Raw genomic sequence first — 72,089 nt, forward strand, 5'->3', positions numbered from 1 at the left:
ATAACAGTACCAACTATAAGAAGCTAAATGAATAAAAAGCTTGTGACGAGTTTGTACCTGACTGTTCCTCATTGTTTACCTACATATGGCAGTTGTACTGACTCACTTCCACTGAAGCCTTCATCATAAATTTAAGAGTGATAAAAATTCCCACATTATATTTACAGAAATGAGTAATACAAGTAAAGTGTGAAGTTAATAATGCCTGAAAAGAAAGAAATACATCATTATTTTGTATTTAAATTGTAAAAAAATTTAATCATTTATATTGGTTTATAGAATGGAGCAAATGATAGAGTAAAATACACGGTCACATCAGCAGCAACATAGGTTGGGTGGCAAAGTACCTGCTTTACAACTAATGATAGTGAATGTAGTCACAAGGTCATGTGATGGCAACCTACAGATGCCACAAATCAATCCAAGAACAATTTGTTGTTGCAGTGACGGCAAATTGCAGGTCCCAACATGACCACATTCATTTTATTAGTTGTAATGCAGGCAATCGCCTCTGTGAATTGTTAGCACAAGCTGCACTGGTTGCATTGTGTACCCCTAGCCTAATACAAAAAATATTTTATTTCTTAATATAACTAAAACTACTAGTAAAATGCCCCTATTGTTTCATAATTATATAATGTCAGTATGGTGGCTCAGTGGTCAGCACTATTACGTTGCAGAGCTGGTCCTAGGTTCAAATCCTACCAAGGACAACATCTGCAAAAAGTTTGTATGTTCTCCTCTTGTTTGCATGGTTTCCTTTAGGTACTCTTGTTTCCTCCTACATTAACAAAAAACACACTGCTGGATGAATTTAGGAATGATGTAAATAAGCACTGCAGAATGGTGCTATATATAAATAATGTATACTTTTTACTATTTTCTTCAAAATAGTGACATCATGTCACGCCCCCTCTATTCATATCTATGGGGTAGACCATGTAGGTAGAGAAAGTAAGTATAGCACTGCTGCGTACCCAAAGTCCCACGAGGTAGCGTGAACACAGTCCTGTACCTGAGAACCCGACTCTTCTCTACTCTACTCTACTCACAGTGCTCAATCCTCCATAAAGGCAGCAATAGATGTCTTGAGAAAGAAGAAGTGAGGAGGCACTTGTGGTTTAGCCAATGCTTTTTATTCGTTATGGTCACAGAAACAACATTGGACAATTCTAAAAATAAACTGCACTGGTGCTGCACAGAGATCGCAGGGGTCCCAGGACCGGGACCCCCCGCAATCAGACATCTTATCCCCTATCCTAAGGATAGAGGATAAGATGTCTGTGGGTGGAGTACCCCTTTAATAGGTGCTGGCGAGATGCTTCACTTGATGCTTTCCTTCTGACCTCTTACCATTCTGCTCAGCTTGACTACTAGGTCAATTATAATATACAACCAGAGAGGGATAACTGTCAATCAAGCTGGACAAGAAGAAGTCCAAGGGGAGCCACTTCTCTATGGTACTGAACAAAGTGGTCATTGTAAGAATATTTTCTGTAAACATTGTAACTCCCATCCATGTAGTGTGCAAAAAACCTGCAATAAAGATAAGTAAGACAAGTAAGTGCAAAGTCTAACCACGAGGAGTAGAAGTTTTCTTTACTGTTATGGGGGCGATGTGGTATCTTTCCCATTGCCAAAGTTTCTGTTGAATATATGCTTATATTTATGTACCGATATATGGGTTTCTTTCATGAATGTGATCTGTGTTGCCTTGATATATATTTTAATAAGAAAACCCTGGTTGAATGTAAGTCTTTTATTTTTTTTGTTTATTGTTTTTACATTACAGGATCAATATTGTTAATTATGAATAGGAGACTCTATTAGCAGATATGTTTATAAATTTTTTTATCTTTTAACCTGTTAAGGACGCAGGGCGTACCCTTATCCCGTTTAAACTGTTCTTACCAGTGAAGAATGAGTAAAACCCTGTGGGTCCCTGTTGCTACCAGTATGCAGGACCCAGGGCTAATGCCGGGCTACGCTGAACGGGCCAATGCCTGGCATTAACCCCTTAGATGCCATGATCAAAGTTGATTGCGTCATCTAAAAAGAGACTAAAACTGCCCCGACAGCTCAGCGGAGCTGATTGGGACTATAACGTCAAAATCACAATGTCTTGATCAGCTTACTGGACGACGAGAGGGTCCTCACCTGCCTCTCCATCCCCTGATCGGTGATCTACTGCTCTATGCCTGCTCAGCAGGCAGCAGCTTAAGCGCACCGATCACACTGATCAATGCTTTGCAATTTAGAAGATTGCATGTTTTAGTGTAATTTTTATAACTATTAAAATAAAAAACATATAAATTGGGTATCCTTGCAACTGTATGTATCTACAGAATAAAGATAATGTGTAATTTTTACCAAAAAAGTGCACTGCGTAGAAACAGGAGCCCCCAAAATGTAAAATGGCGTTTTTTTTTTTACCCCATAAATATTTTTTTTTGCTTTGCCGCAGATTATATTATAAAATAAGTGATGTCATTGCAAATTAAAATTGGTGACGCAAAAAACAAGACCTTATGTGGGTCTGTAGGTGCAAAATTAAAAGAGTTATGATTTTTAGAAGGGAAGGAGGAAAAAAATGCAAAAAAACATAATTTGCTGTGACCTCAAGGTGAAAATGGGCTAAGTCCTTAAGGGATTAAATAGGAAAAAGGGGGCAATTAGAATCTTTATATTTTTACGGTCTTTAGGTCCCTGACGGTGACTTTTATAAGAAATCATTAGATTGCTTAAAATGATCAGTGCTATGCTATTACATAGCATTGATCAGTTAGATTGGTCCTTGATCACCCAAAAGCAGTCAGTTGAAGGCCTCCAGCTTCCATATAAACCAATCGGCACTCCACAAACATGATGTGGAAGTGGCGGTGAGGCACTATTCAGGCACTGTACCTGTAACTGATTCTCTTCAATGCCGCTATAACTGTTGATCAAAGCAATGAATAGCATCTGTCGCAAAAAATATAGGCTTGTGAAGCTGCACACACAGTGCTATAGGGCTTCACCAGCCTAATTTAGCCATTCCTTTGTTGCTAAGATAAGCTGTTGGCTATCACTAAAAAAGCATTTGTAGTCCTGTAAGAAACAGTCATGTAACATCCCCAAGTTTCATTACTCTTTTTAAACTGTGTTAAAATCCAATGTATATGCATTTCTGTATTACTCTGATACTGTTCCTTTAGGGTAGCAGGCTCAACTGCCAATCTTAAGATGGCCCCCTTCATGAGCTGTTTCCATGGCAGCAGCTCAGATTTGAAGTGACTATGATGTCATAGGCCCACTTGGACCACTGGGATAAGGGGGGTGTGCACCGAGGAGATTAGGGTCGGTTAGGGACAGTTTGTGGGACTATTGTTTATTGAGTGTCCGCACTGCAAATTCGGACGTGGAAGAGGTGAAAATTGTTGTACGAATTTACTTGAATTGTTTACACTATTCTGAAGGTTTTGCTTGTCTTTATTAATCTATAGTAAATGCAATTTTCCTAAACTTGACCACTGCGTACGCACTCTTTTCTGGTCGCGGAGAAAAAACCCTGCCTTGCTCTAGGTCCACAGTCCCCCCAAGAGTTGGCCTGAACAGTCATGTGACGTGATGGAGTAAGGGATAGAGGTGTTTTTAAAAAAATATCATGTCTGTAATTTTTGGATACGCTGTCCACAGAAAAGAAAAGATCTGGTTGGCAACCCTGGTTTATAATATTTTATTTACTGCTTGAGGTACTATAATGCTCTTGCTAAGATGACAACCGATTGCTTTGAACGGTTAATGATATTTCATAAATACCTACATAGATCAGCTTTATGTTTTATCACACTTTTTACTGTACATTTCTGCTCATTTCATGTTTTTAGAGGCTTCCAATTTTGTGTTAGACTCTTAAATGCTGCAGTTTGTTTTAATGCAATAACAACTGCTTTAGGAGATATAAAGGGAAACATTATGTGAATGAGATAAGCTTCTTCCTGTACCGTATATAGATTTTATGTTGGACAATTATCACTTGTGCTACAGTATTTCATTACACAGCAGCAGAACTGCTCTTGAATACATGTTAGGCTTTTATTTAGGCTCTTCATTTTCTATTATTTTATAACACCAACATATTCTGCACCATCTTCTTTCTCTATTTGGTTCACAACTTAAATGTTCACTGTCAACAAACTTTGCATTAAACAATATATAGGAAACTTTGTAACACATAGTATGAGGCAAAAAAAAAGTTCTTGCTTGATTTATCAAGCTACTTCACCTCCAAATTTTTTTTCATTTACATTTCTTTCTACAAGAATCTCGCTGATAGATCAGATTTCATGCTGCCAATACCGTTTTATAAGGCGGGGGTAAAGAGTGAAATGGGAGGGAAAGTGAGTTCAGAGAGAAATGGCAGCAAAATAGAGATGGCAAAGAGACAACTGAACATATAGATCTTTCCCTAGGGATTCATTTACAGTTTAGACTGTTTAGTAAAGCTCTATAATGTCCCTTATGCTGCTGCTTCTTGAGGTTTGTATGGAGACCAAGAAGAGCAGGATCTTCTTCTCTGATAGCACATACACAGCTTATTTCATGCTGCACAATATCCACTGCGCAGCGGGAAATATGCTAGATATTTTACAATGAGCAGACACACAGGGCTACCTGCGGCAGTCCTGTGTGCGCAGTGAGGTTTTGAGGGCCCGCGTGGCACAGTCAGTCACAGTCATTGTACCTGGGTTGAGCTGTGTGTCTGCTGATAGTAGAACACACAGCCTATTTCCCACTGTGCAGCATGTTTCGTGCAGCACGAAAAATGCTGCGCCTACGCTATGTGTGAACTTATCCCTAAAAGTATATGTACATAACAGATTTTCTGTGGCCTAAAAACATTCTCATAGGGGAATTTAGATTGTGATCCCCAATAGTAACAGGGACCAATCTGAGTGATGACAAGCTATGTACAGTGCGGCAGAATATATGCATGCTGTAAAAAATGGAATGAAATTTGCCTCACGTGAATACAGTATACCAGTGTTTCTCAAATTGCCTATAACTGTTGTACAACTACAACTTCCAGCATGCTGGGAGTTGTAGTTTTGCAACAGCTTTAGACACCCTAGTTGGGAAGCACTGCAGTATACCTACAAGAGGAAAAGATGAAACACTTTTATACAGTATATATATATATATATAACAAATTCGACCCCAGGATCCTAGTTCTACCTGCAGGACTGAGGCGTTTATTTTATTTGGGAAAACTTAAGACATGAACAAAGAACTTACATGCACTAAATAAAATGGCCTTTATGAAGTTATTCTATAAAAATCCTAGAACAACACCTGCTCTGCCACAGCTGAGAAAAAAAAGAACATTTCTTGGACTGTCAAGTTTTGTTTGGAAACAGTTTGTTTTCTTCTATTTATAAAAGAAAATGTAGTTATAAATATAGTTATAAGAAAGAATACTATTTGGGAGAAGGTTACAGAATTATTGATCAGAGAGGAGCTGGGAAATGAGTTTTTCTTATTTTTGCTCTTATACCTGATTAGGGATAAATACAAAACCCAGGACCTCATGCAGAAGTAATGAGGAATTTACTTTAAACCCTTAAAGGGATACTCTGGTAGATTTTTTTTTTTTAACTGGTGCCAGAAAGTTAATAAGATTTGTAAAGTACCTCTATCAGCTGCTGTAGACTACAGAGGAAGTTCTTTTCTTTCTGAATTCTACTGACACCTCTGTCCATGTTAGGAACTGTCCAGAGAAGGATAGGTTTTCTATGGGGATTTGTTCCTCCTCTGGACAGTTCCAGATACAGACAGAGGTGTCAGCAGAGAGCACTGCTGTCAGACAGAAAATAAATTCAAAAAGAAAAGAACTTCCTCTATAGTATACAGCAGCTGATAAGTACTGGAATAATTCAGATTTTTTAATAGAAGTAATTTACAAATCTGTTTAACTTTCTGGCACCAGTTGATAAAAAAAAAAAATAATAATAATAATAATAATAATAATCAATTTCCACCGGAGTACCCCAAGCTAATTTTGACCTTCAGATTTTTTTTTTTTTACTCCTGGTACTCTATTAGAAGTTTTTTTTGCCTTTTTGGGAGACATCACTCTTTATTTTTTCCATCCACAGGGCCATACGAGGACTTGTTTTTTTGCATGACCAATTGTATTTTGGGGTGGGGTGGCGTCACTTCTGCTGCACTGGTCACTTTATACTTTACCAAGGTTTGTACCGCTTGTTACTTGTGATTATGCTTGTACACTCACCTTGTAAATTTGTTTAATATAATGTCCACAAGTGTGGCAGCTGTGACGCCTCTTGTTGTTGTCCTTGTTCCCCCCTGTGTATGTTTCTTCCCTACTGTATATGTTTTTAGTACCATTTAATAAAAATTATTTTTATTTTCCTAATCAAATGACTCCATAGTTCTTGTGTAGTGGGGATTATTTTAACAAAAGCAAAAAAAGAAATGTACTTTTCACGCAGTGCACTTTACGGTAAAACCCGAGATGTTGTCTCTATTCTGTTGGACAAAATGAATATAAAAAAAAATGAAAGCCCTATAATTGTTTATGTTTCCATATACAGGGATGCCCATTTTTATTTTGATGTGACTTTTTGATTACTTTTTATTAAAAAAAAAATTCACGACCAATATTGGCATATTTTCTTTTAACATTTACGCCTTTTACTGTCCACCCCGGCTCAGATAATACTTTACTAGTTCAGACAATTCTGCATGCAGCGATACCAAATATGTTAATTTATTTATTTATGTTTTTTATTTATAAAATGGGAAAAGGGGGTATTTAAATTGCAAAAAAAGGTATACAAAAAAAATAGTAGACTGTGCCATTCCATACAACATTATTTCTATATTGGTATATGGGATTTGAGAGTGGTGCCATTGGCCATATCTGTCTAGGGCACCTGGATAACTTTTATCCAGCCCTGATGGTCAGTAAAATATATTGCATTGCATCCCTACAGCCTTTTTTTTTTCTTTATCAGCTCAAGGACATAAATGCCTTTTAATTCTCCTGGGAAGTTTTAAGATAATTGGGAAGTAACGTATTTTTCGCCGTATAAGACGCACTTTTTCTTCCCCAAAGCTGAACACCGCGTCTGAAGTGAAAGTGACACTAACCCGGGTGCTCAGTCGGGCTGTTCGGGACCGCCGCGGTGAAATAGCGGCGTCCCGAACAGCTTACAGGACACCGGGAGGGACCTTACCTGCCTCCTTGATGTCTGCTCCGTGCCGGGATCCCCTGCATGGCCGGTGCTCTCCTTCGACGTCATCACATCGTCACGCACACCGTCCCATCATCCAATAGGAGTGGCGTGTGTAGCGATGTGATGATGGCGACGGAGAGGGTGGATCCCGGGGAAGAAGACGTCCGGAGCGTCGGGGACATCACGGGGATGCGGTGACAGCGATGGAGCGACATCCAGGGCAGTTTAGATGGGTCCGGAGCGGCGGGGACACGTGAGTATTACCTCCTATAACAGTGGTCTTCAACCTGCGGACCTCCAGATGTTGCAAAACTATAACTCCCAGCATGCCCGGACAGCCGTTGGCTGTCCGGGCATGCTGGGAGTTGTAGTTTTGCCACATCTGGAGGTCCGCAGGTTGAAGATCACTGTTGGGTTCAGAATCTTTTTTTTTCTAGATTTTGCACCTTTAAAATTGGGTGCGTCTTATATGCCGGTGTGTCCTATAGGGCAAAAAATACGGTATAATGTACTGTGCTCTTGTCTGTTTTGGTCTGAAACCCATATGAATTAGAATGGCATAATCTTCATAATAATCCCATTTTTATCCAAACAGAATGTGACAAGAATAACCATTGGAGATTGCTATTTCCCCAAAGTACCTGTCATATGTGCTGACCAGATTTTAAGAAGCTGTTATCGAGCTTGCATTTGTAATGGATCAAAGGCAGGTTTGGTAATGGTACCTCTTATCCCCTACCCAGGTCTGTCCAAGTCAGCACAGGTGCTGAATCCAAATGATACTTTCCTTCCAAAAGGTGCAACCAAGTCTGCACAGAGAGGCTTTTGGGAAACATGATACCTAACGGAAGAGTGAAAGACTGTGGTAAGTAACACATTTTGTTGTAGTTAGCGCTTAGACAAGCAGGATTTATTTTTGTATTTTATACCTGAAGATAAAGATTCTACTTAGTTTTCTGCTTGAAAATAAGGACAGAAGAAGCCTTGTCTAAACTATAAATCTGTGTCACTGTCTCTGACTGTAGTTTGTGTGGCTCTATGGAGCTAATCTCCCACAGCCTCTATTTTTGTTCCTTCTACAAATACATAGGTGATGTTACAAGTGATTAATGTTTAACATTAGAGATTGACATTAATGTTTCCATTATCATCACACTTACCAGCTGGTTATTCATTTATAGCTAAAACTCAGGTATCTAAATGTATGTCAATGATCATGAATCATCTTGTGTTTTTTTGCCAAGATTACTCACTGCAGGCCTGTTATCATATTATTCACTGACGTTCAATCATGGGAATATTCTCTGTCATCTATTTTTCAACTCCATAGATTAAACATTTTGTAGCAAAAGGTGACCAAACTAATGGGGTTTAACAAGATTACGGACATTTATTAAAGGGGTATTCTAGTATCTGGAAATTTTTTCAAATAAAATTATAACCCCTCTTAAGACATATAACTTTCTTATATAGTGGACCCGTAAAGAGGTACTCTGGTTGGAACCTTTTTTTTAAAATCAACTGGTGCCAGAAAGTTGGGAAATTACTTTTTCTATTAAAAAGGTGTTTGCAGAGAGCACTGTGATAATGACAAAAAAGAAATCCCAAAAGAAAACAATTTTCTCTGTAGTATACAGCCGCTAATAAGTACTGGAAGGATTAAGAATTTTTTATAAAAGTAATTTATAAATCTGTTTAACTTTGTGGCACCAGTACCCCTTTAACCCCTTAAGGACGCAGCTAATTTTCACCTTAAGAATGCAGCCCTTTTTTTGCAAATCTGTCACTGTCACTTTATATATTAACTAGCTGAGTACCCGGCGTTGCCCGGTTTTTCCTTCCTCATCCTTGTTGAGGAGGAAAATCAACAAAGGAGGAAGCTTTTGTCTTCATATCCCATCCCCATATATTGTTGTCATATCCCAATCCCATATCCTGTCCTCATACCCCGATCTCCTATCCCGACCTCCTATCCCTTCCTCCTATCCAGTCCTCCTATCCCATCCTCCTATCCCGTCCTCCTATCCCATCCTCATATCCCATCCTCCTATCTCGACCTCCTATCTCGTCCTCCTAACTTGACCTCCTATCTCGTCCTCCTAACTTGACCTCCTATCTTGACCTCCTATCCCATCCTGCTATCCTGTCCTCCTATCCAGTCCTCCTATCCAGTCCTCCTATCCCTACCTCTTATGTCAACCTCCTTTCCCAATTTCCTATCTCGACCTCCTATACCTACCTCCTATCCAAACCTCCTATCCCGTCCTCCTATCCCGTCCTCCTATCCCGTCCTCCTATCCCGTCCTCCTATCCCGTCCTCCTACCCCGTCCTCCTATCCCTACCTCCTATCTCAACCTCCTATCCCGACCTCCTATCCCGACCTCCTATCCTGACCTCATATCCCGTCCTCCTATCCCATCCTCCTATCTCGACCTCTTATCTTGACCTCCTATCCCATCCTCCTATCCCGACCTCTTATCCCATCCTCCTATCCCGTCCTCCTATCCCGTCCTCCTATCCTGTCCTCATATCCTGTCCTCATATCCTGTCCTCCTATCTCAACCTCCTATCTCAACTTCCTATCCCGTCCTCCTATCCTGTCCTCCTCTCCTGACCTCCTAACTCGACCTCCTATCTCGACCTCCTATCCCAACCTCCTATCCCGACCATCCCATCCTCCTATCTTGACCTCCTATCTTGACCTCCTATCTTGACCTCCTATCCCGACCTCCTATCACGTCCTCATATCCCGACCTGTAATATGTGTACCAGGTATTGAAATATCTCCAGCCGTACGGAAGTTATTTGGGAACATACATTTCACATTGATTTGCATGGGACTTTAAACAAAAACCCTGACCTTCACAAATGGGGGTAGTTAAGGGTTAAATTAACTATCCTATATTTTAATTGGACATAGTTACATAGTTACATAGTTAGTATGGTTGAAAAAAGACATATGTCCATCAAGTCCAACCAGGGAATTGAAGTGAAGGGTGTAAGGGGATAAGGGGAAGGGATGTAGTTTTATAATTCTGCATAAGCATTAATTTTATTTTGTTCCAGGAATGTATCTAACCCTGTTTTAAAGCTGTTAATTGTTCCTGCTGTGACCAGTTCCTGAGGTAGACCGTTCCATAAATTCACAGTCCTCACGGTAAAGAAGGCGTGTTGCCCCTTTAGACTAAACTTTTTCTTCTCCAGATGGAGGGAGTGCCCCCTCGTCCTTTGGGGGTGTTTAACCTGGAACAGTTTTTCTCCTTACTTTTTGTATGGGCCATTTATATACTTATATACGTTTATCATATCCCCCCTTAAACGTCTCTTCTCAAGACTAAAAAAAATTGTAACTCCTTTAATCACTCCTCATAGCTAAGATGTTCCATGCCCCATATAAGTAACATGTGACCAAATATTATCGAAATATCTCCAGCCGTTTGGAAGTTATGCAGTAACATATATTTCCCATAGACTTTTGTTTGGGACTTTAACCCCTTAAGGACTCAGCCCATTTTGGCCTTAAGGACTCAGACAATTTAATTTTTACGTTTTCATTTTTTCCTCCTCGCCTTCTAAAAATCATAACTCTTTTATATTTTCATCCACAGACTAGTATGAAGGCTTGTTTTTTGCGCGACCAGTTGTCCTTTGTAATGATATCACTCATTATATCATAAAATGTATGGCGCAACCAAAAAACACTATTTTTGTGGGGAAATTAAAACGAAAAACGCAATTTTGCTAATTTTAAAAGGTTTCGTTTTCACGCCGTACAATTTATGGTAAAAATGACGTGTGTTCTTTATTCTGAGGGTCAATACGATTAAAATGATACCCATTATTACATACTTTTCTATTATTGTTGCGCTTAAAAAAAATCACAAACTTTTTAACCAAATTAGTATGTTTATAATCCCTTTATTTTGATGACCTCTAACTTTTTTATTTTTCCGTATAAGCGGCGGTATGGGGGCTCATTTTTTGCGCCATGATCTGTACTTTTACTTGATACCACATTTGCATATGAAAAACTTTTAATAAATTTTTTATAATTTTTTTTTTAATAAAATGCATTACAAAAGTAGTAATTTTGGACTTTTATTTTTTTTTTCGTTCACGCCGTTCACCGTACGGGATCATTAAAATTTTATTTTAATAGTTCGGACATTTACGCATGCGGCGATACCAAATATGTCTATAAAAAATGTTTTTTACGCTTTTTGGGGGTAAAATAGGAAAAAACGGACGTTTTATTTTTTTATTGGGGGAGGGGATTTTTCACTTTTTTTTTACTTTTAATTTTACATTTTTTTACATTTTTTTTTACACTTGAATAGTCCCCATAGGGGACTATTCATAGCAATGCCATGATTGCTAATACTGATCTGTTCTATGTATAGGACATAGAACAGATCAGTATTATCGGTCATCTTCTACTCTGGTCTGCTCGATCACAGACCAGAGCAGGAGACGCCGGGAGCCGCACGGAGGAAGGAGAGGGGACCTCCATGCGGCGTTATGAATGATCGGATCCCCGCAGCAGCGCTGCGGGCGATCCGATCATTCATTCAAATCGCGAACTGCCGCAGATGCCGGGATCTGTATTGATCCCGGCACCTGAGGGGTTAATGGCGGACGCCCGCGAGATCTTTAGCCGTTTGGACGTGATTGTGGAGCATACACACATACATACACATATTGGGGGATGTTTATCAAAGGACTAGCTGAGTACCCGGCGTTGCCCGGTTTTTCCTTCCTAATCCTTGTTGGGGAGGAAAAAAAAACAAAGGAGGAAGCTTTTGACTTCATATCCCGTCCTCATATATTGTTGTCATATCTCGACCTCCTATCCCGTCATCGTATCCCGACCTCCTATCCCGTCCTCCTATCCCGTCCTCCTATCCCATCCTCCTATCCCGTCCTCCTTTCTCCTTTCCCATCCTCATATCTCGACCTCCTTTTCCGTCCTCCTTTCCCTTCCTCTTATCTCGACCTCCTTTCCCGTCCTCCTATCCCGTCCTCCTATTCTGTCCTCCTATCCCGTCCTCCTAACCCGTCCTCCTTTCCTGTCCTCCTCTCCTGTCCTCATATCTCGACCTCCTTTCCCGTCCTCATATCTCGACCTCCTTTCCTGTCCTCCTTTCCCGTCCTCCTATCCTGTCCTCCTTTCCCGTCCTCTTATCTCGACCTCCTTTCCCGTCCTCCTATCCCGTCCTCCTATTCTGTCCTCCTATCCAGTCCTCCTAACCCGTCCTCCTTTCCCGTCCTCATATCGCGACCTCCTTTCCCGTCCTCATATCTCGACCTCCTTTCCCGTCCTCCTTTCCCGTCCTCCTTTTCTGTCCTCCTTTCCCGTCCTCCTTTCCCGTCCTCATATCTCAACCTCCTTTCCCGTCCTCATATCCTGACCTCCTATCCCGACCTCCTATCCCGACCTCCTATCCCGTCCTCCTATCCTGTCCTCCTATCCCATCCTCCTATCCCATCCTCCTACCCGACCTCCTATTCCATCCTCCTATCTCGACCTCTTATCCCATCCTCCTATCTCGACCTCCTATCCCTTCCTCCTATCCTGTCCTCCTATCCTGTCCTCCTATCCCGACCTCCTATGTCGACCTCCTATCCCGTCCTCCTATCTAGACCTCCTATCTCGACCTCCTATCTCGACCTCCTATCCTGACCTCCTATCTCGACCTCCTATCCCGACCTCCTATCCCGACCTCCTATCTCGACCTCCTATCCCGGTCCTCCTATCCCGGTCCTCCTATCCCGTCCTCCTATCCAGTCCTCCTATCCCGTCCTCCTATCCCGTCCTCCTATCCCGACCTCCTATCCCGACCTCCTATGTTGACCTCCTATCCCAACCCGTAATATGTGTACCAGTTATTGAAATATCTCCAGCCGTACGGAAGTTATGTGGGAACATACATTTCCCATTGATTTGCATGGGACTTTAAAAAAAAACCGACCCTCACAAATGGGGGTAGTTAAGGGTTAAATTAACTATCCGATATTTTAAGTGGATATATAAGTAACATGTGACCAAGTATTATCGAAATATCTCCAGCCGTTTGGAAGTTATGCAGTAACATATATTTCCCATTGACTTTTATGGGACTTTAAACATAAACCCCGCCCCTGGCAAATGGGGGTGAGTAAGGGTTAAATTACCTATCCTATGTTTGTTGTTGACATATAAGTAACATGTGTGCCAAGTTTCATGTTAATATCTTTAGCCGTTTGGACGTGATGCTGGAACATACACACATACATACATACATACATACATACATACACACACACGTAGAGTTTTATATAGATATAGATTTAGACTGGTTTTTCCTGTCTTAATTTTTCGCACAGAAAGTCGCAGTCTAACTATGTGTGACTTTTTTGCGACTTTTGCACTAGAGGATTTTTAGAACATGATGCATTCTTGTGTAATTTAGACGGAAATGCATTATCAAAAGTGACTTTTCAGCGACAAGTCACATCGGCTGAAAGTACACCGAAGTATCAGATCATGTTGGAGCAGGTTTAAATACAGTCTAAAGTATAGATCACAAAGTCTGTGCGCAGAATTTATCAAGAGCCGTGCGACTTTTGATAAGTTAGGCGCACAATAGACCGGCCTAACCCACTGTGGTTTGGTCTATATTGATGCGGGACATAGACAGCTATGTTTTATATACATACATAACTCTGGGTTGCTTTTACCTTTCATTCTGATTCCAAGATTGCTTTTTTCAAGACCTATTATACTTTAACATAGTGATAAATTTTTGTTGTTACTTCCATCCTTTCTTGGTAAAAAATGCCCAAATTTCATGAAAATTTAAAATAAATTAGCATTTTTCTAACTTTGAAACTCTGTGCTTGTAAGGAAAAAAGACATTCCAAATGAATTATACATTGATTAACATATACAATATATCTACTTTATGTTTGCATAATAAAGTTGACATGTTTTTACTTTTGGAAGACATCAGAGGGCTTCAAAGTTCAGCAGCAATTTTCCAATTTTTCATGAAAGTTTCAAGTTTCAGGGACCAGTTCAGTTTGAAGTGGACTTGAGGGGCTTTCATGTTAGAAATATCTTACAATGGACCCCATTATAAAAATTTTACCCCTCAAAGTATTCAAAATGACATTCAGAAAGTTTGTTAACCCGTTTGGTATTTCACAGGAATAGCAAAGGAGTGAAGAAGAAAATTCAAAATCTTCATTTTTTACACTCTCATGTACTTAAAAAGGAGAGAAATCTCCATAAAATGTGTAACCCCATTTCTCTCGAGTAAGGAAATACCTCATATGTGGATGTAAAGTGCTCTGTGGGTGCACTAGAGGGCTCAGAAGAGAAGGAGCGACAATGGGATTTTGGAGAGTGAATTTTTCTGAAATGGTTTTTGGGGGGCATGTCGCATTTAGGAAGCCCCTATAGTGCCAGAACAGCAAAAAAACAAACAAACAAACAAAAAACACATTGCATACTATTTTGGAAACCACACCCCTCAAGGAACCTAACAAGGGTTACAGGTGTGTCCATGTAGTGTAGCATCTATTTCCATTTTGCCTTTATTTTAGAAACTATAGCTCTCAGCATGCCTTGTAGCCTGTCCTTCTTTCAATGCCCTGACCAACTTGTTTTGCGTTGCCGCCCAACCCTGTTTGTGGGCAGCTTTTTTTTGTTTTGTTTTACCCCTTTAGCAAACCCTTTCCCCGCCCTGCTCATTAGTATACTCATCCCACCCTTACTGTCAGCTTCTCACCCCACAGTCCCCACATCAGGGTATGAATGGTCAGCGGGGGGAACTGATCATATGTGACCCGCTGGTGCTGCTCTGCTTCTACCCCCCCAAAAGCAATTTCCCCACATTGGGGAAAGGGTTAACAGTGAGCAACAGCGCTGCACATTCTTCCCATGTCAGGGAATGAATTGTCATCCACAGCGCGCTGTCCCCACATCAGGGAACTAATCATATGTGACCCGTGGGCGCTGCTCTCCTTCTCCCCCCCCCCCCCCAATGAATTATCAGCCGCAGCGCTGCGCTGTCCCCACATCGGGGAACTAATCATATGTTACCCATAGACACTGCTCTCCCCGTCCTCCTGTGAGCCACTGGCGCTTTAAATGAATGAGTTGCGGGCCTCGGCGCTGGAAATGATTAAAGGACATCTGTACTGATAAATTTTACATATTCCTGTACCCCCCGTTCCCCTTTTGTTCCTGTAACAGCCTCAAGGTCCTCTGCTGCGATCCTCATGCTGCTTCCTGTAAACAGGAACATCACAGAGCTGTCAGCGTATCACCGGCCGCAGCGATGTCCCGCCTCGGCCGGTGATAGGCTGTAAGGAGCCGGCTGGCTCACAGGAGGAAAGGGAGAGCAGCGCCTGCGGTTGACAAATGATTAGTTCCCCGATGTGGGGACAGCGTGCTACAGATGAAAATTAATTAATTCCCTGATGTGGGGACTGCGGGGTGAGAATCTGACCGTGCGGCCGCGGGGGGGAATCATGATAGCCTATTCCCCTGATTCCCCTAGCGAGCGCACGGTCCCCATGACCGGGAAGTTGTTACATGTCAGCCGCAGCGCTGATACTGGGTATTCAGTACATTGTGAGACGGGCGCAGGGCTGGCAGAAAGCAGGAGGAGACATCCATCTTCCCCCAACAATTCAATGAATATTCATTACATTACATTGAAAAAAAAATTCACCAAAATGCAGATTTTCCCCCAAATTTCACATTTTTACAAGGGGTCCATGTGTGGACGTCAAGTGCTCTGCTGGTGCACTACAATGCTCAGACGAGAAGGAACCACATTTGGCTTTTGGAAAGCAAATTTTGCTGAAATGGTCTTTGGGGGGCAAGTCGCATTTAGGAAGCCCTATGGTGCCAGAACATGAAAAAAAACACATGGCATACTATTTTGTAAACTACACCCCTCAAGGAATGTAAAAAGGAGTACATTGAGCCTTAACACCCCACAAGTGTTTGATGACTTTTCGTTAAAGTCGGATGTGTACATGAAAATTAAAAATTTTTCACAAAAAAGCATTTTTTCCCCAAATTTTACATTTTTCCAAGGGGTAATAGGAGAAAATGCACCCCAAAATTTGTAACAACATTCTTATGAGTATGGAAATACCCCATGTGAGAATGTCAAGTGCTCTGTTGGAGCACTACAATGCTCAGAAGAGAAGGAGCACCATTGGACTTTTGGAGAGAGACTTTGTTTGGATTGGAAGTAGGGGGCCATGTGCATTTACAAAGCCCCCCGTGTGCAAGAACAGTGGACAATTTTTCATTTGCACAGGCCACTGTTCCAAAGATCTGTCAAACGCCAGTGGGGTGTAAATGCTCACTGCACCTCTTATTAAATTCTGTAAGGGGCTTAGTTTCCAAATCCATCCCATCCAACTTTAATGAAAATTCATCAAACACCTGTGGGGTGTTAAGGCTCACTATATCCTTAGTTACATTCCGTGAGGGGTGTAGTTTCCAAAATGGGGTCACATGTGGGTATTTGTTTTTTTTGCATTTATGTCAGAATCGCTATAAAATCAGCCACCCCTGTGCAAATCACCAATTTAGACAACAAAAGTACATAGGCCCACATTTATCATTGCAGTGCAAGTGAAGCATTTTTTTACACTTTTTTTTTTGTGTGCTGATAATGTGTAGGAGCACCAAATTAATTAAAAGGTAAAAGAGCTTTGATAAATTTTGTGCAGGTCACATTTTCTTAAATTTCTGTCTACACATACACCAAAAAGCTACACCATGTCTGGGCTGGTGTAGTTTTAGAGACTTTTCAGTGGCTTTGCACCTTTTTTTGCTCCTTTTTACAAAAAAGGGCAATGATAAAGCCCTTCCATATCATGTCTATTGCCAAAATCAGTGGATTGCAATTCAAAATCAGTGGATTGCAACTCAAAATCAGCAGAAATATGTAAACAAAAAGGGGCAAAAAAAGGCGCAAAAAAAACCCTGCTTGCGCCCTTTATGCCCCTTTTTTAGACACAAAAAACTGTCTAAAGACAATGATAAATGTGGGCCATAGTGCGCTCTCACTCCTGAGCCATGTTGTGCGCACGCAGAGCGTTTTACGTCCACATATGGGGCATTTCCGTACTCAGGAGAAATTGCATCACAAATTTTGGGGGTCTTTTTTTCCTTTTACTTCTTGTGAAAATGAAAAGTATGGGGCAACACCAGCATGTTAGTGTAACATTTTTTATTTTATTTTTTACACTAACAGGCTGTTGTAGACCCCAATTTTTCCTTTTCATATCGGGTAAAAAGAGAGAGCCCCCCAAAATTTGTAAAGCAATTACTCCCGAGTACGGAAATACCCCATATGTGGCCCTAAACTGTTTCCTTGAAATATGACAGGGACCGATGTGAGAGAGCGCCATGCTCATTTGAGGCCTGAATTAGGGATTTGCATAGGGGTGGACTCAGATGCAAGCATTACAATTTATTCTATGCCAGTGATTCCCAAACAGGGTGCCTCCAGCTGTTACTAAACTCCCAGTATGCCTTGACAGTCGATGGCTGTCTGGAAATGCTGGGAGTTGTTGTTTTCCAACAGCTGGAGGCTCGGTTTTGGAAACACTGGCGTACAAGACATTTTTCATTTTTATTGGGGGAGACAGTGTACGTGTATATGTAGTGTTTTACTTTTTATTTAGTGTTAGTGTAGTGTAGTGTAGTGTTTTTAGGGTACATTCACTCAGGAGGGGGTTTACGACAAGTTTCCCGCTAGGAGTTTGAACTGCGGCGGAAAATTTGCCACAGCTCAAACTTGAAGCAAGAAACTCAATGTAAACCCCTTCCCGTGTGAATGTACCCTGTACATTCACATGGGGGGCGAACCTCCAGCTGTTGCAAAACTGCAACTCCACAGACCGCGCATGCCAGGAGTTGTACTTTTGCAACAGCTGGAGGCACACTTGTTGGAAAACCTTCAGTTAGGTTCTGTTACCTAACTCAGTATTTTCCAACCAGTGTGCATCCAGCTGTTGCAAAACTACAACTTTCAGCATGTACTGATCACCGAAGGGCATGCTAGGAGATGTAAATATGCAACTGCTGGAGGTACACAACTACAACTCCCAGCATGCCCAGACCGCCGTTTGCTGTTCCTGCATGCTGGGAGTTGTAGTTTTGCAAGATTTTGAGGGCCATGGTTTAGAGACCACCGCACAGTGATCTCCTCCAAACTGTGGCCCTCCAGAAGTTGCAAAACTACAACTCCCAGCATGCCCAGACAGCAAACAGCTGTCTGGGCTTGCTGGGAGTTGTAGTTTTTCAACATCTGGAGGGCTACAGTTTAGAGACCACTGCATAGTGGTCTCCAAACTGTCACCCTGCAGATGTTGCTGCCTGCCGCCGATCGCCGCCCTGTAAGGGATCTCCACTGCCGCCGCCGGTCACATCATGGTTCCCCTGCTCTGCCTGGACTACCGTGCATGGACAGAGCGGGGGAACCGATCTTCACCCCCAGCCCCCGATCTGCTATTGGTCGGTCGCTTCCGACCGATCAAAAGCAGGGATAGGAGGGGTGGCACCCCTGCCACCTCACTCCTATCCCTTCAGGGGGATCGAGGGTGCCTTGGACGCCCCTGTCCCCCCTTATTTTACAGGACACTGGAGACCCGTATGACCCGGAATCACCACAGATCACAGGTCTGAATTGACCGGCGATTTGCGGCAATCGCCAACATGAGGGGGGTGTTCCCCCTCGGTGATGTGCCGGGATGCCTGCTGAATGATTTCAGCAAGCATCCTGGTCGGGTCCCCAACCGGCTAGCGGCGGGGACTGAAATTCCCAAGGGTGTACTTGTACGCCCTGCGTCCTTAAGGACGTTCAGTTATCTAAAGAGGTTAAGTTACAAAATTACTTGGTCCCTGGACGACCATTGTATGTTGAGACCATAATTCTATAAAAACCTGGTAATTAGTTCTGTAGACCCCAAAATATCATCCAATAATAAGAAAAGAGTGAGAATTAAACAAACATAAGTAGATGACTGATACAGATAAAGCAAGTCCTTACGTAAAAGTAATATAGATTTTCTGGAAGCTGTAAATCACTGTCTATGTAGTGGGCAGGAGCTTCTTCAGGGTCCTATACAGTACACACAGTGTCCCAAAAAAGTAACATGGAGCCGCCATCACCTGGTGCTCAAAAGGAGCAGCTAACCCTGGTACAGGTAAAGAGTACAGAACATGTAGTACTGCCCTGTATTGTAGGTACAACTGTTCGACAACATCCTAAAATAACTAATTTGAAAATGCCATTGTGTGTAATGTAGGCACAAAATTAAATGTATTTATTTATTTTGTTTGTTTTTAGTTTGTACAAGTATATGGAAATAATTAATCTTCTTCTTACTCTATGACCATGAACTTTAGGGCACCCCTGCTTTTTCTGAGCTCATTTTTTGTTCTGAATCTCATACATTTTACTATCCTGATTATTAAAGCCAAACAAATGTGCTCGGTATGTGTTTGGAAGTTGCTATGTTACCGCATATCTTGTGAAAGAACATTATTAAATGTTTTTTTTTTGTAACTCATAGCTCTGTTATTTAATCATTGCCTATTATTTCATCCCACCTATAGTCAGAATGTTAGTAAAGGAATCACACAGGGTAGAATTTTCTGGAATGTGTTGTAAATGTCAGTGGTCAGTCTCTTAGGATGGTTATCTTATACCGGGTGTGGTACTGGATAATATTGTGCTTGGCCCTAGTTTAGCCTCGGCTGAAGTCATCAATCTGGTCAGTAATCACTAGTATTATACATTCTTTACTGTATTTTATGTCCTGTGAGGATCGTGGTTATGTATTCTGCGTTATGCATTCCGATCAAGTTTGTGAGGTGTAAAATACTTTATCTGAATGGTTCCCTGTACATCTGCTTATTCTGAATTCATTTCAATGCCTTCTCTTGTTATCAGATCTGTAAATCTAGCCAAGAACGTAACTATTGTGGGTTTAGTGATAAGAGGCAGCACTGGTGCCAATGCAAGTTCAAAGTTCCCTAATACTAAACTGACTAGCCACTTTATTAGGTACACCTGTTCAATTGCTTTATTATACAAATAACTAAACAGCCAACCACATGACAGCAACTTAAAGGGGTACTCAACTGGAAAACACTTGTTTTTTAAATCAACTGGTGCCAGAAAGTTAAACAGATTTGTAAATTAGAAAAAGAGAGGAGTACCATAAGCCTCTAGACTAATACCATAAAATGGTACATGATGATTATTAAATATTGAAAAGAACTGTGCTTCACTTTAATGATGACATTTTTTTAAATTATAAAATAATTGCAAAAAAGTGGTTGCAAAAAGATAATATTAATAATGACCTCCTTTCACAGGGCCCTTTTGGGGAGGTGTTAGAACATATACAGAGTGGTATAAAACAGTAAAATCTTAGTGAACCACTATGTACCGTTATATTCCGCTAATCCGACATTTGATAAACCGGCATAGATCGCTTCTCATTTAAAATAAATTGTAGTTAATGTCTATATATGGTGTACAGTTCAGATTATGGTGAAGAACACTATTTATAGTTACCAGCTCCTGCAGATATGAATAGCTCGTAATATGGTTCGTGGTGTAATGCCGTATCACTGGGCGTCCGAGGAGGCAGATGTCGTAACCCGTAGATGCTGCGTTAACAGCGCTGGCATGCACTGCAGCGACAGGCCCGTTTGCCACAGGCCTAGGAGAAGTCACTTGTCTCGGAGGTAGATGGTCCTGCTCCGGAGATGGAAGAAGAAGCAGCCTCGTGGAGAGCCCCACGGCATCTGACGTTAGTCAGGTAGGTGGATTTCGGCAAGATGGAAATGCAGATGGTGAAAATGCTGGATTTGCAGGATTCGCAGGGCTTAAAGAAATAGCACCTCAATATGGCTGCTGTTAGAATGCAGAAGCTGCGGTTATTGGATTGCGGTAATCATGCAGTAATCTTTATCTCCTCTAGACACGTTTCAGGGTGCTTTAATATCGACCCTTTACTCTACTGGATGTTTTAACTCCTCCCCACAAGGGGCCTGTGAAAGGAGGTCATTATCTTTTTGCAACCATTTTTTGCAATTATTTTATAATTTAAAAAAATTTCATCATTAAAGTGAAGCACAGTTCAATATTTAATAATCATCATGTACCATTTTATGATATTAGTCTAGAGGCTTATGGTACCCCCCTCTTTTTCTTCTTTATAGTTATCTAATTGGTACTTGCTTGGGTGTAAGTACCATCCATTTAGCCTCGACTAATTTATTTGTGAATAGTGAAGTTGAAAAATCAACTAGGAACCAGTCCTCAGGGTATATTAGATATAAATAGACAGAAGAGAGATGGAAAAAGGAGTGATCCTGATATAAAAAAATATTTATTTTATGTTACTTGATCACTGGTTCTCTGTGTCCCTGCTGGGCCCTAGCATGGGACACAGAAGTCAGCGAAAATAGAAATTCAATTAAAAATTTAAAGTTACATTAATAAAAATGAGATAAAACTTGCAACTAAATAGGTGATGTATGGAATATTCAATATTGCGCTAAAAATAGCAGAGTGCTGTATTATTCAATAACTGGAAAGTTCCAAATTCAACAGTCTTCATGATTCCAATAGTTAGATAGTAACACAGTTCAACAGAGTTCCGATGTATCAATCTTAGTAATAGTCATTGGTGATACAATGTAGCAAGTTGTCACTTCAGAACACTTAGTATACTGAGTGGATACGAGGTCTGGTGCACAGCACCACTCACCGCTCCTGACGCCGTCTATGGTAGCTGGCTGGACGGGCTGATGTGGAGTTGTCAACCTCCGGCGATGCCCGATGTCTGTGCGGATCTCCTTCTCCTTTGGTCCTCGGCTGGCACGGATGGCACCGGCCTTTCAGGTGTGCCGTGGATCGTGAGTTGGTCCGGGGAGACAGCGGTGGTGGCAGAAAATAGAAGTGGAGCAGCAGCGGTGGCGATGTAGTGGAAGCGGTGAGGGTAGGTGTGGCGTGCCTCGTGTGAACTGAGCGCTGTGCGCGCGTAGTGTAGCGTGGTCCCAAAACTAGGGACTTTCAGCAGTTGCAAGAACATTATTCAATAGCGCTGTATTGAAGATAGATTCAGATGAATTAGATATATGCAAGTTAAATTCTAGACGCGTTTCAATGCCTCGGGCATTTTCCTCAGTAGAAATATAGTTGAATGTCATATGTCTGATGCGGTTATATATAGTGTTGGTGTTTGGAAAACCTGGGGGTTTCAGGATATAAGTAGTGTTGAGCGGCATAGGCCATATTCAAATTCGCGAATATTCGCGAATATATGGACGAATATTCGTCATATATTCGCGAATATTCGCATATTCGTTATATTCTCGTTTTATTTTCGCATATAGGAACATTCGCGTATGCGAAAATTAACATATGTGGAAATTAGCATATACAAAATTCGCATATGCGAAAATTTGTGTATGCTAATATTCGCATATGCAAATTTTCGGACGCCAGTCTCATACAGTAGTATTACAGCCTTCTTTACACCACACAAGCTGGAAGCAGAGAGGGGTGATCACTGTGATGTGTACTGTGAAGAAGAAAAAAAAAAAAAACGAATATTCGTAATTACGAATATATAGCGCTATATTCACGAAATTCGCGAATTCGCGAATATGCGATATTCGCGAATAATATTCGAATTGCGAATATTCGCGAGCAACACTAGATATAAGTAAAACAAGGTACTGGATCATCTCATTAAATTAGAAGCTATATGATCACCTCTATTAATTATGCAGAAGGGTGGAACAACAGTGTATGGAGTCAAATCTCTATTATACATAAAATGCATATGCATGGAAATATGTACAAATATATATAGTATAATAGGTATAAATAAGATTAATAAACATAAGAGGAGACCATATTGGTATATAACAGAAATGAAAATAAATAAAAATAAAAATAAGAATAATAATAAAAATAAATAAATTAATAAATAAAAATGAAAATAAAATAAAAAATAAAAATAAAAAATGAATAGAAAATAAATAAAAATGGATGATAAAAATAAAAATAAATATAAAAATGGAATGGTAATATTGATGCATATGTGAAAGGATATGTATATAAGACACATACCTAAAAATTTATATAAAAATATACACAAAATTATATATATAAAGGATTAAATATATAAATATAAATGTAATATTTTTAAAGAGTATACCTAGGGAACAAAAGTTAGTGCAGGAGAAGACATGATCAAATGTTACAATAATGTAAAAAATGACATGACAAGTATTTCGGAGCAGGGTAACAGAACTGTAGCAGAAACACAATGACAATAGAACAATATAATGATAGCTGGTGGTGTAAATCTTGGATGGGCTCCGTCCTAGGGAACGTCGCCGAGTCGTCATACGACCGGTCGGCGACGGGTCGTGAGACGGGGCCCAATCACAAGAATCCGAAGATCTCCAGCTCGGCATTGAGACCTTTGGGTATCAACGTGTCGAATTCAAAGATCTTGCGGGATTCAGCTTTAGACATAAGTGTAATGTAATCTCCTCCTCTCCAACAGCTCTTAACTTTTAATAAAGCCGTGAAGAATAATTGGGATGGATCTTGGGCATGGTGTTCTGTAAAGTGAAGGGATAATGGATGTGTCTTTTTGCCCTTTCTGATGTTATAAATATGTTCTGATATACGGATTTTTAGTTGTCTTTTAGTCCGAACTATGTATTGTTTGCCACAGGTACATTGAATTAAATATATTACCCCTTTGCTATCGCAGGTTAGGCAATCCGTTATTTTATAAGAAAAATTATTGGTTTTTGAAGAAATTTCGGTGATTGTTTTTGGTGAATTGGTGATTTTGGTGATCTTTGAATCCGACACGTTGATACCCAAAGGTCTCAATGCCGAGCTGGAGATCTTCGGATTCTTGTGATTGGGCCCCGTCTCACGACCCGTCGCCGACCGGTCGTATAACGTCTCGGCGACGTTCCCTAGGACGGAGCCCATCCAAGATTTACACCACCAGCTATCATTATATTGTTCTATTGTCATTGTGTTTCTGCTACAGTTCTGTTACCCTGTTCCGAAATACTTGTCATGTCGTTTTTTACATTTTTTACATTATTGTAACATTTGATCATGTCTTCTCCTGCACTAACTTTTGTTCCCTAGGTATACTCTTTAAAAATATTAAATTTATATTTATAAATTTAATCCCTTATATATATAATTTTGTGTATATTTTTATATACATTTTTAGGTATGTGTCTTATATACATATCCTTTCACATATGCATCAATATTACCATTCCATTTTTATATTTATTTTTATTTTTATCATCCATTTTTATTTATTTTCTATTCATTTTTTATTCTTATTTTTATTTTTATTTATTTTCATTTCTGTTATATACCAATATGGTCTCCTCTTATGTTTATTAATCTTATTTATACCTATTATACTATATATATATATATATATATATATATATATATATATATATATATATTTGTACATATTTCCATGCATATACATTTTATGTATAACAGAGATTTGACTCCATACACTGTTGTTCCACCCTTCTGCATAATTAATAGAGGTGATCATATAGCTTCTAATTTAATATCAATTACACACTTTCTATACCTTTCTCTTTTTCCTCCTTATCTTCTTTATTTAATGAGATGATCCAGTACCTTGTTTTACTTATATCCTGAAACCCCCAGGTTTTCCAAACACCAACACTATATATAACCGCATCAGACATATGATATTCAACTATATTTCTACTGAGGAAAATGCCCGAGACATTGAAACGCGTCTAGAATTTAACTTGCATATATCTTATTCATCTGAATCCATCTTCAATACAGAGCTATTGAATAATTTTCTTGCAACTGCTGGAAGTCCCTAGTTTTGGGACCACGCTAAACTACGCGCGCACAGCGCTCAGTTCACACGAGGCACGCCACACCTACCCTCACCGCTTCCACAACATCGCCACTGCTGCTGCTACACTTCTATTTTCTGCCACCACCGCTGTCTCCCCGGACCAACTCACGATCCACGGCATACCTGAAAGGCCGGTGCCATCCGTGCCAGCTGAGGACCAAAGGAGAAGGAGATCCGCACAGACATCGGGCATCGCCGGAGGTTGACAACTCCACATCAGCCCGTCCAGCCAGCTACCATAGACGGCGTCAGGAGCGGTGAGTGGTGCTGTGCACCAGACCTCGTATCCACTCAGTATACTAAGTGTTCTGAAGTGACAACTTGCTACATTGTATCACCAATGACTATTACTAAGATTGATACATCGGAACTCTGTTGAACTGTGTTACTATCTAACTATTGGAATCATAAAGACTGTTGAATTTGTAACTTTCCAGTTATTGAATAATACAGCACTCTGCTATTTTTAGCGCAATATTGAATATTCCATACATCACCTATTTAGTTGCAAGTTTTATCTCATTTTTATTAATGTAATTTTTTATTTTTTATTGAATTTCTATTTTCGCTGACTTCTGTGTCCCATGCTAGGGCCCAGCAGGGACAGAGAGTACCAGTGATCAAGTAACATAAAATAAATATTTTTTTATATCAGAATCACTCCATTTTCCATCTCTCTTCTGTCTATTTATATCTAATATACCCTGAGGACTGGTTCCTAGTTGATTTTTCAACTTCACTATTTAATATTTGTTAGACCTTTGGGTGAAGGTAACACTAGTTCACCTCGGGTATATTTATTAATGCTAAGAGAGCTACACAGTTTTTTAACCCTTTAATTTATTTGTGAGCTGCACAATACAAAAATGTCTTTCTTTTATGATTTGTAAATGACTTCTATTATAAAATCATAATCCTTCCAGTACTTATCAGCTGCTATATGCTCAACAGGAAGTTCTATTCTTTTTGAATTTCCTTTCTGTCTTACCACAGTGCTCTCTGCTGACAGCTGTGTCCTTTTCATGAATTGTCCAGAGTAGAAGCAAATCCCCATAGAAAACCTATCCTGCTCTGGACAGTTCCTAGAATGGACAGAGGTGTCAGCAGAGAGCACTGTGGTCAGACAGAAAGGAAGTTAAAAAAAGAAAAGAACTTCCTGTGGAGCATATAACAGGTGATAAGTACTGGAAGGATTAAGATTTTTTAATAGAAGCAATTTACAAATCTGTTTAACTTTCTGGAACCAGTTGATAAAAAAAAAAAGATTTCCAGTGGAGTACCCCTTTAACTCTTTAACCCTGTTTTTTTTCCATTTTTACACTTTCATTTTTCCTCCTTACTTTAAAAAAACCATAACTCTTTCAATTTTGCACCTAAAAATCCAAATGATAGCTTATTTTTTCCGCCACCAATTCTACTTTGTAATGACATCAGTCATTTTACCCAACAATCTACCTCGAAACGGAAAAAAAATCATTGTGCGACAAACTTGAAGAAAAAAAAATTTTTGTAACTTTTGGAGGCTTCCGTTTCTTTATTCTGTTGGTCTATATGATTAAAATGATACCCTACTTATATAGGTTTAATTTTGTCATACTTCTGGAAAAAATTATAACTACATGCAGGAAAATGTATACCTTTAAAATTGTCATCTTCTAACCCCTATAACTTTTAAATTTTTCGGCATATGGGGTGGTATGAGGGCTATTTTTTTGCACAGTGATCTGAAGCTTTTAGAGGTACCATATTTGTTTTGATCAGACGTTTTGATCGCTTCTTATTCATTTTTTCCTGATATGATAAAGGGACCAAAAATACACTATTTTGGATTTTGGAATTTTTTTGCGCTTACGCCATTGACTATTTAATTAATGATATATTTTTATAATTCGGACATTTCCGCACGTGGCGATACCACATTTTTATTTTCATTTTTTTTATTTTTTTTATTATTTTATGTGAAACGGGTGGTGATGCAAACTTTTATTAGGGAAAGGGTTAAATGATGACACTTTTTTCCCCCACTTTTTTTTGCAATGTTATAGCTCCCATATGGGGCAATAACACTGCACATACTGATCTTTGACATCGATCAATGGTTTCTAATAGGAAACCATTGATCAATGATTCCGCCGCTTGACTGCTCATGCCTGGATCTCAGGCACTGAGTAGTCATTCGGCGATCGGACACCAGGAGTCGCAGCAGTTCAGGATGCCGCAATTTCATCGCGGACATCCCGAACAGCCCCCGGAGCTAACCGGCATTGTTTCACTTTCACTTTAGACGCGGCATTCAACTTTGAACGCCGCGCTTTAAAGAGTTAATAGCGTGCAGCACCACGATCACGGCACCACGATCAGTGCACGATCAGTGCACGATCACACCGTGGCACCACGTCATAGAAAGGGAAAGAACTGAGGACGTACCGGTACGTCCTTGCTTCTTAACAGGTTAAGGACTTAGGGTGTACCTGTACGCCCTGAGTCTGCTCCCATTCTATAACGTTGGGCCACAGCGTCATAGCAGGTCTGGCCCAGCCTCTAGCAATGGCCGTAGCTAATAGCACTGATCGCGGTGCCGTGCACTATTAACCCTTTAGACTCGGCATTCAAAGTTGTTCGCCGCTTCTAAAGTGAAAGTAAAACGCTGCCGGTTAGCTCAGGGGGCTGTTCGGGACCGCCACGATTTCATCCCGATTTCATCCCGAACAGCTGTTGGACAGCAGGAGGATCCCTACCTTCCTCCTCGCTGTCCGATTGCCGAATGACTGCTCAGTACCTGAGATCCAGGCATGAGCAGTCAAGTGGCAGAATCGTTGATCAATGTAAAAGATCAGTGTGTGCAGTGTTATAGCCCCCTGTGGGAGCTATAACATTGCAAAAAAAAAAAAAAAGTAAATAAAGATCATTTAACCCCCTTTCCTAATAAAAGTTTGAATCACCCCCCTTTCCCATTAAAAAAAAAAACTGTGTAAATAAATATTGGATATTGTGATATTGAATGTTGTTTTAAGTTACATTGGCCTAGAAAAGACTTCTGTATGCTGAAAATATTGTAGTATTGAGTATACTCACTCAATGCCTCATAACCTAATGGTAGCAGAACCTTAACTTGTTCAGAATAACTAGAATTCATATTTGAAAATGTAGAAAGTAATAAATGTTGCCCTTCTTTAGATGTAAAGACAGATTGTAATAGATAAACATACATACTGCAGACCTATCTTTCATGAAAGAACTATCTTCATCATTTATCTTAGTGTATTGTTACGCCGAGCGCTCCGGGTTCCCGCTCCTCCCCGGAGCGCTCGCTTCACCTCCTCCGCTGCAGCGCTCCGGTCACGTCCTCTGACCCGGGGCGCTGCGATCCTGCTGCTAGCCGGGATGCGATTCGCGATGCGGGTAGCGCCCGCTCGCGATGCGCACCCCGGCTCCCCTACCTGACTCGCTCCCCGTCTGTTCTGTCCCGGCGCGCGCGGCCTCGCTCCCTAGGGCGCGCGCGCGCCGGGTCTCTGCGATTTAAAGGGCCACTGCGCCGCTGATTGGCGCAGTGGTTCCAATTAGGGTTATCACCTGTGCACTCCCTATATTACCTCACTTCCCTTGCACTCCCTTGCCGGATCTTGTTGCCTTAGTGCCAGTGAAAGCGTTCCTTGTGTGTCCCTTGCCAGTGTTTCCAGACCTTCTGCCGTTGCCCCTGACTACGATCCTTGCTGCCTGCCCCGACCTTCTGCTACGTCCGACCTTGCTTCTGCCTACTCCCTTGTACCGCGCCTATCTTCAGCAGCCAGAGAGGTGAGCCGTTGCTAGTGGATACGACCTGGTCACTACCGCCGCAGCAAGACCATCCCGCTTTGCGGCGGGCTCTGGTGAAAACCAGTAGTGGCTTAGAACCGGTCCACTAGCACGGTCCACGCCAATCCCTCTCTGGCACAGAGGGTCCACTACCTGCCAGCCGGCATCGTGACAGTAGATCCGGCCATGGATCCCGCTGAAGTTCCTCTGCCAGTTGTCGCTGACCTCACCACGGTGGTCGCCCAGCAGTCACAACAGATTGCGCAACAAGGCCAACAGCTGTCTCAACTGACCGTTATGCTACAACAGTTGCTACCACAGCTTCAGCAGTCATCTCCTCCGCCAGCTCCTGCACCTCCTCCGCAGCGAGTGGCCGCTCCTGGGATACGCTTATCCTTGCCGGATAAATTTGATGGGGACTCTAAGTTTTGCCGTGGCTTCCTTTCCCAATGTTCCCTGCATCTGGAGATGATGTCGGACCTGTTTCCCACTGAAAGGTCTAAGGTGGCTTTCGTAGTCAGTCTTCTGTCCGGAAAAGCCCTGTCATGGGCCACACCGCTCTGGGACCGCAATGACCCCGTCACTGCCTCTGTACACTCCTTCTTCTCGGAAATCCGAAGTGTCTTTGAGGAACCTGCCCGAGCCTCTTCTGCTGAGACTGCCCTGTTGAACCTGGTCCAGGGTAATTCTTCCGTTGGCGAGTATGCCGTACAATTCCGTACACTTGCTTCAGAATTGTCCTGGAATAATGAGGCCCTCTGCGCGACCTTCAAAAAAGGCCTATCCAGCAACATTAAAGATGTTCTGGCCGCACGAGAAATTCCTGCTAATCTACATGAACTTATTCACCTAGCCACTCGCATTGACATGCGTTTTTCTGAAAGGCGTCAGGAACTCCGCCAAGATATGGACTCTGTTCGCACGAGGCGTTTCGTCTCCTCGGCTCCTCTCTCCTCTGGTCCCCTGCAATCTGTTCCTGTGCCTCCCGCCGTGGAGGCTATGCAGGTCGACCGGTCTCGCCTGACACCTCAAGAGAGGACACGACGCCGTATGGAGAACCTCTGCCTGTACTGTGCTAGTACCGAACACTTCCTGAGGGATTGTCCTATCCGTCCTCCCCGCCTGGAAAGACGTACGCTGACTCCGCACAAAGGTGAGACAGTCCTTGATGTCTACTCTGCTTCTCCACGTCTTACTGTGCCTGTGCGGATGTCTGCCTCTGCCTTCTCCTTCTCTACAGTGGCCTTCTTGGACTCTGGTTCTGCAGGAAATTTTATTTTGGCCTCTCTCGTCAACAGGTTCAGCATCCCAGTGACCAGTCTCGCCAGACCCCTCTACATCAATTGTGTAAATAATGAAAGATTGGACTGTACCATACGTTTCCGCACGGAGCCCCTTCTTATGAGCATCGGATCTCATCATGAGAGGATTGAACTTTTGGTCCTCCCCAATTGCACCTCGGAGATTCTCCTTGGACTTCCCTGGCTTCAACTTCATTCCCCAACCCTGGATTGGTCCACTGGGGAGATCAAGAGTTGGGGGTCCTCTTGTTCCAAGAACTGTCTAAAACCGGTTCCCAGTAACCCTTGCCGTAACTCTGTGGTTCCTCCAGTAACCGGTCTCCCTAAGGCCTATATGGACTTCGCGGATGTTTTCTGCAAAAAACAAGCTGAGACTCTACCTCCTCACAGGCCTTATGATTGCCCTATCGACCTCCTCCCGGGTACTACTCCACCCCGGGGCAGAATTTATCCTCTCTCTGCCCCAGAGACTCTTGCCATGTCCGAATACGTCCAGGAGAATCTAAAAAAGGGCTTTATCCGTAAATCCTCCTCTCCTGCCGGAGCCGGATTTTTCTTTGTCTCCAAAAAAGATGGCTCCCTACGTCCTTGCATTGACTACCGCGGTCTTAATAAAATCACGGTTAAGAACCGCTACCCCTTACCCCTCATCTCTGAACTCTTTGATCGCCTCCAAGGTGCCCACATCTTCACTAAATTGGACTTAAGAGGCGCCTATAACCTCATCCGCATCAGAGAGGGGGACGAGTGGAAAACGGCATTTAACACCAGAGATGGACACTTTGAGTATCTGGTCATGCCCTTTGGACTGTGCAATGCCCCTGCCGTCTTCCAAGACTTTGTCAATGAAATTTTTCGTGATCTATTATACTCCTGTGTTGTGGTATATCTGGACGATATCCTAATTTTTTCTGCCAATCTAGAAGAACACCGCCAGCATGTCCGTATGGTTCTTCAGAGACTTCGTGACAACCAACTCTATGCCAAAATTGAGAAATGTCTGTTTGAATGCCAATCTCTTCCTTTTCTAGGATATTTGGTCTCTGGCCAGGGACTACAGATGGATCCAGACAAACTCTCTGCCGTCTTAAATTGGCCACGCCCCTCCGGACTCCGTGCTATCCAACGCTTTTTGGGGTTCGCCAATTATTACAGGCAATTTATTCCACATTTTTCTACCATTGTGGCTCCTATCGTGGCCTTAACCAAAAAAAATGCTGATCCCAAGTCCTGGCCTCCTCAAGCAGAAGACTCCTTTAAACAACTCAAGTCTGCCTTTTCTTCGGCTCCCGTGCTCTCCAGACCTGACCCTTCCAAACCCTTCCTATTGGAGGTTGATGCCTCCTCAGTAGGAGCTGGAGCTGTTCTTCTACAAAAAAATCCTTCCGGGCATGCTGTCACTTGTGGTTTTTTCTCTAGGACCTTCTCTCCAGCGGAGAGGAACTACTCCATCGGGGATCGAGAGCTTCTAGCCATTAAATTAGCACTTGAGGAATGGAGGCATCTGCTGGAGGGATCAAGATTTCCTGTTATTATCTACACCGACCACAAGAACCTCTCCTACCTCCAGTCGGCCCAACGGCTGAATCCTCGCCAGGCCCGGTGGTCTCTGTTCTTTGCCCGATTTAATTTTGAGATTCACTTTCGTCCTGCCGATAAGAACATTAGAGCCGATGCTCTCTCTCGTTCCTCGGATGCCTCAGAAGTTGATCTCCCTCCGCAACACATCATTCCACCTGACTGCCTGATCTCCACTTCTCCTGCCTCCATCAGGCAGACTCCTCCAGGAAAGACCTTTGTTTCTCCACGCCAACGCCTCGGAATTCTCAAATGGGGTCACTCCTCCCATCTCGCAGGTCATGCGGGCATCAAGAAATCTGTGCAACTCATCTCCCGCTTCTATTGGTGGCCGACTCTGGAGACGGATGTTGGGGACTTTGTGCGAGCCTGCACTATCTGTGCCCGGGATAAGACTCCTCGCCAGAAGCCCGCTGGTTTTCTTCATCCTCTGCCTGTCCCCGAACAGCCTTGGTCACTGATTGGTATGGATTTTATTACTGATTTACCCCCTTCCCGTGGCAACACTGTTATTTGGGTGGTCGTTGATCGATTCTCCAAAATGGCACATTTCATTCCTCTTCCTGGTCTTCCTTCTGCGCCTCAGTTGGCTAAACAATTTTTTGTACACATTTTTCGTCTTCACGGGTTGCCTACGCAGATTGTCTCGGATAGAGGGGTCCAATTCGTGTCTAAATTCTGGAGAGCTCTCTGTAAACAACTCAAGATTAAATTAAATTTTTCCTCTGCATATCATCCCCAGTCCAATGGACAAGTAGAAAGAATTAACCAGATCCTGGGTGATTATTTGCGACATTTTGTTTCCTCCCGCCAGGATGACTGGGCAGATCTCCTTCCATGGGCCGAATTCTCGTATAACTTCAGGGTCTCTGAATCTTCCTCCAAATCCCCTTTTTTCGTGGTGTACGGCCGTCACCCTCTTCCCCCCCTCCCTACCCCCTTGCCCTCTGGTCTGCCCGCTGTGGATGAAATTTCTCGTGACCTTTCCATTATATGGAGAGAGACCCAAAATTCTCTCTTACAGGCTTCTTCACGCATGAAGAGGTTCGCGGATAAGAAAAGAAGAGCTCCCCCCGTTTTTTCCCCTGGAGACAAGGTATGGCTCTCCGCTAAATATGTCCGCTTCCGTGTCCCTAGCTACAAGTTGGGACCACGCTATCTTGGTCCTTTCAAAATTTTGTGTCAAATTAATCCTGTCTCTTATAAACTTCTTCTTCCTCCTTCTCTTCGTATCCCTAATGCCTTTCACGTCTCTCTTCTCAAACCACTCATCCTCAACCGTTTTTCTCCCAAATCTGTTCCTCCCACTCCTGTTTCCGGCTCCTCGGACGTCTTCTCGGTCAAGGAGATTTTGGCTGCCAAAAAGGTCAGAGGGAAAAATTTTTTTTTAGTAGACTGGGAGGGTTGTGGTCCTGAAGAGAGATCCTGGGAACCTGAGGACAACATCCTTGACAAAAGTCTGCTCCTCAGGTTCTCAGGCTCCAAGAAGAGGGGGAGACCCAAGGGGGGGGGTACTGTTACGCCGAGCGCTCCGGGTTCCCGCTCCTCCCCGGAGCGCTCGCTTCACCTCCTCCGCTGCAGCGCTCCGGTCACGTCCTCTGACCCGGGGCGCTGCGATCCTGCTGCTAGCCGGGATGCGATTCGCGATGCGGGTAGCGCCCGCTCGCGATGCGCACCCCGGCTCCCCTACCTGACTCGCTCCCCGTCTGTTCTGTCCCGGCGCGCGCGGCCTCGCTCCCTAGGGCGCGCGCGCGCCGGGTCTCTGCGATTTAAAGGGCCACTGCGCCGCTGATTGGCGCAGTGGTTCCAATTAGGGTTATCACCTGTGCACTCCCTATATTACCTCACTTCCCTTGCACTCCCTTGCCGGATCTTGTTGCCTTAGTGCCAGTGAAAGCGTTCCTTGTGTGTCCCTTGCCAGTGTTTCCAGACCTTCTGCCGTTGCCCCTGACTACGATCCTTGCTGCCTGCCCCGACCTTCTGCTACGTCCGACCTTGCTTCTGCCTACTCCCTTGTACCGCGCCTATCTTCAGCAGCCAGAGAGGTGAGCCGTTGCTAGTGGATACGACCTGGTCACTACCGCCGCAGCAAGACCATCCCGCTTTGCGGCGGGCTCTGGTGAAAACCAGTAGTGGCTTAGAACCGGTCCACTAGCACGGTCCACGCCAATCCCTCTCTGGCACAGAGGGTCCACTACCTGCCAGCCGGCATCGTGACATGTATTACTCATCCTATTGTTATTTGCAGTCTGAGAATTCTCAGCTGTCTTCATATCCTTCGGCAGTATGGAGTGGTAGAACATATGTTTACTTTGGATGTGCTTGGTGGGGAGGAATTGTGGTCTGGGAACCTGCCCTATTCTCTGTACAGTGCTCATTGTCTTAGCTGTTTCTGACAGCTAGTCAGACCCCCATCAGTCCATTGAGTAGCTGGTTTAAACCATGTGCAGTCAGTATATATTGCATAACAAACAGAAGCACCCAACATAAATTTATGTCAGAAAGTCATTAAATGGGTAACAAATGGTGCAAGGTGAATTCCACCATAACGCCTAATGTAGACTTTATTTTTTTGGTCAATTAAATATGATTAGTTGTTGTGAGCAATTTCATAGCTATTCTATTGCACTAGTTTGGATACCAGACCCAGCCCCCCCCCCCCCCCAGCCCAGTAGGGTTCTCTCCATGAAATAGATAATAATCTGACAAAATGAAATCTAAATAGGGTGCAAATAAACTAAAAGTAATACAACCTATGCGTACTCAGGAGCTGTAGTAGCAGGCTGTAACACAGAAGTGGCCCGTACTTGCATTATTGGTTTCTATAGTGAACTCTGTTATTCAAACAATTATTAAAAACATATTTTATATAGTACAAATATGCTGCAAACTGTAGTAGGTCAAGATCTAGGTCTATAACATATGAAGCAGGGAAGGAGGGGCCATCTGATTTTTACCCAGTCTGTGGCTATGATCATGAAACTAAAGGGTGGGGTTATGCAAATATGGACTATGGTAAGGTATTGTATGATTCCCAGGTTGCATGTTCATTTGAAAAAAAATAAAAGTTAAGTGAAATTCTATTGCTATTTGCAAACAGGTTTTTAAGCAGGTTATTAACAATAATACACTATTAATATAGAAATATAGTTTATGCTCCATCTAATAATCCCAGTTCTGAGCAAGTAAAGTATCTTTGTATTGGCAATTTTGACAATTATTGTTTTTCTAAGTTTCCAACTTAACCCCTTAAGGACCCAGCCCAAATATACCTTAAGGACCCGGCCATTTTTTTAACACCTGACCACTGTCACTTCAAGCATTAATAACTCTGTGATGCTTTTACCTTTCATTCTGATTCCGAGAATGTTTTTTCGTAACATATTCTACTTTATGTTAGCGGTAACATTTTGTCGATACTTCTATCATTTGTTGGTGAAAAATTCCCAAATTTTATGAAAAAATAGAAAATTTTGCATTTTTTTAACTTTGAAGCTCTCTGCTTATAAGGAAAATGAATATTCCAAATAAATTATATATTGATTCACATATACAACATGTCTACTTTATGTTTGCATCATAAAGTTGACATGTTTTTACTTTTGAAAGACATCAGAGGGCTTCAAAGTTCAGCAGCAATTTTCCAATTTTTCACAAAATTTTCAAAATTGGATTTTTTCAGGGACCAGTTAGGAAGTGGATTTGAGGGTCCTTCTTATAAGAAATACCCCATAAATGACACCATTATAAAAACTGCACCCCTCAAAGTATTCAAAATGACATTCAAAAGGTTTGTTAACCCTTTTGGTGTTTCACAGGAATAGCAGCAAGTTGTAGGAGAAAATTCAAAATCTTCATTTTTTACACTCGCATGTTCTTGTAAACCCAATTTTTGCATTTTTACAAGGGGAAAAAGAGAGGAATTTTCTTAAAATGTGTAACCCAATTTCTCTCGAGTAAGGAAATACCTCATATGTGTATGTTAAGTGTTCAGCGAGCTCAGTAGAGGGCTCATAAGGGAAGAAGCGACAGTGGGATTTTGGAGAGTGAGTTTTTCTGAAATGGTTTTTGGGGGGCATGTCACATTTAGGAAGCCCCTATGGTTCCAGGACAGCAAAAAAAAAAAAAAAAAAAAAAACACATGGCATACTATATTGGAAATACACCCCTCAAGGAACATAACAAGGGGTCCAGTGAGCCTTAACACCCCACAGGTGTTTGACAACTTTACGTTAAAGTTGGATGTGTACATTTTTTTATTTTTTTTCATTAAAACACTCGTTTTCCCCCAATTTTTTTTATTTTTACAAGGAGTAATAGGAGAAAATGTCCCCCAAAATTTGTAACCCCATCTTTTCTGAGTATGGTACCCCATAAGTTGACCTGAAGTGCACTACGGGCGAACTACAATGCTCAGAAGAGAAGGAGTCATATTTGGCTTTTTGAAAGCAAATTTTGCTCGGGGAGCATGTCGAATTTAGGAAGCCCCTATGGTGCCAGAACAGCAAAAAAAAAAAAAAAAAAAAGACATGGCATACCATTTTGGAAACTAGACCCCTTGAGGAACGTAACAAGTAATAAAGTGAGCCTTAATACCCCACAGGGGTTTCACGACTTTTGCATATGTAAAAAAAATATATATTTTTTTTTCACTAAAATGTGTGTTTCCCGCCAAATTTCACATTTTTGCAAGGGTTAATAGCAGAAAATACCCCCCAAAATTTGTAACCCCATCTCTTCTGAGTGTGGAGGGACCCCATAAGTTGACCTGAAGTGCACTACGGGCGAACTATAATGCTCAGAAGAGAAGGAGTCATATTTGGCTTTTTGAGAGCAAATTTTGCTTGGGGAGCATGTTGCATTTAGGAAGCCCTTATGGTGCCACGACAGCAAAAAAAAAAAAAAAAAAAACACATGGCATACCATTTTGGAAACTACACCCCTTGAGGAATGTAGCAAGGAATAAAGTGAGCTTTATACCCCACAGGGGTTTCATGACTTTTGCATATGTAAAAAAAAAAAAAAATTTCACTAAAATGTGTGTTTCCCCCCAAATTTCACATTTTTGCAAGGGTTTTTGCACGGGTTAATACCCCATAAGTGGACGTCAAATGCACTGCATTAGCACTACAATGCTCAGAAGAGAAGGAGTCACATTTGCAAATTTTGCTGAAATACTGCCAGAAAAGCAAAAAAAAAAAAAATAATAATAATTTGTAAATACATTTCTTTGGAAAAAGGACATACCTCATATCTGGCCGTAAAACGGATCTCCATCTGCACACTGGTCACGGAGGAACAGGAGGGCAGTCAGGGGCCTTGAGCTTCTGCCTATGGAGCCAGAACAGTGGGACTCCCCCCCCCCCCCTCAAGGGGCATTATATGGAGTACACTAATAACTAACAAGGGGTACAGTGGGACACAAAAGGATAAAACAGGTTATGTTCCCAGAATGATGACCCAGAGCATAGCCAAAACTAAAAAATATGCCCACCCCAAACCCTATGCTCTGAATCATCATTCTGGGAATGTGTTGTGTGTGGCCGTCCCTAACCTGTTGCCTCAAATGCGCACCCGCTCAGGTGGAGAGAGAGCGCTGCGCTTTTGAGGCAACATAAAAAGTCCCCGATGATAGTGACTCAGTGACCCATGACCCAGAGAAAAAAAATACCTCCAGAGGTATTACCAGTTTTTTTTTTTCTTAATGAGAGTTTTTTGGAAAATGTAGTGGTTGTATGGGGTTAAAACTTGGAATGTACTCTGGACTTGGTACATTTGGGTCAAATTATGGAAAATTAAAATGAAAAGAGAAAATGTAGTACTGCATGGAAGTGTGATACTCCCTGAAGCAGTTTTTAATGCAGAGGCCCGGATGATCAGGGCAAGTATCACATTGATAGGTGGTGTACTTCCGTATACCCCTCCTGTTACACACTCTGCATTTTTTCTGGGATCGTCCCTTCTTTCCAGTGTGGGGGACCTCACCTGGAAAGTGTTGGCCTGGGACGATCCTGGCACCTATAACTTCAGTTCCTTGGGAAGTCCGGCCTGCTCTTTCCCGGTCAGCAAAGATCAGGACCTTTAGGACTTCTTCTTGGAACTGAAGGTATGTCGTGTTTTCCGCATGGCGTTATATGGCTTCAGGATTTGATCAGAAAGATCAACTCCCCCCATATACCGATTGTAGTCCAGAATACAATCAGGCTTGAGGACTGTTGTTGTGGTACCTCGCACAGGGGCAGGTGAGCTGCCGTTACCATGAATAGTGGTCAGCATAAGGACATCCCTCTTATCCTTATACTTGACCAGCAACAGGTTTTCATGGGTAAGGGCACGGGACTCACCCTTGGGCATAGGTGTCTGAACAAAATTTAGAGGGAGGCCTCTCTGATTCTTCTGCACGGTCCCACAAGCGGACGTCGATCTGGCGGCAAGGGATGTGAAGAGAGGGATGCTGGTATAAAAGTTGTCCACGTACACGTGGCAACCCTTATCCAGCAATGGTTACATAAGGTCCCAAACGATTTTCCCGCTAACACCCAGAGTGGTGGAACAATTTGGGGGTTCAATACGGGAATCTCGTTCCTCATACACCCTAAACTTGAGAGTGTACCCGGAGGTACTCTCATAAAGTTTATATAGCTTCACGCCATATTGCGCCCGCTTTGAGGGAATAAACTGGCGGAAGATGAGTCTCCCCTTAAAACTGATGAGAGACTCATCTACAGAGAGCTCCCTAAGCGCTACATAGGCCTCCAAAAATTTGGCCCCAAAGTGATCGATGACCGGCCTCACTTTGTAAAGCCGGTCATAGGTGGGATCACTTCGGGGTGGACATGCCACATTATCTGCATAATGGAGGCATTTCCGAATGGCCTCGAACCGCTTCCGTGCCTTGGCCATACTGTACAGCGGGGTCTGGTATAGGACATCCCCGCTCCAGTACTGCCTGACACTTGGCTTTTTGACCAGGCCCGTGTGCAGCACGAGGCCCCAAAATGTCCTCATTTTGGCTGCACTGACGGTGTACCATTCATTGGACCTGGCCAAAAAAGAATCAGGGTGGTGGGCGATGAACTGCCTGGCGTACAGATTTGTCTGCTCCACCATGTGATTGACCAGGCTGTCACTGAAAAAATAACTGAAAAAGTCAAATTCAGTGAACCCAGCCGTATCAATCCGGATTCCGGAGTCGCCAACAAACTCCGGAATCCGTGGCTGATAACCCTCTGGGGGTCTCCAGACAGGTTCACCGGAAGGGGGCTCCGGTAAAATCGCCGGGGGGGTCGGACTCCTAGTACGAGCGGCATCACCACTCGCACTAGTGCCAGCCACTGGGACACTTTCATGGGGGGTGCGTGGCCTCGCCTGGCGGCGTCTCTGCCGCCATGCAGGGGGCTCATCATCACTACTAGATGATTTGGAGTCGGAGGCAAGAAAAGCGTATGCCTCTGCTACCAAAAATGCCCGGCGAGCCATCGCCTTTTTCTACGGTGGCGGGGGGGGGGGGGGGCAGGGGGTGTGTGTGGGGGGTGGCGGGGATGTATGTAGTGTGTTTGCTTGGTGTATACTATATATAACGGTGTGTGATTAGAAATCACACACCGTTATATGAACAAAAATAAAAAGCTGCGGCCCAAAAAAAATGGGGGGGGGGGGGGGCAAATACAGCGCCCTGAACCCCTAATAGGACCCGGGTCAAGCTGAATAATCGCCGGCAGACCTTTGGGGACCTATTAGGGGGTCAGGGGGGAGGGGGGGGATTTGTTTTACGCTATTTTTTCCTACCTTTCCCTGGGGGGTTTTCTGCCCCTGCTCTATGGGGATCGTCGGTCCTGAGGGGGCTCCAATCCTCACAGGGGGGGGTCCCTGGCACCTTCTAGCAGCTTTGCCCGCTGACTGAACTCAGCTAACAGGCAGAGCTGCAAGAAGATGCAGTTAACCCCTCCCCCGCCGGGTGCTATTGGCTGGACCATCGTCCAGCCAATAGCAGCGCTCCTGGGGGGGGGGGGGTGACGAAATAACCACCTCCCCATAGATACAGTGGGTGATAAGGGGTGTATTGTACACCCCCGATCACCTTGTATCTTCGAGTCAGCGGGTCACACGTGACCCGTATGACCCGAATCGCGGCAGATCGTTAGTGTGAATTCACCAACGATCTGCCGCGATCGCCGACATGGGGGGGTCTGATGACCCCCCTGGGCATTTGCGCGGGATGCCTACTGAACAATATCAGCAGGCATCCCGGTCCCCGCCCGATGCACGGCAGGGACCGAAATTCCCACGGACGTATGGATACGCCCTGGGTTCTTAAGTACCAGGACCTCAAGGCGTATCCATACGCCCTAGGTCCTTAAGTGGTTAAACAATAAAAAAAAGGATAACTGCAGTACCGACTCCTCCAGTGAAAAAAACTGGTGGAAATGTATTCCATAATAGCAGTGTAAAGAGCAACTTTTTAGTTGGCTTACCTAGCCTTTTGCTTGAGAATAGACTTCATATAGGGAGAGAGAGAGGGTGTGAGAGAGCGAGCGCGAGAGAAAGAGAGCGAGAGAGCGCGAGAGAGAGAGCAAGAGCAAGAGGGAGAACAAACTGTAAAATTAGCACCGATACTAAATATAAGATTACAATGAGATTAACTCTTTCGCGAAATTGAACGTATATGGATGTCAAATGTTGTGTGTATAGAGTGAACTTCATATCCAGCAGTTGTCAACTGCTATCTGCAGCTGACACCCGCCATCAGTGATTGGAGTTCCAATGCCAGTCATTTAACCTGTTGGAGACGAAGGGCGTATGCATACGCCCTTGCGTCCTGGTACTTAAGGACAAAGGGCGTATCCATACGTCCGTGGGAATTTCGGTCCCCGCTGCGCACCGGGCGGGGACCGGGCCAGGGTGACTGCTGATATCTATCAGCAGGCACCCCGTGCAAATGCCCAGGGGGGTCATTAGACCCCCCCATGTCGGCAATCTGCGCAAATCGCAAGTGAATTCACACTTGCGATTTGCGCCGATTCCGGGTCATTACGGGTCTATGGTGACCCGGTGACCCGGAATAGAAGGGGGATCGCGGGTGTCTAAGACACCCACGATCCCCCTGTAGCCATAGGAGTGAGGTGGCAGAGGTGCCACCCCTCCTATCCCTGCTATTGGTGGTCTAGACGCGACCACCAATAGCAGATCAGGGGCGGAGGGGTTTACTTTTGTTTTCCCCGTCCTGCCCACCCACAATAGGCGGGGCAGAACGGAGAAAACGAAGAGGACCGGGCGCCGACGTCCACTTACCCCTCCGGAGGCAGCGGAGCGACGGGGATCGGCGGGCGGCGACGGAGATCTGCGGCGGCGTGCGGCAGAAGAGGACGGCTCCCGGATGCGACGGAAGACGGTGAGTAGTTGCATAGCAACATCTAGAGGGCTACAGTCTGAGACCACTATAGTGGTCTCTAGACTGTAGCCCTCCAGATGTTGCAAAACTACAGCTCCCAGCATGCCCAGACAGCTGTTTGCTGTGTGGGCATGCTGGAATTTGTAGTTTTGCAACAGCTGGAGGTCTGCAGTTTAGAGACCACTGCACAGTGATCTCTATACTGCCCTCTAGATCTTGCAAAACTACAACTCCTAGTATGCCCACACAGCTGTTTGCTGTCTGGGCATGCTGGGAGTTGTAGTTTTGCAACATCTGGAGGTCCACAGTTTGGAGATCACTGTTCAGTGGTCTCTAAATTGTAGCACTCCAGATGTTGCAAAACTACAAATTCCAGCATGCCCACACAGAAAACAGCTGTCTCGGCATGCTGGGAGTTGTAGTTGCGTACCTCCAGCTGTTGCATAACTACATCTCCCAGCATGCCCTTCTGTGACCAGTCATGCTGGGAATTGTAGTTTTGCAACAGCTGGAGGCACACTGGTTGGAAAATACTGAGTTAGGTAACAGAATCTACCTCAGTATTTTCCAACCAGTGTGCCTCCAGCTGTTTCAAAACTACAACTCCCAGCAGGTACTGACAGACCGTGCATGCTGGGAGTTGTAGTTTTGCAACAGCTGGAGGCTTACTGGTTGGAAAATACTGAGTTAGGTACAGAACCTAAGTGAAGGTTTTCCAACCAGGGTGCCTCCAGCTGTTGCAAAACTACAACTCCCAGCATGTACTGACAGACCGTGCATGCTGGGAGTTGTAGTTTTGAAACAGCTGGAGGTTCCCCCCCATGAGAACGTACAGGGTACATTCACACGGGCGGGTTTACAGCAAGTTTCCTGCTTCAAGCATGAGCTGCGGCAAATTTTTGATGCAGTGCAAATTCCTAGCGGGAAACTCACCGTAACCCGCCAGTGTGAATGTACCCTAAAAACACTACACTATACTAACACCTAATAAAGAGTAAAACACTACATAAACACCCCCTTACACTGTCCCCCCCAATAAAAAGGAACAGCAGTGTTTCCAAAACGGAGCCTCCAGCTGTTGCAAAACAAAAACTCCCAGCATTTCCGGACAGCCACTGACTGTCCAGGCATGCTGGGAGTTTAGCAACAGCTGGAGGCACCCTGTTTGGGAATCACTGGCGTAGAATATCCCTATGTCCACCCCTATGCAATTCCTAATATAGTCCTCAAATGCGCATGGTGCTCTCTCACTTCGGAGCCCTGTCGTATTTCAAGGAAACAGTTTAGGGCCACATATGGGGTATCTCCGTACTCGGGAGAAATTGCACTACAAATTTTGGGGGGCTTGTTCTCCTTTTACCCCTTATGAAAAGGAAAAGTTGGGGTCTACACCAGCCTGTTAGTGTAAAAAAAAAAAAAAATTACACTAACATGCTGGTGTTGCCCTTTGCTTTTTATTTTCACAAGAGGTAAAAGGAAAAAAAAGACCCCCACAATTTGTAACGCAATTTCTCCTTAGTACAGAAATACCCCATATGTGGCCGTAAAATACTCTGCGGGCGCACAACAAGGCTCAGGAGTGAGAGCGCACCATCTACATTTGAGGCCTAAATTGGTGATTTGCACAGGGGTGGCTGATTTTACAGCGGTTCTGACATAAACCCAAAAAAATAAATGCCAACATGTGATCCCATTTTGGAAACTACACCCCTCACGTAATGTAATAAGGGGTACAGTGAGCATTTACGCCCCACAAGTGTCTGACAGATTTTTGGAACAGTGATCCGTGAAAATGAAAAATGTAATTTTTTTGTTTGCACAGCCCACTGTTCCAAAGATCTGTTAAAAGCCAGTAGGGTGTAAATGCTCACTGTACCCCTTATTACATTCCGTGAGGGGTGTAGTTTCCAAAATGGGGTCACATGTGGGGGGGTCCACTGTTCTGGCACCACAGGGGGCTTTGTAAATGCACATGGCCCCCGACTTCCATTCCAAACAAATTCTCTCTCTAAAAGCTCAATGGCGCTCCTTCTCATCTGAGCGTTGTACTTCGCTCGCAGTGCACTTGACGTCCAAACATGGGGTATTTCCATACTCAGAAGAAATGGGGTTACAAATTTTGGGGGGCATTTTCTCCTATTACCCTTTGTAAAAAAGTTAAATTTGGGGAAAAACCAGCATTTTAGTGGAAAAATATTTTTTTTCATTTACACATCCCACTTTAACAAAAAGTTGTCAAACACCTGTGGGGTGTTAAGGCTCACCATACCCCTTGTTACGTTCCTTGAGGGGTGTCGTTTCCATAATAGTGTGCCATGTGGGGTTTTTTGCTGTCCTGGCACCATAGGGGCTTCCTAAATGGGACATGCCCCCCAAAAACCATTTCAGAAAAACTCCATCTCCTAAATCCCATTGTTGCTCCTTCGCTTCTGAGCCCTCTAGTGCACCCGCCGAACACTTGACATACACATATGAGGTATTTTCTTACGCGAGAGAAATAGGGTTACAAATTTTGAGAGGATTTTTTTCCTTTTACCCCTTGTAAAAATTAAAAAACTGGGTCTACAAGAACATGCGAGTGTAAAAAAATGAAGATTTTGAAATTTCTCCTTCACTTTGCTGCTATTCCTGTGAAACACCTAAAGGGTTAACACACTGACTGAATGTCATTTTGAATACTTTGAGGGGTGCAGTTTTTATAATGGGGTCATTTATGGGGTATTTCTAACCAGAAGACCCTTCAAATCCACTTCAAACCTGAACTGGTCCCTGAAAAATTCCGATTTTGAAAATTTTGCGAAAAATTGGAAAATTTTTGCTGAACTTTGAAGCCCTCTGGTGTCTTCCAAAAGTGAAAACTCATAAATTTTATGATGCAAACATAAAGTAAACATATTGTATATGTGAATCAATATATAATTTATTTGAAATATCCATATTCCTTATAAGCAGAGAGCTTCAAAGTTAGAAAAATGCAAAATTTTAAAATTTTTCATGAAATTTTTGAATTTTTCACCAAGAAAGGATGCAAGTATCGCCGAAAATTTACCACTAACATAAAGTAGAATATGTCATGAAAAAACTATCTCGGAATCAAATTTATAAGTAAAAGCATCCCAGAGTTTTTAATGCTTAAAGTGACAGTGGTCAGATTTGCAAAAAATGCTCCCGTCCTTAGGGTCATAATGGGCTCCGTCCCCAAGGGGTTAACTTGGACAACATATATTTGTTTTTTGCTAGGATAGAAGGAGTTTTCCCTCCTGCTGGCCCTTTCCCTATATGACCCATCGTCCCTTGGAATTGTGTTTGCAATTTGCTTTTAAAATAAAATTTTAAACTGTTTTAATATATTCTTTGTTTTGTTTTTATTATAAGAAGTATGTAGGATCAGTCTGAAGCTGGAAGAAGCCCGAGCCAGATGTGACTTACACAGATGGACAAAGAAGTATTCAGCTTGACCTGCCCTGCATATGGCGAGATTTAATGTTACGCATAAATCTGTTCGTTGCTTTAGAGGGCTACACCCTGTGTTCGCTTGGATGTGATAAAATCTGCCGGGGACGCTTCAATTATGTCAGATTGTGTGAAACTTGGAGCTAAGAGAATGTGCCTGAAAATTGCTCTTGGTAATGAGATCTCCTGCACTTGGCTATATCTGTTCTAACTGGATAATGCTTCTATATTTACAGCTGGAAATTGAAGATAAGGATGATTAGTACTGTGGGAGGTCAGTCAGATGAAATGCAACTTTGAATCATTTTAGCCTCTGTGCAATTTTATAAATTGCCTATATTATAGTCAAGCTGAGAGGTAGTTCTATATGTAGAATGGAAGCTGGCCAGGTCATGGAAAGCTTTACGGAAAACAAACATTTGATCCTTTTATATTCACAATAGACGTCTAAAATAAATAACTAGGAAGCCTTAACCCCTTTCTCCAAATTTCCAAACACATAGACAGACATTTAAGATGACTGGTGTGAGTTTTAAACATGTTTAGAGCACAAATGTTGCGGAGAAGGTGGCAGATGTGCGTCAAATTTATCAAATGACGAACAGACTTTGATGAATCTCTATAGAACTATTCTACTTCATTTTGGTTAAATGTAACACGGACCTTAATACAATTGTCGTATAGAGCCATTTCGATAGTTCTATTGGGCAGGGTTGACCTGTGTTAACTTCTAAATCTAGCCTGTGCGTCATTTATGCGACTTTTGTGCAACATTTCACAAAAATTTGCACATGATAAATCAGTGACTACTGCACAAAGTGCTCTAAATAAGAACACTTCTTGGTAATGAAATGTAAACATTCTAAATGAAATGTTTCAGAAAATGTTGCATGGGGCCAGCCTGCGACTTTTCATGCTACAAATTTAGACGAAAAGAGCAGTTTAAATGGTTTGATGAATTCCCCTCATAGTCCCAGATTTGCTATTGTATTTTTTCTCCCTAATTGAATTTCATCCGACCATGTTTTTTTTTTTTTCATCAGATTTACTAATTTGGCGCATTTATCTGGAAAACTGTGGCACACCGATAAAAAGTGGCACATTGCTCCCCAATCAGGTTTTAACAAAGCATTAACAGAAAAATTATAATACAAAAAAAACTCAACCTTTTCCCAACCTACACAGTTCTGAACACTTTAAAATTAGTAAAAAAGAATTTATATTTGTGTACGACTTTGGGACGACTGACATGGAAAAGGACTTGGGAGTCTTAATTAACAGTAAATTTAGCTGTAGAGACCAGTGTCGGGCAGCTGCTGCCAAGGCAAATAAAATCATGGGGTGCATCAATAGGGGCATAGATGCCCACGACAAGGAAATTATTCTACCGCTGTACAAATCACTAGTCAGACCACACATAGAATACTGTGTACAGTACTGGGCACCAGTGTACAAGAAAGATATAGTGGAGCCCGAGAGGGTTCAAAGACGGGCAACCAGTGTAATACGGGGAATGGGAGGACTACAGTACCCAGAAAGATTATGGGTTATTTAGTTTAGAAAAAAGAAGGCTTAGGGGAGACCTAATAAATATGTATAAATATATCAGGGGACAGTACAGAGATCTCTCCCTTGATCTATTTATACCAAGGACTTTATCTATAACAAGGGGGCATCCTCTATATCTAGAGGAAAGAAGGTTTCTACACCAGCACAGATGGGGGTTCTTTACTGTAAGACCAACAAGACTGTGGAATTCTATGGGTCTGGATGCATTTTTGGAGAGTAATAACATTACAGGTTATGGATTCTAGATCTATATCAACTCAGTAGGGACTCATTAGGGTTATAGGTTGAACTTGATGGCCTCTGGTCTTTTTTCGACCTTATGAACTATGTTACTATTATGGACATTTATCAACGGGTTTAGTCAGGTTTTCTCTACTATAACTGTCGACTACGCGATTTTTCTTGCAACATTTTGACTGGAAAGCGAGAAAAGAAAGTTTTCCAAAAATTAACTACGTAGTAATAATTTTTTAATGGACTACGGGTAGTCAGGTATTTATTAGCTGCGACAGTCGCAACTGCACAAAAAAAAGGGTTAAAAATGTACTAAATTTACTCCAGCTCAAACATGGAGCAGAAAAAGCTACTACCAAAGTAAAAAAAGAAAATTTGCTTACGTGAAAGAAAATTATCAACAGGCTTAAAGCAGATGATAAATAAGTCCCACATATGCAAAAAAAAAGTAAGGAAAAAATTACAAAAAAAAAGAAACATTGATAAATGTCCCTATATATATATATATATATATATATATATATATATATATATATATATATATATATATATATAAATATGTAGGGTTTTGAGAAAAACTCATGGACACACTTCCTTTTCGGGTTAAAAAGGCAATTTACGGGGCTGTTCGGGTTTTTCCTATAAAATGTCACAATTTTCTAGCATTTTAGCCCATGAAAATGACACTAAACTGTCAGGATGGAAGTAGTTAACTGGGCCATGCTGTACATTGTCAGAGGAAAACACCACTTACTTATGCCCAAAGAACAATAGACAGTGATACACCTCCTCACCCCTTTGTTCAAAGCAGCACTCCTTCAGTTACCATCACAGCCCACTTGGCAAGTGCAGCACGAATTGGTAAAAAGTTGAAAACTTGTTGAAAGCATGTGTGGAGGGGAGGGAGGCTGGAGGAATGTGTGTGTGTGTGGGGGGGGGGGGTGCATTTAGGGAAAACTGGAGGCATTGTATGTGTGAGTGGGGGAGGCTGGTGGCGTTGTGTATGTTTGTGGGGAAAAAGGCTGTAGGCATTGTATATGTGTGGGTACGGTTGGAGGTATTTGGGGAAGGCTTGAGGTATTGTATGCGTGTGGGAGTAGGCTGTAGATATTGAAATGTGTGTGGGAGGAGGCTGTAGGTATTGTATGTGTGTGGGTAGGCTAAAGGCATTGTGTGTGGGGGGAGGGAGGCTGGAGGAATTGTGTGTGTGTGTGTGGGGGGGGGGGTTGAGTGCATTTAGGGAAAACTGGAGGCATTGTACATGTGTGTAGGGGTGGCTAGTGGCATTGTGTATGTGTGTGGGTGATAAGGCTACAGGCATTGTATGTGTGTGTGTGTGTGTGTGTAGGGTTGGAGGCATTTGGGGAAGGCTTGAGGTATCGTATGTGTGTGGGGGAGACTGTAGGTATCCTATGTGTGTGGGGGGGGCTGTAGGTATTGTATGCGTGTGGGTAGGAGGCTAAAGGCATTGTGTGTGGAGGGGAGAGAGGCTGGAGGAATTGTGGGTGGGTGTGTGTGTGTGTGTGGGGGGGGCATTTAGGGAAAACTGGAGGTATCCTATGTGTGTGTGGGGGAGGCTTGTGGCATTGTATATGTGTGTGGGTACGGATGGAGGCATTTGGGGAAGACTTGAGGTATCGTATGAGTGTGGTGGGAGGCTGTAGGTGTGGTATGTGTGTGGGGGGAGGCTGTAGGTATTGTATGTGTGTGGGAGGATGCTGTAGATATTGTATGTGTGTGGGAGGAGGCTGTAGGTATTGTATGTGTGTGGGTGGGCTAAAGGCATTGTGTGTGGAGGGGAGGGAGGCTGGATGAATTGTGTGTGTGTGTGGGGGGGCATTTAGGAAAAACTGAAGGCATTGTATGTGTGAGTGAGGGAGGCTGGTGACATTATGTATGTTTGTGGTGGAAAAGGCTGGAGGCAATATATATGTTTGAGGTACTGTATGTGTTTGGGGGGAGGCTGTAGGTGTCGTATGTGTGTGCAGGGAGGCTGTAGGTATTGTATGTGTGTGGGAGGAGGCTGTAGATATTGTATGTGTGTGGGAGGAGATTGTAGGTATTGTATGTGTGTGGGTAGGCTAAAGGCATTGTGTGTGGGGGAGGGAGGCTGGAGGAATTGTATGTGTGTGTGGGGAGGAGGTTGGGTGCATTTAGGGGAAACTGGAGGTATTGTACGTGTGTGTAGGGGTGGCTGGTGGCATTGTGTATGTGTGTGTGGAGAATAAGCCTGGAGGCATTGTATATGTGTGTGGGTAGGGTTGGATGCATTTGGGGAAGGCTTGAGGTATCGTATGTGTGTGGGGGGGAGGCTGTAGGTATCCTATGTGTGTGGGGGGAGGCTGTATGTATTGTATGTGTGTGGGTAGGAGACTAAAGGCATTGTGTGTGGAGGGGAGGGAGGCTGGAGGAATTTTGTGTGTCTGTTGGGGAGGCATTTAGGGAAAACTGGAGGCACTGTGTGTGTGGGGGGAGGCTGGTGGCATTGTGTATGTGTGTGGGGGGATAAGACTGGAGGCATTGTATATGTGTGGGTGCGGTTGGAGGCATTTGGGGAAAGCTTGAGCTATTGTATGCATGTGGGGGGAGGCTGTAGGTGTCGTATGTGTGTGGGGGCGAGGCTGTAGGTATTGTATGTGTGTGGGTGGAGGCTGTAGCTATTGTATGTGTGTGGGAAGAGGCTGTAGATATTGTATGTGTGTGGGCAGGAGGCTAAAGACATTGTGTGTGGGGCGCAGGAGGCTGGAGGAATTGTGTGTGTGTGTGGGGGGGGGGGGAGGTTAGGTGCATTTAGGGAAAACTGGAGATATTGTATGTGTGCTGGTGGCATTGTGTATGTGTGGGTAGGGTTGGAGGCAATTGCGAGGTATCATATGTGTGTGTGGGAAGGCTGTAGTTATCGTGTGTGTGAGGGGGGGAGGCTGTAGGTATTGTATGTGTGTGGGAGGAGGCTGTGGATATTGTATGTGTGTGGGAGGAGGGATGCTGAAGGATTTGTGTGTGTGTGGGGGGGGAGGTTGGGGGCATTTAGGGAGAACTGGAGGTGTTGTATGTGTGTGTAAGGGAGGCTGGTGGCATTGTGTATGTGTGTGGGGGAAAGGCGGTGAAGAGTTGTGGCTGAAAGAAGAAATTGTCATGATGATCTGAGCCAGATAGAGAAGAAAAGAGAAAACGAATGACTCCAATCACAGAGGACTTCATCTGGGGAAATGAACTTTACCCCCCAGTCAGCTCATTCACTGTGAGTGGTCCACAGGGACCAATCACAGTGATCGCTGACCAGGACCATCAACAGATGGTCCTGGGGGGTGTTGCAGAAGTATTCCCCTGCTGGAAACAGCGGGGCTTCTGCCAGTTAACCCGTGCGATGTCGCGCATTGCCAGGTTAACTGAATGTCGTTTATAAACGGCGGAATGCACAAAGGACCTGCGCAATCTGCCGTCAACAGCATTATGCAACGCAGCGCGGTGTAGCCGCATGTACTTTTACAATTAATAAATGCGGATCGCAGCAGGTCTCTGGAGAATGACCCAGTGCAATCTGCACCTCAGCCCCTGGACTACAACTCACATCATGGGCAGAGTCTGTCCATGAAGGGAGTAGTAGTTCTAAAAGTCCTGCAGCCAGGGGATGTGCAAGTGCCATCGCTCAGCAGCACCACGGTACTACAACTACTCCCATGATGGGATAGACTCTGTCCCATGATGGGAGTTGTAGTCCAGGGGCTGAGGTGCAGATCGCAGCAGATCATTCTCCAGAGTCCTGCTGCGATCCGCTTTTATTAACTATACGAGCCGGCAGTACATGTGTCTACACTGCGCTGCACACCCACTCCTATATACAGTACTTATAATTCAAAATCCCCGCCGGGAGACGGGAGCTCTGATTGGTTAATAGCTTTTCACCAATCAGTGCTCCCCTCTCCCGGTGGCGGGGATTATGAATTATGACAGTGTATATAGAAGCCCGTGGCATTGCAGTGTAACCGCATGTGCCGCCAGCTTTTACAGTTAACAAATGCGGATCGCAGTGGGTCTCTGGATAATGACCTGCTGCAATCTGCACCTCAGTCCCTGGACTACAACTCCCAAAATGGGCAGAGTCTGTCCATGATGGGAGTAGCAGTCCCTACCGTGCCAAAATAGACACTTTAGACAATTCACAAAAATGACCCAAGTTGGTAGGGGGTCAATTAACCAATATACCAAATCCCAAGGCCGAAGCCCGGGGTGAAAAACCCCTTATTATTCAACCCTTGAAAAATAACCTTTATTGGTGTATCACTAAAACTTCCCACTTAGTGCATTAAAATAGCAACTGACAGGTAAAGTATCAATTGGCAGGGAATAGCTCCCTTTTCCTAGTGCAGTGCTGCAGACACCCGCACTTATAACTGTCAGAGTGTGATTAAAATTATATAGATTGCCCACCCCTACATGTTTCGCCGCGCCGCAGCTTTCTCAAGAGGTATGTGTGGCAACTGCAATTGCAGTCGGCCGAGCTCTATCTCCTTCCAATTCCCGACCTGTTACCCTGTTTTTCATGTGAATCCTGAAATAAAGATACCCATTCTTTCGCATTAAACTGGGTGAGTGCGTAATATGTATGAAGTATCTCTGCCTGTTCCATATAAGCGCACCGCTGACATCATTGTCGCACCACCTGTCCATTCACATCAGCTCAGCTTCAGCGTTCACGGGACCGCTAGACCACACTACAGTGCCGACTGTTTTTCTATTTTTGCATTGCAAAAGATGTGTTGTCTACCATAGATGATAGTCAACTACTGGACTTCCTGCCTGGAGGAAAAGCTGAGAAAAACAGGGTATGTGCTCAGCAAAGATTACACGTTTACATTAAGAAGTAATTTAACATTACCATGTGTAGCTATATAAAGGTAATTTTTTTTTTTAGCTGGGGTTCTCCTTTAATCCTTTCCCACCCTATGTGGGAAATATTTATTTATGCCATCTTGTGTTAATCGTCTTCATAGAAGGTGAGATATAGCTGCTATAGCATATGTGTGAAACTCATGCTAAGAGAAGGGGAGGGAACAGCAGAGTGAAGAGAGACATCTGATTGGTCAGAGAGCACATCAAGTATTATCTCTAATATGCATATACAGTATGTGTCTAAATACTTTAGAATGTTGAGGTTGGTGATATTTTAAAGGAGTTCTCCAGGACTGGAAAACGTATCCCCTATCCTAATAATAGGGGATAAGTTTCAGATCACGGAGATCTCCCATACAGGGCCCTGGCAGTCAGCGGGAAGGGGGCGTGTTGACCACTGCATGAAGCATCAGTGTCAGCCGCTGCTTCGTGTGATGGTTGACACACGCTATCTAGCCTGAGAGCCAGGGCCCCATGCGGGAGATGCGCGCGGGGGCACAGCGGTCAGAAAAAACGTATCCCCTATGCTTAACTTATCCCCTCCTTTAACCCCTTAACGATGCAGGACTTATATTTACGTCCTGCGCTGACCCAGCGTCATGTCGGGTCGGTCCTGGCAGCCATCAACGGCCGGGACCTGCGGATAATGCCAGACATTACCAATCGTGGTGATGCCTGGTATTAACCCTTCAAACGCGACGATCAAAGTTGACCGCCGTGTCTGAAGTGAAACCGAAACCATCCCGGCAGCTCAGTCGGGCTGTTCAGGACCACCGCAGTGAATTAGTGGCGTCCCGAACAGCTTGCAGGACACAAGGAGGATCCCTACCTGCCTCCTGCATGTCTGATCGCCGAATGACTGCTCTGTGCTCTGAGAAGTCGAGCGGCGATAACACTGATCAATGCCATGTTAATTCTTGGCAGTGATCAGTGTAGGAAATCAGTGTGTGCAATGTTATAGCCCCTATGGGTGCTATCACATTGCAAAAAAAAAGTGGAAAAAGTGTTAATAAATGTGATTTAACCCCTCCCCTAATAAAAGTCTGAATCCCCCCCCCCTTTTCCCATAAAAAAACTATGTAAATAAAAATAAATATAAACATATGTAGTATCGCCGCATGCGTAAATGTTTGAACTATATAAATATATAGTTAATTAAACCGCTGGGTCAATGGCGTACACATAAAAACATTCAAAAATCCAAAATAGCATATTTTTCGTCCCATTTTATACCATAAAAAATGAATAAAAAGCGATCAAAAAGTCTAATGGAAAAAAAAATGGTATCGATAAAAACTTCAGATCACAGCACAAAAAATGTAGCCCTCATACATCCCCTTATGTGGAAAAATAAAAAAGTTATAGGGATCTGAAAAGGAAATTTTTAAACGTATACCTTTTCCTGCATGTAGTTATGATTTTTTCCAGAAGTACGACAAAATCAAACCTACATAAGTAGGGTATCATTTTAATCGTCTGAACCTTCAGAATAATGATAAGGTGTCTTTTTAACTGAAAAATGCACTGCGTAGAAACGGAAGCCCCCAAAAGTTACAAAATGGCGTTTTTTTTTTCCTTCAATTTTGACGCACAATGATTTTTTTCCCATTTTGCCATGGATTTTTGGGTAAAATTACTAATATCACTGCAAAGTCGAATTGGTGGCGCAAAAAGTAAGCCATAATATGGAATTTTAGGTGGAAAATTGAAAGGGTTATGATTTTTAAACGGTAAGAAGGAAAAAACGAAAAAGCAAAAATTGAAAAACGCTGAGTCCTTAAGGGGTTAAGCTCCATGTAAACTTCAGGTATGCACAAGAAACAACATTGTCTGCAACTGTTACTGACAAAGTCTTGTATATTCTTATAATACTATGTCTTTCTCTAGCCTCCTTTCTAAAGATAAGCATAGTGGTACTTCATGTATATGCTTCTTTGTTCACTCGAAGCCCTTGGAGGATATTGTTCTGCTATCCTATTGAGAAAGGTAGTGAAGTGTGCCCATTCTCATTTAGATTCGCTACAAAAAAAAGATATTAATGAACGCCATTTAATTAAAAGCACTAAGCCAGCATTATGGGCTATTAACTTTATTGTAATGCTAATCTATTCTTATGTTAAATAAAATATGCTCCTCCTTTCAATGCAATAATTAGATTTGAAGGAACTTTTTGCATTGTGTGAGGCAATTTCTATTGTTTTCTGCACATTAGTGTAACTCAGAGGTTGTACAGCAGACAGATAATATAGGAAATAATGGGGTAAATCTGTTTGTTATATAGACTGCAATTGAAAGAAACAAACGGTTCTAATATAAAGTAGACATGCACAACAGCGCTGTGCTTATCCGGACAATGAGAGTCTATGAAAGCCCTATTAAAGCCTAATTCGCAAAACCATTTTTATGTCATTTAGTAATAATACAATGTATTTCAGTCTGCTACTGTGCATTCGCCTCTCAGATCGCCTTATGTCATGATTCCTCTTTCTTCTTAACCAAAGACAATATATGTGGTCACCAGAAATAGAGTTAGTGCACATGGGGGGCATTGCCAGTAGTGAAGCTGGTGCATATGGGGGGCATTGCCAGTAGTGGAGTTGGTGCAAATGGGGAGGCCACTTATCCTTTTTGTTGGAAGGTTGGATAAGACCTTATCCTTGTTCACTTTTTTGTGTCAAGCTGTTTTATCTGTGTGATAGAAAGCAATCTCTTGGACTCAAAAGCTTAAAAATCTTTTTATTGTCCAATACACAGAGGCGTTACTATAGGAGTTGCAAATAGACCCTGGTATTTTAATGTGCCTAAATGCCTCTCTGCCATATTATAAGACATTAGTGTTAGTAGTTTATGATTATTATTGTTATTTTTAGGGTACATCCACATAGGTTGGTCCAGATTTTCTGCCACTGATCTGAAGCAGCTGTTCAACTGATTTGTTTTGGTTCAGAAACGCTAAGAATGTTCACACTTACTGTATACGCTGCAGATTCATGCTACAGATAAAGTGCTGAAGATTGTATGCTGTGTAAATCTAAAAAAATAAAGAGAGGAATACAGCATAAACTCTGCAACATATACAGTACATACTTTAAGAGTAAACTAATATGTATACATTAAGAGTAAGCTAATAATATCTTTTCATCAGAAATATTCCCATTCAGATAAATGGAACTGTTTTTGAGTTGCAGAAATGTATGCAATAAATCTTCTACCTGTGAACACAATCTCATATAGTGGCCAGCACCTGCTGTGTTCATTCCCTGTCCGCTCCTCTGCCTGTGGCATTGTTCAGCACGGGACTACAGATGTGGGTAGGTGGAAATCCCTGCAGGGGTTTCCTTTCCTTATAGTAAAGTTCTGACTGCGGAAAGGTAGCGCTACACCTGCGTGAAGACACGGGAGTCAGGTGTACAGCAGTGGTACTTTTTATTAGGAATCATAAAAAGTATCAGACAGGCACGAACTACGCTATTTGGAGGGGCTTTCTCCTTCGTCAGGTCCAGCCTGACGAAGGAGGGAGCCCCTCCAAAACGTAGTCCGTGCCTGTCTGATACTTTTTATGATTCCTAATAAAAGTATCACTACTGTACACCTATTTCCTGTGTCTTCACGCCGGTGTAGAGCTACCTTTCCGCAGTCGGAACTTTACTAGAAGGAAAGGAAAACCCTGCCGGGATTTCCACCTACCCACATTTGTATTCTTGCATTCTTCACCGTCCTCGACGGGACCAACAGCCAGCTGCTCACGACATACGGACCAGAGACCTGCCTAAAACGATTACCAGTGTTGTGCCTGTAAAGGTGAGCAGGTCCATTACCTTTTTGTTCTACCTGCCATAATACTACAGATAATCGGCACTATATAGTGCCATCTCTATCTCCTATTGTTCAGAACAGGACAGCATTATGTAAACACATCTTATTTTGCCCTAAATATCCAAATGAAGTTTTTTCTCCCCACAAGTGAAAACAAACTGATGTATATATGTGCATGTGTATAGAGCAGGTCTATGAGGGCTGGAAAGAAGTGGTGGCATGGACTATAGATGCTGGTCAGAGGTGAGGAGGGGACTAGAGCAAAAAGAAAAAATCCAGATAAACCTCCTGATGAGAGCAGCAGAGGATGATGTGTCATCTCAGGAGAGAGGATGAAGTCTGGAAGCTGCTGAGACAACACCCCACTGACAATGAAAGAACTACACAACTTCCTGTTAGGGGTAAATCAAACAAAATATGTAGGTTATTTATCTTGGTGGTTATAATTTTATTTAAATGCAATTTTCTGATACTGGAATACCCCCTTAAAGGGGTATATCATGTAAAACATCCTTTGGATAGGGGATAAGATTTTAGATTGCGGGGTCCTGCCGCTGGCGACCTCAGTGATCTCCGACCTGGCAGTGGTGGCATCCTGAACACGGAAGCTTGCAGCTTCCGCGTTCATGACGTCATGCTTCGCCCCCTCTATTCATATCTATGGGGGGGGTGACGGCTAGAACAAAGCCATCACGCCTTCTACCATAGATGTGAATGGAAGGGGCGTGGTGGCTGGTGGAGTTCGTTCTGAATGACAGGGGTACCGTAGTGTAGATCGCAGGAGTCCCCAGCGGTGGGACCCCCGCGATCTAACATCTTATCCCCTATCCTTTGGATAGGGGATAATGGGGGAGATTTATCAAAACCTGTCCAGATGAAAAGTTGCCCAGTTGCCCATAGCAACCAATCAGATCGCTTCTTTCATTTTTAACAAGGCCTCTGCAAAATGAAAGAAGTGATCTGATTGGTTGCTATGGGGCAACTGGGCAACTTTTCCTCTGGACAGTCCTCTTGATAACTCTCCCCCAAAATGTTTTCAGCGGAGTACCCTTTTAAGTTGTGGCTTGGAAAAAGACAGCTGGGAGTTTCTATATTGGACCATATGCATTTAGTAAATGGACCTTTCAATTGTCTGCTTTTTCTTTGCCTATAAATGGAATCTGTCAGCAGTGTTGACCTTCTGAAACTGCTGATAACCCTACAAAGGTGTCAGGGAGGAGAATGGAACTATTCCTTAGGTCTTGGTTATGCAGCTTGCATGTCTGAGATAAACTGCCTCTGCAAGTGTCAAAGAGGCGGGCTCATCTTCTGTGCACAGAGCTCCCTGAATTGCATTGAAACTGTCTCCCATATAATCGGTGGAAAACTTTTTTTTTTTTTATGAACTGGTGACAGCAAGTTAAACAGATTTGGGTATTACTTCAATTAAAAATTATTAATCGTTCCATAAAAATGTTTTAATAAAAGTAATTTACAAATCTGTTTAACTTTCTGGCACCAGTTGGTTTAAAAAAAAAAAAATTACCCCGGAGTACCCCTGTAAGTTCAATGTGGGCCTAAATGTTTTTCTTAAAAAAGTTATGGATACTAGATACTAGATTTCTAGATACTAGATTTCTAGAGATAGGTGTTGGGGCAATTGACACCAGTCTCAGAATGAATGTTTATTTTATTTTTTGCATTATTTTATTTTTGCCTTTTTTCTAGATCAACACAGTAGGGTTATTGATTTATATATATATGTGATTGCCTTTTGTCCTTTACTAAAACTTTATTAACTATGCAACTACAGCCACAGACCAGTACAACATAATGTGGTAGACATTATTGTTGCAGTCTTTTTGTGTAGAGTGCTATTCAGAAATATATGTAGCCATCTATATACTATTATTTTTTAATGATTTATTTTTTAGTGTCTTGCATTCATCACTGTCAAGATAATTATGTATAGGATACCAAATATATATACCATACATGTATTGTACTGTCGGATATTTCTGAATAGACCCAAGCCATGTATTTGACAGTCAGACGAGTTGTTTTGAAGTCTCCTACATTACCTGGTTGACACCTGACCTTCCTGTCTGAGAGATGGAACATTGTGAACATCCATTTCTACTTCTAATTACAGATTATCAGCCAAACTTTCTTAACTCTCCTATTAAAATAAGACTGGTATGAATTCTAAACGTAATTCTAAATAAATCTAAAGAAAACAATGTCTTGTGTCTTCCGAGATGACTGAATGAAAAAGCAATTAATAACATTGACAAATGCTCAGACTCTGAATGTAAAATATGTGGACTCTGAATAGAAGAGGTGTCTTTGGCAGAAAGGTTATTTCAGATGTTGTCTTCCCCTTTAATACTGTATTACAGCTAAAGCATGCATCTGCAGATGGGTCCTGTGCCAAATTGTTGATTGGCACCTGTTGTCAGATGTAATGACTGACCTTGCCTGTCCCTGACAGTGATTGTGCTTTCTGATTTAATACCGTTTCACTGCTCTGTCTGACCTCCTGACACATTGTTGCTTGTCTTAAGAGGGTCATCCAGGAATCGAAAAACAGATCTATTTTATTTCAAAGATGGCTCCCTGTCTGTCTCCAGGTTGTGTGTGGTATTACAACTTGGCTCCATTCACTTCAATGGAACTGAGTAGAGATGAGCGAAGTTTTGAAAAATTTGATTTGGCTAAGTTGCCGAATTTTCTGAAAAAATTTGGTTTGGTCCGAATTTATTTGCGGCAAATCTCTATTAAAAACGGCTTTTTCTGGCCTACAGGGAGCCCCAAAAGGGTGTAGAAAACTTTGTCTTGCTGTAACACACATAAGGTGTGTGCTGGGTTAGTGAAATAATATTGTTATTCAGTATGACATGCAGATTAGAGGCGTAGCTATAAGAATCCCTGTCACAGAGCGGCACAATGACAGAGCCTGGAGGTGGCTTCAGTATGAGGAAACCATATAGTGGCTGAATGACACAGCGTGGAGGTGGCAGCAGCATGAGGAGACCCTATACTGGCTGAATGACACAGCCTGGAGTAGACAGCAGCATCAGGAGACCATATAGTGGTTGAATGAGACAGCCTGAAGCTGGCATCAGCATGAGGAGAACCTATGGTGGCAGAATGAGACAGCCTAGAGCTGGCAGCAGCATGAGAACAGATGGTGTCAGAATGAGTCAGCCTGGAGCTGGCATCAGCATGAGGAGAACATATGGTGGCAGTATGAGAAAGCCTGGAGCTGGCATCAGCATGAGGAGAACATATGGTGGCAGAATGAGACAGCCTGGAGCTGGCAGCAGCATGAGGAGAACATATGTTGGCAGAATGAGTAAGCCTGGAGCTGGCATCAGCTTGAGGAGAACATAAGATGGCAAAATGAGACAGCCTGAAGCTGGCATTGGCATGAGGAGAACATGTGGTGGCAGAATGAGACAGCCTGGAGCTGGCAGCAGCATGAGGAGAACAGATGGTGGCAGAATGAGACAGCCTGGAGCTGGCATCAGAATGAGGAGAACATATGGTGGCAGATTGAGACAGCCTGGAGGTGGCAGCAGCAGCATCAGGAGTCCTGAAAGCTACCTGGTGATATAGTGGAGCGGTGGGTGGTAATAACCATACCCGGTGATGAAGATGGGTGAAAAAAGGAGAACTTGAAATCAGATGTGTGGCATCAGGCGGGTGAAGAGATCAGAATAGTAGCTGAGGCAGGTAGGAAGAAGAAAATGGTCTCTTTTGTAAAAGTGTTAGTGTGCTCAAGTAAGTATTAAGGATATGCTGTCACGATTCGGCTGGCTGGAGGTGGATCCTCTGTGCCAGAGAGGGATTGGCGTGGACCGTGCTGGTGGACCGGTTCTAAGTTGCTACTGGTATTCACCAGAGCCCGCCGCAAAGCGGGATGGTCTTGCAGCGGCGGTAGCAACCAGGTCGTATCCACCAGCAACGGCTCAACCTCTCTGACTGCTGAAGATAGGCGCGGTACAAGGGAGTAGACAAGAGCAAGGTCGGACGTAGCAGAAGGTCAGGGCAGGCAGCAAGGATCGTAGTCAGGGGCAACGGCAGGAGGTCTGGAACACAGGCTAGGAACACACAGGGAAACGCTTTCACTGGCACAATGGCAACAAGATCCGGCGAGGGAGTGCAGGGGAAGTGAGGTATAAATAGGGAGTGCACAGGTGAGAATACTGATTAGGCCTGCTGCGCCAATCAGTGGCGCAGCGGCCCTTTAAATGGCAGAGACCCGGCGCGCGCGCGCCCTAAGGAGCGGGGCCGCGCGCGCCGGGACAACACAGACGGGGAACGGGTCAGGTACGGGAGCCGAGATGCGCATCGCGAGCGGGCGCGTCCCGCATCGCGAATCGCATCCCGGCTGGGAGTAATATCGCAGCGCACCCGGTCAGCAGGTCTGACCGGGGCGCTGTGAATGAGAGAACGCTGCGAGCGCTCCGGGGAGGAGCGGGGACCCGGAGCGCTCGGCGTAACATATGCATTACGTAAAACTTAAATTTTAATAATATGCTTAGGATAAAATATACACACCCAAATTTCTTTTTAAATCAAAGAAAAGTAAAGGTGTGCAAAAAACACCATGTGCCACCTACACCACCAATTATTGATGTGATGCAAAGACCTCTAAAATGTGGAAGGGAACAACATATGGTTCATTGTAACGGGTGGGGTTAAAAATTTCCCCTGTAAGACCCTGCTCTCGCATTAATTCCCTTCTTGGTAAGTGTTACACGCCCTAAAAAGGGCGGCCCCTACACAGGAACTTCTTCCTATTTCCACCTACAAACACTGACATTTCCCAGGGTTTTTAGGTGAAAAAAGGGAGAGGTTCCTGTATGGGGCCACCCTTTTTAAGATGAGTAACACTTTCCTCGAAAAGGGGGAAGGGAACAACGAATTGTCCATTGTAGCAGGTGGGGGTAAAAAAAATTCCCTGTAAGGCCCTACTCTCGCCCTATTAATTCCCTCTTTGGCAAGTGTTACTCGGGGTGGCCCCACACAGGAAACTCTCCATATTTCCACCTAAAAACCTTGGAAAATGGCAGTGTTTGTAGGTGGAAATAGGGAAAGGTTCCTGTGTGGGGATGCCCTTTTTAGGGCGGATAACACTTGCCAATAAGGGAATTCATAATGCAAGAGTAGGGCCTATAGGGGAAGTTTTTAACCCAGTGTTTCCTAAGCGCAGTCCTCAAGACCCCCCAACAGATCTTGTTTTCTGGATTTCCTTAGTCTTTCACAGGTGATATAACTGTGGTGATGCCCGATTCACTTACCATAATTTTATCGCCTGTGAAAGAGTAAAGAAATCCAGAAAACATGACCTGTTGGGGGTACTTGAGGACCACGCTTGAGAAACACTGTTTTAACCCCACCCGTTACAATGGACCATATGTTGTTCACTTCCACCTTTTAGTGGTCTTTACATAACATCAATACTTGATGGTGTAGGTGGCACATGGTGTTTTTTACACACCTTTCCTTTTGTTTGATTTCCCCAAAAATTTGGGAACATATTTGTTATCCTAAGAAAAGTTAATTTTAACTAATGCATATCCTCAATACATTCTTGTGGTCTGATGCAGAGTAATGACTGGGGAGCAGCACCTTAAATGTTTTGCACTACCCATATTTGTGAAGTGTTGGTGTGGCGCCATGGTCAATCTACTCTGATGCATCAGGCATTGGTAGGTGGAAATCCTGGCTGATCCATGCCTGATTAATCTTCACAAAGGTCAGACTCTCCATATTTTCTGTGGACAGACGAGTTCTCCTTAGGGTTACCATGGCCCCCGCCGCACTAAACACCCGCTCTGATGGCACACTACTGGCCAGGCAGGACAACTTTTCCAGGGCAAACTCTGCTAGTTGTGGCCACAGTTGCTTCACTATGCGGGTGAAGAAAGCTACTAATCAGCGACTGTAGACTCAGGCTTCTGCTGATGGAGCTGGTACTGATCCTGCCACCCCACCTTCCCAGCAGCCATGGCAGTGGGAGGTGAGTGCAGAGGGCCCCCGAGTCAGACCTGTGTGAGGATGGACAATGGCCCAGAAAGGCATCAGCCAACTGACTATGTAGGATGTCTATGTAGTAGGTCAGTTTGTCCTCCCTCTCAGTGGGTGTAAATAAGGCCCCCGTTTTGTGCTGGTAGCAAGGGTCCAATAAGGTGGAGAGCCAGAAGTCATCCTGCTGCCAAATGGTGACAATTCGGCGGTCACTACGCAAGCAATTGAGCATGCATTGTGCTATTTGTGCAAGTGACTTGCAGGGACTCCCTGCCTCCATCTCCACTGCATAATGCCACGGTGTGTCTGGGTACTCTGTCTCGCCTTCCTCATAACCCTCAAGCTCCTCTAGCTGCTCCTGCTCCTCCTCTCCTGTCAGATGACTAGAAAAACTGCCCATTTCGTGAAACTTAAACAGTGGAACACATAGTTACATGTAACTATGTAACTATGTGTTCCACTGTGCCCCTCCTCAACCTCCTCCTCCAGTTCAGCCCTCACAGGGCTCATATGGCCATGAGATGTAGGCACCCCGTCTCCAGTGTCCTGACCAGCAATTGTTTCCAACAAGTGTTGTAGGAAATGAAGCAGTGAAATGACATGGTTCATCCCGTAATCCTGACGATTGACTAATAATGTGGCTTCCTCAAAGGGCCTGAGCAAACTGCAGGTGTCACGTATGAGCTGCCACTGGTTGACATTGAAGTTACACTGGGGAGTACCCCTATCCACTTGGATCATCAAGAAATCGGTGATGGCTTTTCTCTGTTCGTATAATCGTTCCAACATATGGAGGGTGGAATTCCAATGTGTGAAAACGTTGCAAATCACACTATGTTGGGGATGCCGTTCTGACGCTGCAGCTCAAGGAGAGTGTGCTTTGCGGAGTACGAGTGGCTGAAGTGCATGCAATGTTTCCTTTACATTGTAAGGATGTCTTGCAGATTGGGGGAACACTTCAGGAACCGCTTGACAACCAGATTGAACATGTCTGCCATGCAGGGGGTAGGCTCAGGCTTCCTTGTCGCAGCGCAGACAAGATGTTCTTCCCGTTGTCAGTCACCATGGTTCCCATTTCCAGTTTTAGTGGAGTAAGCCATGATTCGATTTCTTGATGAATTACTTTTAGCAGTTCCTCCCCTGTGTGACTCCGTTCAGCAAGGCAAACGATGTGAAGAACAGCGTGACACTGCCGTGCCCTGCACACATAGTATGCTGGAGGGGCACCGAGACTTGTCCGTGCAGTGAAGGATGAGAACAATGTGGAGGTAAGGAGGCAGAATCGCACACTGTCAGAGGACCAACGGCCTGAGAGCATGGAGGCGGAAGTGGCGTGACCTGTCCAAGTTGCTTTTGTGGCTGTGCAGGAACCACATTCACCCACTTGGCTGTAAAGGACATGTATTTTCTATGACCGTAGTTACAGCTCCACACATCGGCACTCCAGTGAACTTTGGTACACACCAACAGGCTCAAGGAATAGCCCACCATCTGTTCCACAAAATTATGCAGGGCTGGTACTGCCTTTTTTTGCAGAGAAATGACAGCTTGGGACTCTGAAAGGTGCAGAGTCCACCACTTGAAAAGGGAGGGACTGCAGCACCAGCAACTTGGGCAGGAGCAGATTCAGCTTCTGCGCCGTTGGATGAGTGGGCAAATACTATTGTCTCTTGGACATGGTTTTGCTGATGGATTGCTGGCAGAATGACTTACTGAAAGTAGGAGCAGGAGCCTCTGGAGCAACATAAGATGGGTGTTACACACAGTTCCCTTCGGCTGAGGTGGTGGAGCCTTGGCCGGCCGACAGAGGGAGCAGCTGCCGCTGGGTGATGCAGTAGTCTGGACCACCACATTGAAGCCCAGGCCGCTTTATGGTGACACTGCATATGTTGACACTGGACCATGGTGCCAAAATTGGGACCCTGGCCATATGCGGACCCTGGCCATGCTTCACCTTCTGCCAACACATCTTGCATGTGGCCCCGTGTTTACCTCCTCCAGATGCTTGATTAAAAACTGACACACCGCCGAGTAGCTGATTTGTCCACCAACAGTCCGCACTGATTGCTACTGACACCAACCCCTGTTCCACTACCTCCTGGGAAGGTAGGCTGCCGCGAAGCAGATGGTCTACCCCGGGCATGTTTGGCTCCAGACTTTCCACTTCTGCCACCATGCTGACTGCCAACCATGCTACCACCTTGCTTGCTCAGGTGCTGCCTCATGGGCAACCTGCAACCCTCTTCTCCTGATGATGATGAAGCCCCTTCTGCACCCGGCTCCCAAGTGCGATCAGCTTCCTCATCACCGAGTTGTGTCTGCACATCACTGATGTCCTCCTCAGGTTCCTCAACAGTATCTGTTTCAGGAGCCTGAACGCTCGCAACATCACCTCCCACATCACTCTCCTCATCACTACTTGCCTGCCATTTCTTGGCTTGGCAGTAGCTGCTGACTGTCCTCTAGTACATCCTCCTCACTAAATAGTGGAGCTAAACCCACAGATTAAGATACTTATTTGGGGGAGGGAACAGTATAGGACAGAGGCAATGGGAGGACAGGGACTGCTCCTAGGCCATGCCAACTGAGGGTTGTGTCTAAGGAACCCACTGACTGCTGACTGGGGGTGTCAGATGTCACTTGTGATGAAGTGGATGACCGTGTTAACCAATCAATGATGGCAGATGGGTTGCTGGTCAAGACACGACCACTAGCTGATACTGGGAGCTCAGGCCTCTCGCTGCTGAATTTAGGCCTCTGCCACTCCTCTGTGCACATCCTGGCACTTTTCTGCCTGACATACTTAGTGCGTAAATGAGGGGAGGACAATATGCTCCACTATGCATAAAACAGTATTTGTCTACAACACCAGCAGGTGTGTACTTTTGGCTGGTCTTTCACAGTAACTAGGCTCTTAGGACTTTAACAGGAACAAAATGTTCACCCCTTAGATGTACATAGGTGATATGCACATATGAGGGGAGAACAATGCGCTCAACTACGCTCAAAACAGTATTTGTGTACAACACTAGCAGGTGTGTACTTTGGCTGGGCTTTTACAGTAACTAGGAATTTAAAGCGTGCCTGTCATAGTGCAAAAAAAAATAATAATAATTATATGTTACTCAGGACCCAATCCTGATCATGTGCATATAATTTTTATCTGTCTCGGACCTATATATCCAGAGATATAAGCATTTATCTTCTGGTGAGTTACTTTTTCATTGTGCAGGCTGGAGGCGGCGTGTCAGTCTGTCTCCCTCACAGGAGCAACCCTGTGCAGTCAGCCAATCAGTACTCTCTACTCTGTAACCCTTTCCTCTCTGGTTTTATGCTGTGTCATGTGTCAGATGAAGATACTTGGAGCTTGCCTGCAGCAATCAAAAAACATTATGGTGAATTCATAACAGGATAAAATGTATAAATATAAGAATAGATCTTTATAAAATTAGTGCAAGGATTTTTTAGATAAAAGTACAGCATTTTTATGAATACATGTTCTATCTGTTTTATCTTCTCCTAGTAAAGCTGGATGCTAATCAGCATAGCTGTCACTATGTGTGTCATTCATCTTTCACAGACTCCTGAATGTCTGATCAACTTCTTTGTCATTCAGGAGTCCGAGAAAGCTTTGACTATTTTAGCATGCTGGGAGTTGTAGTTTGGTAACAACTGAAGCTGCAGTGTTTGTAAATAACTGTGTTAGAGCAGTGTTGCCTCCAGCTGTTTTAAAACTACAGCTCCCAGCATGTCCACACATCCTTCATCTGTAGTTTTGCATACACAATAGAAATCTCCCATACTGGATACCGGTATGCTTTACGGCCAGTATCCAGTATGTTATAAAATCTAGACTAGTCTGTCTGGCTAAAAGACAGGTGACCCCTAGTGGTGGCTATTTTGAGCTTGAATTTCAGGTGAAAATGTAAATATTTTTTAACCGGTGTATATTGTGAAATGTCATATTATAATGAGTCCTGCAATATATGAAAAGTTTTTAACAATGACAGTGCCTCTTTAACAGTAACAAAATGGTACGTGCATACATGTATGGTACATGTACATACGTGGTATGCACTTATGAGGGGAGAACAATGCGCTCCAGAGCCACCATCTTAGATGCCCTGGAGCCTGGACCGCACTAAATGGAGTTTAATGAAGCAATTTGTGCGATTGAATAGCGACGATATTCACATTCATTGGGAAGCTAATTTTTTCCTGAGATTCGGAACAAATTCAGATTCGTCAGATTCGACATCCCTAGAACCAACTGCAGTACCACACCCAACCTGGAGACAGATAGGGAGCGGTCTTTGAAATAAATGATCTCTGTTTTTCATTTCCTGGATAACCCCTGTAAAGCCCTTATACATTGGCCAAGCCATGTCTGGAAATGAGTCTAATCTATTAGATCAATGCTTTTTGTAGAGCCTTTACACAGCTTGATCACTTGCAGTCCAGGCCACATGAATGATTGCTGGATCACCTTTTACACAGGCTTATTAGTGGGTATGAACATTCCTATGAACACACACATTTAGTCAACATTAATGGGGTACTCCAGTGGAAAAAAATGTCAACTGGTGCTAGAAAGTTAAAAAGATTTGTAAATGACTTCTATAAAAAAAAGTATTAATCCTTCCAGTACTTATCAGTTGTTCTATGATCTACAGGAAGTTCTTTTCTTTTTTAATTTCCTTTCTGCCAGAACACAGTGCTCTCTTCTGACTCCTCTGTCCATTTTAGGAACTGTCCAGAGTAGGAGCAAATCCCCATAGAAAATCTATCCTGCTCTGGACAGTTCTTGACATGGACAGAGGTGTTAGCAGAGAGCACTGTGGTCAGACAGAAAGGCGATTCATAAAGAAAATAATTTCCTGTGGATCATAAAGCAGCTGATAAGTACTGGAAGGATTAAGATTTTTAAATATAAGTAATTTACAAATCTGTTTAACTTTCTGGCACCAGTGGATTTAAAAATGGACCTTAAATGTGTATTCCTGGATTTTTCTTTTATTTGGCTATGTTACAGAGGCTATAAAATTAATGTAGTTCATAATATAGTGTCTGTACATGTGTTTGATTTTTAACAGCATACAAAATGAGTGTCGCCTCAGGTTTCCTCAGGTTGCAGTGTGTCCCGAGACATTACATCATTAGTCAGGGAGCATGTCTGCTTTAATGGGTGAAGTGACCACTGGGTGGGTGGGGGTTATCATTCTCCACAGCTCTGCAGACAATGGTAGCTCAGGTGTTCCACAATGGGGAGGGAGAACAGTGACCTCACACATACAAACAAGGGATCCTGGGACTTGCAGTTGGAGGAAGGGAATTCCAACAGGAAATAGTCATTTCACAAAAATAAAGTATCGGCAGTCACCTTATGGTGGATAACTCCTTCAAGTTTCTATTTTGAACTGTACTGTATCATTGGTTCCCTTTTTTTAATTGGACATTCACTAATAAACCAACTTAATACAATTTAACTCAAATTCTGAATTGAGCCTTAAACAGTTTCAAAAACTCTTCCCTATGTAAAATGTGGTGAAATACCACATATTTAAATTGCTGTACATTTAACTTTTGTGTTCCAAATGTGAAATGTGAATGATACTTTTAATACTTGATTGACCATTTTTAGTATCATATACATAACAATCATATATTATTCAATTATTTGGATTATTAACAGTAATCTATAGGCTAGGTTCATATGTGACACAGCTGCACTTGTTTTTCTGCAGTTTTTGCCATGATTTTCTAAGCATCTTTGTTCATACTACATTTCATTTCCATTCCTAATGGATCCATACTCGATATGACAAATTAGTTTCCAAACCGATCAGAATACAAATTCTGCCTTATCTCTCTCTCTCTACTTGAGGTCCATAAGGTAACTGCCAGGATGTTTGCAACAGTAATAACAGTGATGCTAACTAACACGAACACTCACAAGGCACAAGGGTAAGTTTTATTTAGATGCAATGGATCAACTTTATAAAATTACTTTCAAAGAACATAGATAAGAGGTTGTCTGATAAAATCTTCTCATCTTGGTTCAGCTCCTGCTTTAACAATGTTTTAAATCTTCATAACCCTTATAACTTTTGTGTTTTCCACTGAGATATGTAGTTTTTATCAGTAGCAATTTGACGTAGAGCAGAAATTTTGTCCATAGTTTATAAAAAATTTCTGGGATGTGACGTGGGCAGGGCTGCACAAATGATTGCTGGGTCATTCATGTGGCCCATACTAAATACCACCATTTGACGAACAAGACATTTTTTGACCTTCCAAGATAAGACCTTGGATCTAATAGGACACTTCCGCAGGAGGTGTCTTCATGACTGGGCTGTCAATCTACAGGGGGGGTTATACTGTTTTGAATGGAGATTGCACACAGGAAAGGTGGTGCAGTGTGTCTGTCTGTTATAAGTTATATGAAAGTCAGTGTGAAAGATAAAATAGTGGGTGATGAGTAGGGATGAGCGAATCTTTACGAATTTTGGGAAAAATTCGATTTGCAACAAATATCGCTGAAAATCGCAGAATATTGCCGTGATTCGATCGCTTCATTAAACTCCATTTAGTGTGGTCGAGGCTCCAGGGCAACTAATATGGCGGATCCACATGTGAGGACATGGGGCAAGGAATCCTGGGAAGGCAGGAACAAGAGCAGGTGGGATGACCCTGAATCACATGCAGCATACAGCCTATCAGTAGACAGCCACCCCTGTGATGTCACAGCCCTATATAATCAGCAGCCATCTTGCGGCCAGTCACTTCAGCCTTTTAATGCAAAGAGATAGAGAGGGACAGAATGTGCTGTGAAAAGCCTTTTTCCAGCAGTAATTCACCTCCCAGTCACATCAACGTTCTGTTTTTGGTGTAGTACACAGCAACTGTGTGCTGCAGCACTGGTGTGTACTGCTGGTGTTGTACACATATACTTATTTAAGCATACTGGAGCGCATTGTCCTCCCCTCATAAGTGCATACCACACATGTACATCTAAGTGGTGAACTATTTTGTTCCTGTTAAAGGATTAATGGCCTAGATACTGTAAAAAGCCAGCCAAAAGTACAGACAGCCTGGTGTTGTACACAAATACTGTTTTAAGCATACTGGAGCGTATTGTCCTCTCCTGATAAGTGCATACCACATTTGTACATCTTAGTGGTGTACTATTTTGTTCCTGTTAAAGTCTTAAGTGCCTAGATACTGTGAAAGGCCAGCCAAAAGCACACACCGGCTGGGGTTGTACACAAATACTGTTTTAAGCGTAGTGGAGTGTATTGTACTCCCCTCATATACGCACTAAGTATGTCAGGCAGAGAAGTGCCAAGACTTGCACAAAGGAGTGGCAGAGGCCTAAATTCATCAGGCAGAGGTCGCAGCAGACTAGGGGCGAGTGGCAGCAGGAGTCTCAGTGAGAGGCCTGAACTCCTGGTATCAGCTAGCAGTCGTGTCTCGACCAGCAACCCATCTGCCGTCATCGATTGGTTAACACGGTCATCCACTTCATCACAAGTGATATCTGACACCCTCAGTCAACAGTTGTTGGGTTCCTCAGACACAACCTTCAGTTGGCATGGCCCAGGAGCAGTCCCTGTCCTCCCATTGCCTCTGTCTTATGCTGTTCCATCCCCCACAGAAGTATCTTATGCAGTGCGTTCAACTTAATTATTTAGTGAGGACGATATACTAGAGGACAGTCATCAGCTACTGCCCAGCCAAGAATTGGAGGAGACATCCGGTGCTTTCTCCGCTAGGCGGGCAAGTAGTGATGAGGAGAGTGGCATGGGAGGTGGTGTTGTGAGCCTTCAGGCTCCTGAAGCAGACACTGTTGAGGAATCTGAGGAGGATATCATTGACGTGCAGACACAACTAGATGATGATGAAGCCGATCGCACTTGGGAGCCGGGTGCTGAATGGGCTTCATCATCATTATCATCAGGAGAAGAGGGTTGCAGGTTGCCTGTGACACAGCAGCTGAGCCAGTAAGGTGATAGCATGGTTGACAGTCAGCATGGTGGCAGAAGTGGAAAGGCTGAAGCCAAACGTGCTCGGGGTAGACCACCTGCTTTGTGTACAGGGGTTCCAGGAGTCGGCTGCAGTAGCAGTCAATCGTTGCTGACTGTTGCGTGTTACAGCAAGGAAAAGTGTTCTACACCCCTATTGAGACTATCTGTAGGCCAGAAATAACCGTTTTTAATAGCAATTATCAGCAAATAAATTCAGACCGAAACAAATTTTTTTTTTTTTTGGGGGGGGGAATTTGGCAAATCGGCCGAATCAAATTTTTGGATACTTGTGGGTAGAATTATAAGGGAGGTAAACACTTAAAGATAATTTATAGATTTATAGACACCTCACCACCACCACAACCACCACTGAGCAGATAGAAGGCTAGTTGCATACACAAATTGAGAGGGCTGCCCGGGCGGGTACAGTTTTAATAATGGGAGATTTTAGGTGGTCACTGGGGATCAAGAGAAGGCAGAGCTACTAAACGGGTTCTTTAGTTCTGTATATACAAAGGAAGATGGAGCAGCTGACACAGGCCGGGTCAGCGCTGGTAACATGTCATGTAATGTACAGAACTGACTTAATGTAGATATGGTCCTAGGTAAATTAAATAAAGTAAATGCAAGCAAAGCTCCAGGACCAGTTCAGTCTCCATAAGCAACAATCCTTCTTTACCATAAAAATTGTGAATTTATGGCACAGACTTCCTCAGGAACTGGTCACAGTAGTAATTGAGGAGTTCAAAACAGACTTAGATACATTCTTATAACAAAACAACATTATTGTATATGCAGAAATATAGAATCACATTCCCTTCATCCACCCATACCCCTTCCCTTCACCTCCTTGTTTAAATTTGGACTTTTTTTTTTTTACTGTACTATGTAACTATGAGATGAACCCATTAAAGATTATGTCTTGAGTATTTATTTTTTATACTAATTAGATGTAAGTTTGTGAAAGAAAAATAATGAAAAACAATGTAAAATGCTTTTATTAATTTTTTTAATTTATTTATTTTTTAAAACCTTGTTATTTGAGAATCACTCTTTTTCCTGGATTGTCTGTATAAAGAGTGTTGCAGGATATACAGCGTGTCTTATATGATGTCTCCTGTCAGACCTCTAGAGGACAGAGAATGACAGGGGATGCCAACAGAACCTTATGTTTGGATGCATAGGCCCTCATTTACAAAGACTGGAGTGTCGGTTAGGTTTTTTTTTTCAGTGTACTCGTCTTTTTCCTTGTGATTTACTAATCTGTCGCATGTGTCAGGTTTTTTTGTGTCGCACGATATTAAATTCTGTCGTGCGGGAATGAAAATTGTCTCACTGGAAAAATAAAAATTAAATCAAATAAATAAAGTAAAGTTACTCTGCACAAGGATGTAACTTTACATTCATGATTGTTAATGGATTAACAACCCAAAAGTTTTTTAAAAATATATATATTAAAAAAATATATATATAAATTTAAAAAATCTATTACATAATTAAATCATAAAAGTGTTGAGGGGTTAAAAATGCTTTTAAAGTATAAAACAAGTAATTTAATCATGAACCACAATGGTCAGCTGTCCCTTCCTCAAAAACACTCACATTTTTCCATTTTCACTCGACCCCTGGGCTGTCGGTTTTTCAGAGTTGAGAAATCACACTTTTTTTCAGAGTGATTTCCCAATTACTACGAGTGATTTTTCCGTTTTGTCGGGTTAACGCCCATTTTTGAGTAAACCACGCCCATTTTGTAGGTTAAATTAAACTCTCCGAGTGTTTTGGAAAATGTAGGTTGTGCGCCTAAATTTTGGGATGCGGCATGCGACCCAATTTTGGGCGCAATAACCGAGACAAACCGTCAGTTCTCCTTTAGTAAATGAGGGCCATAGTGTTTCTTTCCTGCCTTATGTAGTCCTATAAAGCCGTAAATAGTACCTTAGTGCTACAGACCTCTTTTTCAAATGATAACAATGTGATTTTTTTGATATTGTCCTAAACAGCAAAGTTAATAAGTGAATTACAGAAAACAAAGACTACAGGCCTAATGTGACTGCTGTAGAGGCCAATGTAAAACCTGAATGTTTACAGCTTTATTTAGGAGGATGAGTAGAGGGAAAAAAATAGAAATGAAAAACTCATTTTTTATTATCTGTTTATAAAAGCCCATTTTAAATAAATTGCCATTTTCTGATGGAACATTCTCTTTAAGTCTAAATTATACATAGATTTAAAAAGTACATAATGTTTCAGTATTCTGCTACCTGTTCTATGTCATTTTGCAATTTGTTCTTATGATTTCCTACTGAGCAGACAATCCCACTGATTCTGTCTCACTCTTTCCATCTCTCTTTTTACTCTTTTTTTTTTTTCAAAATAACTTTTTCCTAAAATAATAATCTTTATGGTAAAAGACTTTCCAGAAGTGATTTTATGCATTTCATAGTTCTGAGAAACCTTGGTAAGTAACAGCAATTGTAAATAAATTAAGCACTGGTTCTTAAGTGTGTTTGCAATTTGGGTTTAATTTATGCAAACCTTTTCTACGCATCATGTAAATAGGCTGTTTTTGCTTATAAAAGACAGATGGCTTTGTTCATCAGGTTGGAAACCTCAGCAGGGGCTAATGATTCTACAGCAAGGCATTTCTCTGTTTAATATTTCTGCTGGGGAAATGTTTACTAGAAATAAAAGTATATTATCTTTTAATCTTTGTACTGAACGGCTACACAATAACCATTATAAAATAAAAAAGTAAAGCGTTGGTGGGAAATGTTCAGCTAT

The 72,089-nt window shown here is 43.0% G+C and overlaps 1 long non-coding RNA gene across 1 annotated transcript; it reads left to right on the top strand.

Moving 5' to 3' along the window:
- Positions 1-3,307: 3,307 nt before the first annotated feature.
- Positions 3,308-44,819, top strand: LOC130301101 (uncharacterized). The gene is made up of 3 exons (XR_008851803.1): positions 3,308-3,406; positions 7,982-8,103; positions 44,680-44,819. It is a non-coding gene; the product is annotated as an uncharacterized LOC130301101 (long non-coding RNA).
- The last annotated feature ends 27,270 nt before the right edge of the window (positions 44,820-72,089 follow it).

The sequence above is a fragment of the Hyla sarda genome, chromosome 1 (genome assembly GCF_029499605.1).
Source record: "Hyla sarda isolate aHylSar1 chromosome 1, aHylSar1.hap1, whole genome shotgun sequence".
Classification (NCBI taxonomy): Eukaryota; Metazoa; Chordata; class Amphibia; order Anura; family Hylidae; genus Hyla; species Hyla sarda.